Genomic DNA, 63,721 nt, shown 5'->3' with positions numbered 1-63,721 from the left:
CAGAGGTGCATGTTGGAGGCAGGGCCCTTCTGGTTCTGACAACCTCAATTGAGGAAACCGCAGTCACAGTTTTATGTCCACCAGGCAGCAGGCGCTAGGCTCACTACTGCTTCTTCTTGGGCCTTGCTTTAGGTTGTCGTCTGCTTCTGGCAACCCTTATGAGAACGTAGATTGTAAGGTATTGCAGGCTGTTCCTCCACATCTTCTTCTGGAGTCACAATTGACTCTGCGTGGTCCTGAAGTGATGATTGGTTCACTGGGGGTGGTGCATTTTTACACGGCGAAGCATGTATCCACTCTGAGATGCCAGACAGTTTAACAGCCGTCGGGGTAGTAAGCAGTGCCTGGTGATTCTTTGATGTTCTTTAAATCTCTTTACTACTTCTTCCTTGACTCTGGCTATAACAATGGCCTTCACACCTTTATCTTTTCCTGATGCATACATTCCTCATTCACACAAATAAATTGAGAATACAAACAGTAGTATTTTATATCGAGCAAAAAAGCTTTGCAAATTAAAGCTTGCTAAGTTTTACAATTAATAACCAAGACAATTTACATTGAGACCCAGGCCTTCAATGTTTCTCTAATTTACTTAACATAGACACAATAGAGAATCCTGTCTCTTACTACCTAAATCGTAAAACAAAGAGTTAGAGAGGGCCCAATTTGTAATGCATATGGGAAAACAGAATCTTAAAGTCCCAGGGGGTCATTTCTTTCTGCTATTTAAAAAAGGTGGCTAGCAGGATGAAATCAAATTATACTTTAATTCTTATGAGACATTATAAAATCCTGCTCCTACATATCCCCCTTTTGACACTAAGATTATTAATCGTCAGTGTCACTTCTTATTTAGTCCACGTAATAGAAAATACTGAGAGGTGATTTGGGCCTGTGGCTTTAGCTTTGCATACATTTGTTTTATCCACCAGCACATTTTAAACATTTCGATTAAACACATTCAATTTAAAACCAAAAACACAATTAGGGGTAGTAATATTAGTATGCCAGTAGTTGTGGGAGACCATCCAGAAAATATGTTATACCAATGATAGGCTGTTATGTTTTTCTGCAGTGGCAATTCCTAACATGGCCCCATTTGTGTGTATAATATGAATGGTCCAATTTTCCACATTTTTTTTCTAGGAACTATGTTACCTTTTTACCTTTTAACAGATGATTGGTAACTGTTTGCCATTCAATGCCAAGATTGATAGAGAACTGAGCTAAATCAGTGCTTACAGTAAGCTGAGACTCTTTTGCTGTTATGGAAAATAGTAAATGTGATTATTGGTAAACACAGTACTTACATTACATTTACATTTGTCTTCTGGTGGGTTGCTTACACTTTTTAAACACTTTTCCCCAAGAATTAACACATACACATAGCCCATTATACAGTACTTTGGATTATCTGAAAGACAAAAATAACATTTTTGGAACTGCCAATAGCCTCTTCCCAGGTGTCGTTACTGTTCCATATTGTGTTAAATGGACAAGGTCCTCCAGTGAGGTCTGGGGAATTGAGTGGGATAGCCAGGACAGGAACACCAGTTTGAGAGTGGGCTGGGATGTTGCTGCAGACCCAGCATTTAGATAAAAGAATTATCATTGTTGTGGACTCCCCAGACCTTTCAGTTATCTGAAAGACAAAAATAACATTTTTCTACCCCTTTTGGGGTGGCATTGATTATTACTTAAAAGATTCCTTTCTTTTACAAATACCCTTGCTGATTGCAGGCAAAACAGAGGAATTACCCTTATATTTTCTTGTGTTTTTTGTTCTATAGACAGGCCAGGTTTTAATGGTTCTACTTTTTAAGGGTTATGCGGAAATTATTCCACTGTTTGGTTATTAAATTCATGAGGTGGTGTACCTCAAGTTTTTCCTTTTATTTAGCAGACCAAGTTTGTAATGTTTTTCCTGCTGTGTTAAGCTTTAAGTTTATTCACAGGTAACAGCTGAGAAGCATCATTACCATATTACTTTAAAGGATTTTTCCAAAAATCATACACACTATAAACTGTTACAGGGGTACTTACCAACACTAAATTTATTTTAATGTTTAATATTAACAGTAACATTAGCATCAAATCTATTAAAGGTATCTTGTTATACCATGCCTTTTATGTAGGCAATTTGTTTGCTGACCAGGTATGTTCTTTATTTGCAGCTTCTTTTATGCTGGCAGTTCTCACCTTTCTTTATCAGTTAGGTAATTTGCATCAACACAGGCTTGGCTTTTGGATTCATAGCCTCAGCAGAGCTCAGAGACTCTGTTTTAACACACAGGGATCTGAAAAAGAAAACACAACCTATTGCGGCTCTTTTTGGAGCCCTAAAAGGATTTTAATTCAGCAGCACGTGTCATAAACAGATAAGAAAAGTTAATAACACAGAAGTACTTTATATCTCTTTGATGGTAAAGGGTTAACAGGTTCAGTAAGCCTGGCTGTCACCTGGCCAGAGGACCAATCAGAGGACAGGATACTTTCAAATCTTGAAGGAGGGAAGTTTTTGTGTGTGCTGTTAGTTTTGGTTGTTGTTCACTCTGGGGGCTCAGAGGGATCAAATGTGCAACCAGATTTCTCTCCAATATCTCCAATACAGGCTCTTATAAGTTCAGACTAGTGAGTACTAGGTAGATAAAGCTAGTTAGGCTTATGTTTGTTTTCTTTTTTTGCAAATGTGTACTTGGTTGGAAGAAGTTCAAATGTGTATTTGGCTGAAAGGAGTTCAAATTGTTATTTTGCTGAAAAGATTTTAATTTGTACTTGTATACTTAGGCTGGGAGGGTGTTCCCAGTGTCTATAGCTGAAAGACCCTGTACCTATTCCATTTTTTTAAAATTTACAAAGATAATTTTTACTGTTTTTTTTTCTTTAATTAAAAGCTTTTCTTGTTTAAGAACCTAATTGTTTTTTTATTTGGGTGAGATCCCAGGGGACTGGGTCTGGATTCACCAGGGAACTGGTGAGGAGAAAGGAGGGAAGAGGGAGAGAGAGGCTGATTTCTCTCTGTGCCAGGATTACTTTCTCTCAGGAAGAGTCTGGGAGGGGGAGAGAGAAGGAGGGAGGAAGGTGAATTGTCCTCTCTGTTTTGTGATTCAAGGAGTTTGAATCACACAGTGATCTTCCAGGGTAACCCAGGGAGGGGAAGCCTGGGAGAGGCAACGGTGAGGGAAAGGGTTTACTTTCCTTGTGTTAAGATCCAGAGGGTCTCGGTCTTGGGGGTCCCCGGGCAAGGTTTTATGGGGACCAGAGTGTACCAGGCACTAGAATTCCTGGTTGGTGGCAGCGCTACAGATTCTAAGCTGGTAATTGAGCTTAGAGTAATTCATGCTGGTACCCCATCTTTTGGACGCTAAGGTTCAGAGTGGGGAATTATACCATGACAGCATGTTTCATTTGCATTTTTTTTTACCCCTTTCTACAATATACACTGCACATGGCCTAGGGAAAATGCACATTCTTTCTATATTATAACTTTTTAAAAACATTAGCCATATTAATTTTTACATAAGGTGTAACTGTTTCTTTTGTTCTTACAGAGTTTTCATGTACCCTTATAAAAATGACAGTCTGATTACACAGAGCCATTTTAAGGCTCAGTGTTTTTAACATTGTTTCTTTTTGTTTTGTGCACCTCATCTCTGCTGTTGCTTCAGAGGGTCACTGTTAATTTCTTATTCTTTCATTACAACTTTTATCTGCTATTGTTTAAAAAAAAAAAACCAACCAAACAAAAAGACTTCAGAATCTCTTCCTATTCTCCTGATTTTGACTGCCCTATTGCAGCCATGACTTGGTCTTTATTTAAAAACATTTTAATTTTTGTAAAGAGTCAAGTTGCCCCTTAAGGGTTAAATGCTAAATCCCAAAGCCAAACAGCACTAATTTCCTGGGTCTTGCAAAAAGGTCTGTCAGTTTTGCAACTTTGAATTAAAGAGTCAAATGAATTTGTAGTGGCATTAAAAACAAAAACAAAATCAATTTATCTCGCACCTAGAAAACAGGAGTTTTACAAACCAGATGTGTTGGTTTAGATTCCTAGAACGTTACATATTTTCACAGACAAATAGATACATACACATTTTCTTTTCCTTAATATTTCTTTACACAGCATTGTTTTTACATAGCTGTATATATATATATGGATTATTTACAGACATTCTTCTGGAAAAAAGGTCAAAAATCAACGCAGATTATGCTATGTACAAAGAAAAACTGCTTTTGGCCCCAGCTGGCTGTAAAAAAACAATATAAACAAAGGCAAACCAAAGGCAATACAAGTTACAGAACTAAGATTACATTTGCAAAGCTTAACTGTCCAGTAAAATCCAACAGAATGCCTTTGTGACCCCAGAGCCGGTGTGGCTTAGTAACACCAAAGAAGTCACAGGCAGCAGACCTGGACTGGAATCTCTGAAAGAGACGCCGCAGGAGATTCCAGGGTGTAAGAGAACAGCCCTCCCAAAAGCAAAAGCATGTTGAAAATTCTGGACAAGCACTATACAGAATAATCTCCCGTCCACCTCTCTCCCTTCTCTGAATGTTATACACAGATGTGGCCAGTCTGAACATGTGTAAGTATAAAAATGGCATAGGGCTTGAAGCATTAATGTTTTTCCTAAGTTATGTGGGAGCGTTCCCAACACTCCATTGTTGTTTTATTATTTTATTAATAAAGCTTTAAAATTCAGTTATATAGAGTGTTTTCTTTATCTTCCCCCAAGGTCCTGCAGTGTCAGCCTGATCACCTAACACAAGGGATAAATTCGTAACAGAAATTTATCACAGTTTGGTGAGCAATTGAAAAGGGGGGAGCCCTGCGGAATTTACACCATCTGTTTGTTTTACCCTTGTTATTTTTATGTTTGGTTTGCTTGGTATTGTTGATGTTATATGTTAAGAATTGCATGATTAAAGACGTGCCCACTCTCAGCCGCAGTAAGTCTAAAAATTGAAGAGGGGTTTAGCATTCCTCTCTCCACCCTGGTTAACCGGAAAGGGTGGCAGGTGAATATACCTCAGTTGTAGCAAAACTGGACAATAAAAAAGTTGGAAAAAAGGAAAAAATGTGTACTTGATAACTAAAATTAAGCAATTAAAAGCATAAATAATAAACCAGGAGGCAACTCAAACCTACGCCCACGGACCCACAGGCAGCTGCTACGAATCGTTCCCCTTCAAACACCATGGCGCCACAATGAAGGTAAAAAACCTTTTAAAATCTCTATTGGGGTGTTGTCGAAGAACTGTCCATGGGGCCTTCTGTCTCTGTTGGGCTCACGCCATCTGAACTTATTGACTCTGCAGCAAGATCAAATGCAAAGTTGATTTTGCTGCACCCAAACTAAAAGCAAAAACTAAATTTTTCTCCAACATTTATCTGTTGCTTGCCTGCTTATCTGGGCCCGATCCTGCTTTTTTTTCCCAATGAACCGTTTGTGAGTGATACTGTGGTCATTTCACAATTTTGAAAGAAATGTTCAAGGAAAGGGACCAGGAAGGGTGGGAGCTAGTTGAGGAGCCCACCCTCCTTGCTGAATTGGTAGTGGAACACTAAAGAATCAGTTTTTGAGGCAGACAACAAAAGGGAACAGAACAAGGGGCTTTTTGTCCTTTTTACAATGAGATGGGAGTATGAAGGGGGTTGGATCGATCCGGGGTTTGGAGAATGGGGTAAAGGGGAGCGCTCGGTCTGGTGGTGGGAGAGGAGGCTTTTAATAAAGATTTTAACTTATTATTTGAATATTTGAGAGAGGCAAGTTTTGAGTTTGTCCACCTATGATTTGCCTCTTGCCACCACTGCATGAAACAATTAACCTCTTCTTTAGCCAATTTAGTTTTAGGTTGGCCGAATTTGTCCTTTAAGATGTCCACTCAGTCTTTGTTCCAAGATTTTAATAGTGGCCACTGAGTTTTGGGATCCCCCTGAGTTAGCCTAGACCATTTTTCCAGAAATTTACTGGAGTCTGGACCCTTTTTACAGGAGTCCAGACCCATCCTAAATACATAAAATGAGCCGGCGTTCATTTAGGGAACGGTCCCGACTTAGACGTCTGGTTACCAATACAGGAGGACTTCACACACCAATCACACAAGAAGGAAATTCGGGTTCCTCAGAGCAATGCCCAGTGCAACACACAAAAGGAGCCCACAGGCTACGCCTCAATCGCCCTTGCTTTTACACCAGGGGTTTTACCCAAAGTGCGGTGCAGCTGTGATTGTGCAGATTCCACTCACTCAGACCGCGGGGACAGGAACCCCTTGGTCGGTCTATCCCCGGACAGAGACGGCACCCAGACTCAAACACTCCACAAGAGGATGGATAGACATAGAGACAGGACAGTCCTCAGTCCGGACAAAACACAGAAATAATTACCTGACCAGATTCCTGATGTCAGATCCCGGGATCCCTACCAGAACAGAATGGGAACCAACAGGTTCGAAGGCGTAGACCTCACTGTGGCTGCATGCCTTTCCGCTCCAGTGGAGGACCGCTTGGGCCAAATGCCCAGGTGCTGGCTGCCACAGTCATCCTACAAAAACGGTCAGGAATCACACAGCCCCAGTGAAGATGGTTGCCATCTCGGTGGAACCTCCAAATTGTCAAAGTTAGAATCAGGACTCACAATTTGTCAGACCACTCTGTTTTATTAGCGCAGTGCTCCGCCAATAACACCCAGATAATGTGAGTGGCCATGCAAGACCCAAACAGTCTTATTTATACAGATAAAAGAGAGAGAATTAGACAAAGGGACAAAGAAAGCAAAACAGTAAAATTCATCTGGGGCACACCATGCATATCCTACTTCCTTACTAACTCTTATCGATCTAAGGCTAATACTCCACCAATTGCCCTTAAATGGTGCAATTGTTCTATGTTAATGTCTGTATTCCTGACACCTGGATTGCAGCATTCCAACAGTTTTGCTTAAAGGTACAGACAGCATTTCTTTAATCCTTTCTATTTTCACAAGGTAATTCATTCTACTTTCACACAATCAAATGAGGGAGTCCCATCTTCTGTGTGAACTGCAGCTGTTTGGGCCAGAGTGGGGTGGAGCTAAGGAGAGAGCAGGATCCCATGAAGAATCAGGGAGCAGAACTGCACAGGTGTAGTGCCAGAAACTGCTACATGTAGGAATTTGCAACCTGTAGCAGTTACTGATACCTGAGGGACGTTTTGGAGCATGAGCTTTCATGGGAGAATGCATCTAACAAAGCGGGTATTCACCCACAAAAGCTCATGCTCCAAAATGTTTGTTAGTCTATAAGGTGCCACAGGACCCTTTGCTGCTTTTACAGATCCAGACTAACACAGCTACCCCTCTGATACTTGATACCTGAGGTTGTTCTTATTTGCTGGCTTGTTCTAATTTGCTAAAACTTGACAGTGGTTTCTCTAGCAAAGACCAGTCCCTGTCCCCTTGGTCCAGACATTCGCATTCACATCAGGCTTCAAGTTGAGAATCATTTCCCATTCCTGCTCTGTGGGAGGGGAGACTTTTAAACACACTCTCTGTGCGACTGCACATGGCTAAGCAAAGAGAACAAACCCCAAATCCCCCCCCAGTGCTTGGGAGCCAGGTTTGCTGTGGGAAATCTTCAAGCCTGGGCATTTTGATTATTGACCAGTTCATCATGATTATTTATTCTGTGGTATTGAAGCCTTATTATACTCACAGCTGAGTAGTTAAGGTGTTAGAATTGATAAAGCCAATAGTATTCCCCTCTGTAGGTTTGAATCCTACTCACAACCTCTCACCCAAGCAATACCTTTATACAAACTGATGCTCTCAATTCTCTCCCCACTCCAAGTAAATCCTGTTCTGCTCCTTTCATAGAAATGCCTGGGACTCCACCTCACACTGTGTCCTTGAGGTGTCAGGCAAACTCTCAGCAGCTGAAGTCTCTGCCACTCACCTGGTGCCCCATAGATCAGCCATAGCCCTGGTTCTGCTCCTCTCTTTAGAGCATGAAAGGAGCCGAGTCAGTGAATGCATGGGTGCTATGAGGCTGCAGAACCAACAGGGGGAAAAAAAGGTTGCTCAGCACCCACTGGCAGCCAGCTCTGCTCCTGCTTCGGGCCTTGTGGACAAGCTCCTGCCAGGACCGGCACTAGGGTTTTGAGTGCCCTAGGCGGACAGCAATTTCGCCACCCCTTGCTCTGGTCCAGTGGCTCTGGTGGAGCTGCCACAGTGGTGCCTGCGGAGGGTCCGGTGCTCTGCGGCTCCGGTGGAGCTGTCCCAGTGGTGTCTGCGGGAGGTCCACCAGAGCCGCGCGAGCAGCCGACTGTCCGCAGGTACGACTGCGGCAGCTCCACAGGAGCTGCCTGCCGCCCCCTCTGGACACCCTGGGCTGCCGGCTGCCACGGCGGCGCCCTGACCCAGGGAACACCCTGGACTGCCGGCTGCCATGGTGGCGCCCTGACCCAGGGTCAGTGGGCCTCCGCGGCAGCCGGCTGCCCGGGGTTTCCCTGGGCCAGGGGACACCCGCCCCTGGGCTGCCGGCTGCCGCGGCAGCGCCCTGACCCAGGGGAGACCCTGGATTGCCAGCTGCCATGGAGGCGCCCTGACCCAGGAGTTACCCTGGTGTGCCGGCTGCCGCGGAGGCGCCCGCACCCAGGGGACACCCTGGGCTGCCCGCTGCTGCTGGCAGCTCAGACTCCCTCTCTGTCCCAGCAGCAGCAGCTGCTCAACCATTTAAAAAAAATTTGGGGGCACTTTTTGGCACCTTCAAATCTTGACACCCTAGACAACCGCCTAGTCTGCCTAAATGGTTGCACCAGCCCTGGCTCCTGTTCTTCCCCTTCAGCACCTCCGCCTGCCAGTGGTCAGTTGTTCAGTGGGGTGCAGGAAGAGGAGGGAGAGGAATGGAGCACGAAGATGCAGGTGAGGGGTGGGACTTGGGGGAAGGGGTGGAGTGGGGAAGGGCAGAAAGGGGGGGATTTGTCCCAGTCCTGCACCCCTCTAGGGCCAGCCCTGAAGGGAAGCACTGACTATTACAGTGGCAATAAAACTGACCAGCATTGCGGGGGAGACTGAAGATCAGCTCTCATCAGGTCTCTTCTCTCCCCCAAGGTGAGCCAGACACTGCTCTCTCCTGGCTCTCACTCTAGCAGCTGGACACTAAGGAGTCATTTCCCCACAGGAAGTGCATTGAGTGCCCCTGTGGTGCTGGGGGGGCTGGTGCTGCTGCTGCCTGTGGGGCTAGCAGGGGGGTTGATATCTGCACAGACTCTCAGCTGTCAGGCGGAAGGGGGCACTTGAGACCTTACCAGACTGGCTCAGTGAAGATGGGGGGTTGACAGACCAATACAGACTTTCTCCAGAGCCCAGAGCAGCATTCACCCATGCAGCCAGGCAATGGGCATTTACCACAGCGTGGAGCCAAGGGGGAGGTGTCAGGTGCTGTTTCAGCTCCTCGAGGACAGGCCCTGTCAGCCAACAGACACTTCTTACTCACCACAGCTAAGGTTGTCTGGTTCCTCTCGTGGGAGAAGTATGGAGCAGCCATTTGTTTTCCTGTTTGTGCTCCTCTGTGATGTGAAAATTGGGGAGGGGAGGTAGAAGCCCCACTTCCCTTCCTAAATGACGTCCAGTGGGGGAAGCCAGGATAACAAGGTAGGGCAACAAGTGGTGGCCAGACTCTTACTGTCAAGGTCTAGTCTTGCTCATGGTCCAGCTCAACTTCCTCCCAGCATCACTGGCCCCCAGTCCCCTTCTACCACCAGGTCAACCCAGGAACTAAGGCAGGAATGGTGTGAGGAAGCAAGTCAAGCTGAGCATGGCAGGCAAAAGCGAGTCTTATCTTCGTGGGCATTCACAATGACATCCTTTTTGTGTGCCATGGCCATGGCTGACAAAAACATCCCAGACAGAGAAGCAGCAGGCCAAAATAGTGGTCTGCAGGTACCAAAGTGGCTCAGTTGAGCAAGCATTAGTGTGAAAATCAAAAGGTCCCTGGTTCAATCCTTGGCTTTAACAGCCCTTTTGTCTTTCTTTGTGCAGTGGTGGCTTGTTTTCTGGGAGTGCAGCAGCACCTTTACCTGAGGTGAATCCCTGATTTTGAGATCCCCAACAAGACAATGAAGCATGGACTTCTGCCCCAGTTGGCCCACCTGATCTTTTAAAATCAGAGATGGGAGCTGTATTTCCCATGCGACTTATTGGTTGACCCAATATGGTGGGAAGAGAGTGAGGCAGGGTGGCCCTCGGAGATGGTGCCAGAAGGGGCAGGGACTGGGGACAAAAGCTCCTCTCCACAGCTGAACGAGGGCAGTACTGGGGAAGGGGCATCTGTAAAAGTGTCCACGTGGAACATGGCAGGGATTGGAGGGCCCAGGAGGAGATTGTGGGATGTTCAGTGACTTGGAGAAGCTGGACTTGGACATGGTGTGCATTCTGGAAATGCACATTAACAGCTTTAGGGTGGCTTGATGGGTAGAGGGTGATTGGAGGAAGGGCCTGTCTTTCTGGCCCTCCTGGCCAGGGAAGAATGATGAGGTTGGAGTCTTGTTCTTCACATTTTCAGTGCTCCATGGCACTTGTTACTGCTAGATTAGTGTTTATGGTCCCCAATTAAGGTGTGAAAGGAACTGGCTCCCTTCCTCTGGACTACACAGTGTTTGGTGTAGGGGGTGGATTTTAATTGTGTCAGACGGCCTGAGGACCGCTGGTCCCATTTTCCCAACTGTCAGAGGAAACTTTTCTATGATGACCACTCCCTGGTGCAGGTTTGTAGTGAGGTCGGTTTAGAGGACATGTCTCTCCATAGTGGAATCAGTGGAGGGCAGGAGGTAGCCTCCAATTCCTCTGATCTGAGCTCACACCAGACACAGATGCAGTACACCTTTCTGCAGGGATAGGCCAGGAGTCACACTGATTTACGTGAAAGAGAGCACGTCGACAGCCCAGTTGCCACCCTCTTCCTCTTGCCCAGGTTTAATAGTCATGGATAGGCAGGAAGGAGGAAGAGTCTGAAGCTGGACCCCAGCACACCTCTCCTCCTCTCGGCATCTGAAGCAGAGGCAGCTAGTGCTGACAGCTCCAAGGGAAGGCTTAAAAGCCACAGAGCAATTGAGGGTGGGGCAAGAAGAGGGGAGGATTTCCCCCAAGAGGCTCTTTCCCAGCTGCTGAGAAGCGCAGGAGTACCCAGTGTTTGCTCTTGCGGTGAAAGGGGTTAATAAATTTAGGTGGCCTGGCTAGCTCAGCTGGCGGCACTTCTGGCTCTTACTCTGAAGGCTGAAGTTACAATTCCCTGCCTGGGTGTTTGGGGCTCCTCTTCAATAATACAACATACAATCTGCTTAAGCCCCCACCCAGTAACCTGGGGAAACTAGCCCTGGCCACTGGGTGCCTCTAAGAGGCGATACTTTCCCCACTCACATGCACTGAGTGTAGAAAAGAAACTTTAAGAAAAAGGAGGAAAATCACCTTGTGTTAACTTGAGAAAACACCACAATGAGGATTCATAACATAACACTTTGAGCAAAACACCCACCCACAGCCCTCTGGGCAGTGGCCTTTTGCCTCCGACTCTTAAATCCAGACACCAAAAGCTCTGTGGATGTGCCCCTCCCTTCACTGCACCTCACCCGCAGCTGCTGCTCTGGGTCAATGAAAACCCAGAGTTCACCTCTTACCTCCTGAGGGAAAGCCCCTTTCTCCCTCCACTGTCTGGCCATATTGCCGACCACTTGCCATTCCCCCCATCAGCGCTCTGCTGGCCAACCTCTCCGCTCTGGGACATCTTGTGGTCCCACCAGGAGTGGAACAGGCTCCCTAAAAGTAGTGGCCACCAGAGCCCGAACAGTAGCTCTATCCCTTCCACTCGAGGCCATGACCCTGCACCACCCCTTCTCCCCAAGGCCTCGCTCCTGTGCAGCCTCTTCCCCACAAGACCCCACCTCCTGCTCACTGCTCTCCACCTCCTCCCCCCTCACTCACCCTTATGGTCATTACAAAGTGGCAAGGCAGAGCTCTCCCATTTTTAAAAGTTCTGGGGTGTTGTTCCCCCCTGTTCAGGCACCCCTGGGGCCCTGCACTTCATACAACTCTTCCTGATTTCAGCTGTTAGTGTGGGAGCCTCACTGCTAGCGCAGACTGGGTAGTTTGTTGGATGAGAGACACTGGTGATAAGTGATTTCAGATCTGTTGGTCTGCAGCAAGACTCTACAGTGAGTCGTAATCAGCTCTGTTATTACACAGGGACGAACAAAGGGTGAAATGGTGCCTGGAAGCCTTAAGAAGAATCCACCCCACCAAGCACAACGCTTGTCACTACCTGCTCTCAACTCCACTGAGAATGTTTTGGAGTCACTCCTCGCCTTTATCAACCTAGGGAGAATAGCAATTAACAGGTGCTCCAGTGGCACAATTGGTTAGCGTGCAGTACTTATAGGGCAATGCTGAGAGGAGCTATGCTCAGGTTGTGAGTTCAAACCTAACCTGAAGCACTGATTTTCATTAACCAAATGGCATCATCCCCTCGTTTGGCCCTGTGAAGTGTACAATTCCAGCCCAGGGACACTGAGGGTAGGGGAGAAGTTAAAAATGCCCCCTTTGCTTATTAGCTCCTCTCCAGAGTGCAGGTCAGAATCTACAATCCTTTCTCCCCCACCAGCCCCTGTGCCAGGATCCCTCCAGCAGAGCCAAGAGTCCTGCTCATGGCATCTGTACTATTGACAAACATTAAGTGACAGGGACAAAACACTCAAATCCTGCCTGGGGCAAGGAGCCAGGTTTGTGCTTCAGATTCTGTCATTCATACATTTCCTGGCCGGGGAATATCCCACAACAGCATTTAATGGGAAGCTGCCTGCAGAACAGTTACACTGCACAGAGCTGCTATGGAGGAAGGGTGGGAATTAGTAACATTTTGAGGATTGTTTGGGAAATGAGCCTTTTTTTTTTGTGAGGTTAATAACTATCTCCTCAACTTTATTTATTCAATTTAAAAATTAGTGTCACTTGATTTTTGCATCTCCCTGTGAAAATACAACTGGCACGTGTGGCTTTCTACACGGGGTCATGATGTTAAAATTGGGGAATTCAGTCTCTGTACTTCTGGGGCAGTGGTGCTTTTTTAAACTGCCTCACTGCCAGGCACACCGGGCTGTTAGCTGCACCCACTGTCCTTGCCAGGGGCCCTTGCTGAACCCTGGGCAGCTGCACTGCCATGCTGGGGTTACTCTGCAGGGGGAGAAGCTGCTGGGGAGCAATGTAGAGCAGGTGCAGGAAGGTGACGGGGTCACTATTCACATTCTTAACCGCACAATTTTCCAAATTTGGGAATAGATTCATAGATTCATCCTCCAGCAAGTGACCCCATGCCCCACGCTGCAGAGAAAGGCAAATGTCTGAGAACAATTCTAAGGGGAAGGTGACTGCAGAGCAATGACACTGGAGATGCCCAGACCTCCAATGGGGGCAGCGTGGAAATTAATAATGGGAAGAACATTTGCGAAATTAGCTGTCACTGACAAGATTTGTCTCTGCTCCTATTTTACGCTGTGGTGTTAGTTAGAGGAATCAGTACAGATTTTTTACTATATTAGTTAAACACTTAATTTTATGTAACCAAGCCAAAAACTTAGTGTCACTTATTTTTTCTCTGTCCTAGCAAGAATGAATTGAATTTTGTGACTTTCTGGAAAGTGCAGCGAGATTAAATGTGGGGAATTTAGTCTCTGTGTTTGTGAGCTGATGTTTTCCTCTCACAGGTCAGTGCCTGCATTGAAATACCAAGAAGAATCTAAGGGCTGGTGTACGCTGGGTACTGAACTGGCAGAGCGACATCTCTCAGGGTGAGACCACACCCCCAAACCCATAGAGTTAAGGTGACCTAAGCCCTGGTTCGATAGTGCTAAAGAAAAGGAAGAACTGTTCTGTCAATGTAGCTATTACAGGGATGGGAAAACCCCTCCAGTCACTGTCCGCTCCAGAGAGCTATAGCAGTGTTTTAAGTGTAGAGAGAGTGAAACTAGATCTGGCTCCAGTTCACACTGTGGATGCTTAGGCACTAAGAGTGCAATAATAACGACAACAACACAGTGCCTGTGTAGTTGGCAGGAGTTGAACCTGTGCAGGGAAACCCCAATGGATTTCTAGTCCATCACCTTAACCACTCAGGCACAACTACTTGACATGCATTTGCTTCACTACATGATTATTCTTTTCTCACTGAATTGTCATTCCAATTGTTTGCTCAGACCAGCTTCCCCAGCACACTCATGGCTGCTCATCAGTGTGTAAGTGTGTCCTTGGCTGAACAGCGAGAGTTCCTGCCCATTTCCCTTCTGGCTGGAGCAGGATGAGAGTGTGTTTGTGTTAACGACATTGCTGTAGATTGTTGTTCGTTCCCCACTCTGACAATTCAGTCTCTTTCCTAGTCAAATCTCCACCACATCATTCCAATAGCTGGGGGCAGGATTTCTCTGGGGCACTGAAATGTTTCAGGGGATTGGTGTGTGAGCTTAGCCTTGCGTTCCACCCTTGATGTTTCATGGACGAACAACAGCAGCAGAAAGAAAGAGCCGAGCCAATATCTCCCTGGCAGGGATGCAGGTGCCACGACCCCTCTGTCTGCCCATCACCATCGCAGGAGAGAAGAGTTCACTGGAATCGAATACCCTGGCTGAGACCAGAGACATAGGGAGGTTTTGCTGCTCATGGATTTGTACAAAGGAAATTGTGTCTCTGTGTGAAATTGAGGCGGGAAATGAAACGTCCACATGGTGGCCCAATGCTCTAGGGAATGTGGGTGAAGGACTCGGGCTGAGAAGTGATTTAACGGGGTTTGTTTCAATTATTTGCCCTAATTAAAAACTATGGCTAAAAGGCAGCTACTGTTGTTAGTACTTGTACCTGTGTAGGGACACCCCAGTGGGTGTTAAGTCCATTGCCTTCACCAAGGGCAGTTGATTATTTTATCAAGGTACAAATTTCTTGGTCAAGGCCTAGACTCCGGAGAATACAATACACTGATGATAAGAAGAACTACATAAAAAGATTTTGCAGCCACCATTGGCATAACTGTGATGTGTCGTGTTTCACTCTTTATATCTGGCGCCACCTCCTTTCCCTTTCGCCTTATAGTTGACCAAAGGCAAAGCTGAACATTTCTTCAGATACCAGGGAGTGTTTATGTCCATCCCTGCGAGCTACACAGGGGTTTGATGTTGCTGCTTTCAATCCTCTGGCTCTGCCGGGATAAGGAACAATTCAGGCTGTCACTGAACTGAAGGAGGAAGATCATTTTTTGACAGGGAGAGGGACGCCTCCTCTTAAACGTGTTTGTCTGGCTGGCAGTCCTGGTTCCCAGGTCTTGCCCATGGGGCTTCAGCAGTTTTGGGACCAGGTCACTCCTTGGCCCCACCTGCTGCCCCCAGGGGCTCCCCTCCAGGGGCCCCAGCAGTGCAGCATCTGCCTGCTCGCTCCAGTGGCTGCCAGCCTCTCCCCATGGCAGGGCGGGGCAGAGCTGTGCCTCTATGCGCTGCCCCCACTCCAAGCCCCTGCAGCCAATGGGATGCTGTGGGGGTGATGCCTGGGGGCAGCAGCATGCAGAGGCCCCCCAGCCTGCCATACCTTGGAGCCCCAGGTAAGTGCCGCACCCCTGACTCCCTCCCAGAGCCTACACCACCACCCCTCCTCACATACCCCCTCCTCCCCCCAAACTTCCTCCCAGAGCCTGCACACCCTCCACACCTCCCAGCCCCCCAACTCCCTCCCACAGCCTGCACTCCCTCCCTCCACACACACCCTCCCACCCGCCCCAATCTCCCTCCCAGAGCCTGCACCCCCACCCCTCCTCCTATTCCCCCTACCCTCGCCTAGAGCCTGCACCCAGCACCCAAACTCCATCCCACAGCCTGCACCCTAGAACCTCTCCCCCACCCAAACTCCCTCCCAGAGACCAGCCTCTCTCCCCTTCTGCACCCAAACTCCCCCTAGAGCCTGCACCCCTCCTGCACCCCAATCCACAGCCCCAACCCAGGGCCTGAACCCTAGACCTCCTCCCCCCATCTCTCTCCCAGACCCTTAGGCAGGTGAGAGGCAGAGTTTTGGAGGGTGAGTTCTGAGTGGTATAAGTGACATTATTGGCCCACTGGGAGGATTGGAGGACTGGCACTGGCCCTAAGGTACATTGAGGTTGAGACCCTGCTTTAAGGGAGTGGAGCAATGCTGGAGAGACTGACGGGCATGGAGCTGGGGAGCTGTGTGTGCTCCAAGGAGAGTTGTTGTTGTGCTCTGGTGACACAGAGCGGGGGTGGGGAGTTTGGAAGCTGTGGTGTTTGTAGAGAGATTAAGTTTAGTAACCCCCAGGTTAAAAACTGTTCCTGCTCTTGGCTCTACAGGGTATTTTTGTTCAGAGAACAGCTCAGTGGGTGAATGTTTCCCTGCAGGATAATGGGTTCCTAGTTACAATCCAAGGGATGGTCTACACTACGGGGGAAAATCGATCTAAGATGCGCAACTTCAGCTATGTGAATAACGTAGCTGAAGTCGAAGTATCTTAGATCGAATTACCTACCATCCTCATGGCACGGGATCAACGTCCGTGGCTCCCCATGTCAACTCCGCTACCGCCGTTCGGGTTGATGGAGTTCCGGGATCGATATATCACGTCTAGATGAGATGTGATATATCGATCCCCGAGAAATAGATTGCTACCCGCCGATATGGCGGGTAGTGAAGACGTAGCCCAAGTGACTTTTTCGAATGAAGATCGATTTCCAGACCCATCTCCAGTATGTTCAGGAGTTCGCTGAATGGGGATGGTTGAAATGAATTTAAACACTCAGCATTTTCCTGTGCAAATGAATAAAAACCTAGCAGAGCTGTCCAGCAGCTGAAATCAGTTCCAGTCCGCAGGGTCTCTAAGAGGGACACTCTGTATCTGAGGCATGTGCAACACCTCTGTGGTGATGATAGGTGAAAAAATGCTGGATTCAATGAAAGATGAGACCATAGGAGGGGAAGGTGAACGGCAGCACCACACAGGGTCATAACACTGAGACACAGGGCTTCACTGTCTCTACTCCTGTGTTTTCCATCATTTATATCCTAAGGAACACACCCTCCCCCTCCCCCACACACTGTCACACACAACCTTCTCCCCTTGAGCCCAATCCAACCCTCCCCCTCTCCCACACACACTCCATGGGACACAGCCTCTCGGTGGGGGCTTGTCTCTGCATCTCCCCAACAGGGGAGCAGAGAGCCAAAAGGGCCACAGGAGATCAATGGAGCTAGGCAGGAACAGAAAAGACTTCCTTTCCCTCCTCAAAAGTCCCATTAATCTCACTCATGGGATGTTCCAGCACCAGGTGGGCTCAAAGCACCAACCTTCCCCTCAGCAATGAAAGGGGGAACCAGCTCTATCACACAGAAGAAGGCTCCCCACCTCTGCTGCTGCCATCCTGGAGCCTTAAATATCAATTTGTTTTAGCTAATGCAACCCTTCCACCCCTCTCATCCATCCATGAAACATGGAGACAAGACCCTGAATGTTGACTTCAATGGTGCTGTGGGTTAGTGTACAGTGTCTCTAAAGCAGTGCTGAGTGGAGTAATGCTAAGGTTGTGAGTTCAAACCTCACCTAGAGTACTAGTTTTCTTTAAGCAAACGGCTTCTACCAATCATTTTATCCTGCAGAAAATACAGTTCCAGCTCAGAAGACACTGAGGTCTCCTTGCTTTACAGAGAGCAGGGCAGATTCCACAGATCTACCCGGCTCTGCTCTCCACCAGCCGCCTGTGTCAAGAGGGGTCAGGCAGAGCCCAGAGCACTGCCCCCCGACTCCTCCTCATTCTTTGCTCCCCAAACCAGCTGTGTGACTCAAAACCTGCCTGGCTTTCTCTATGTTAATGTGGTTTTCATCTGTTGTGTTGATGTGCATGTGGGTCCTGTGTGATTTTGGTGGATGCCTGGCATAGTTTTGAGTGCATTGGTGTGTGTATGATTTTTGCATGCAGATTGTTTTTTGCTAAGTATTCTTTTGGTATGTGGTTTTTGTGCTTTCTTGTTGTATGCTTTTGCTGTCTTTTTTGGTGTGGATTTGTTCTTTCTATATTTTGTGTGGCTTTCCCTTATGTGTATATGGTTCTGTGTGTGTTTGTGTGTGTGTGGGGGGGTTGTTCATGTCTGTGTGGGCCTATGCAGTCTGGGGAAGGGGCACCAGGCACTTGGAAAGAGACACTGGAGAGAGGCTGTTGGAGGCTGATTGGGTGCTTGGGCTGTTTGTCAGGCTGGGTTTGGAACCAGCTCTTGGAACTTTTCTCTTCTGGAAATGTTGCTGTCCCCACCCTAGAACTCACACTGGTGGCTCTTGTTATCTAGAGATGGGAGGGGAAGGGACCAAAAGACGAATTGAGGTACAGGGTGTGTGCTGCAGTGGTGGGTGGTTGCTGGTGGGAGTGACATGAGCTGCTTGAGAAGAGGGGTGGTACCAGCTATTGTTGGTCTGCCTCGTGTTTTCTGACAGACTTGTTGCATATTGGGTGGTCACTAGGTGACACTGTCTGACAGCGATGCTGAGTGGAGCCATCAGGGCCTTGTGTGCTCAGAGCGCGGCACACACCTGTGAGAAGCAGATCAAGGCCAGGCCGGCGTCGGTTCCCCCTGCCAGGAGGAACAGAGACCGCAGGAGCGGTGCCCCCTCCTGCCTGGTGAGAAGGTGCAGCACTGGGGTATGTTCACAGGGCGAATCCACTTGCATGTACTGCTGTTTTCTGTCTGTCACTGGGTGACGGTTTCTGACCAGCTGGCAGCCAATTGGCTGTCACTGCCTGGGGTGATGCTGCTGTTGCCCAGGGCTGGATGGGGAGTTGGGCTGTGGGTCAGGGGGTTCCTGCCTCACAGCTGGGGGTCAGGCAGGGCTGTCCTTATTTTTTTAGTAACCAATGTTTTTACATACCCTTTTGTCCCTTGGTAATTTCACTTTGTACTTTAATTTTTTTTATGTCCATCCTTTTATTCCCACCAACAGATAAACCTTGTGTCTCATGCATATTTTGCCTTTATATGTGCCTTTACCACCTAAGGATGTTTCCCTGTTAACAGATGGGCGTTTCTTGACTTCTGCCCTTCTGCAATATTGGTTTCTGTAAATACAGTTAAAATGCTTGTAATCCTTTTCTGCCTAATGCAGTATTTTCTTTTTTGTCACATAACACACAACAATGCTAACAAGACAAACAACACAAGCCAAAATGCAAAACATAAAAAACAAAACACAATCTTTGGTGCGACAGTAGATCCATGGTATTCTGGGTTGCTCTTCAGCTGGTACCGTCTTTTCCTGATTTTCTAAAAGACAAAAAGAACGTGTTTCTACCCCTTCTGGGGTGGCAAATTATTTCTTAAAATAGTCCTTCCTTTTACAAATATCCTTGTTGATTGCAAGCAAAACAAAGGAATTACCCCCACACTTCCTTGTGTTTTTGTTCTATAGGCAGGCCAGGTTTCAATGGCTCCATCTTTTAAGGGTTTAGGGGAAATTATCCCACTGGTCAGTTATTACATTCATGAAGTGGTGTGCCTCAGTTTTTCTTCTTATACAGCAGACCAAATTTGTAATGTTTTTTTCTGCTTTGCTAAGCTTTAGGTTTATGCACAGGGAATAGCTGAGAAGCATCAGTACCATCTGACCTTAAAGTTTTTTTCCCCAAATCATACACACTATACATTGTTACAGGGGTACTTATTAACATTAAAGTTATCCCAATGTTTAATATTAACATCAAATCTATTAAAAGTATCGGGTTATACCCAGTGGTGAGCTGGAGCCAGTTCGCACCGGTTCGCAGGAACCGGTTGTTAAATTTAGAAGTCCTTTTAGAACCGGTTGTTCTAGGACAACCGGTTCTATAAGGGCTTTATTTAACAAAAGCTCTGGCACTCCACCCTGGCCCCAGCTCAAGCTCACTTCCCCCTCCTCTCCTGAATGCTCTGCCCCCCTCTCCTGCTTCCCGCAAATCAGATGTTCAAAGGAAGCCTGAAACAAGCAGCAGGCGCACGTAAACTGGGCCATGGGGGGAGGGGAGGTGCGGCCGGCTTAGAAGCTCCCTCCAGCCTTGTACCCCCGGCAGAACACCTCCAGCCCCATCATGATCCTGCCCCAGCCAAGTACCCCTGGCTCCAGTCCTGTGGCTATCTGTGGCGCCGGTGCTGGGTCCCAGCCCCGAGGCTCCGGCCTGGTCCGGCCCCTGTGGCACCGGTGCTGGGGCCCAGCCCCGCGGTTGCAGCTCCCGGCCTGGCCCAGCTCACGCCCCGTGGCGCCGGTCCTGGGTCCTGGCCCCGTGGCTCCAGCCTGGCCCCTACAGTGCCGGTGCTGGGTCCTGGCCCCGCGGATCTGGCCCGGCCCCTGCGGCGCCAATGCTGGGTCCCAACCCTGTGGCTTCGGCACAGCCCAGCCCCCGCGGTGCTGGTGCTGGTCCCTGCCTTCCAGTTACAGCTCCCAGCCCAGTCTGGCTCAGGCCCTGTGGTGCTGATGCTGGTGCTGGGCCTGGCCGAGCAGCTCCAGGCAGCATGGTAAGGGGGCAGGGAGCAGGGAGAGGGTGTAGGAAGAGGGCAGGGGAGTTTGGAGGGTGTGGGAAGGTGGATAGGGGTGAGGCGATCAGAAGGCAGGAAACAGGGGGATTGAATGGTGGCAAGGGTCCTGGGGGGGCAGTCAGGAAGGAGCAGGGGTTGGATGGGGTGGAGGGGGGTGGTCAGGGGACACGGAGAAGGGGTGGTTGGATGGGACAGGGGTCCTGGGGGGCAATCAGGAAAGAGAGGAGCGGTTGGATGGGTAGGCAGGGGGTAGTCAGAGGACTGGGAAGGGAAGTGGATGGGGCAGAGGTCCCGGGGGGCATCAAGGAACGTGGTGGGGTGGATGGGGCAGAAGTCCGGGGGGGTGGCCACAACCCCCTCATGGGGTGAGGAGGAGGAGGGAACCTGGTGTTAATATTGTCAAAGCTCATCACTGATTATACCAACCCTTTTCTTTAGGCAATTTGTTTTTGGGGCCAGTGTGTTCAATGTTCTCTTGAAATTTTGCACAGGTTTTTTAATTTATAGGGATAGTTGGGATTATGTTTTCCAATGTGCATTACTTTGCACTTAACAGCACCGACGTTCATCTGCCATTTGGTTGTCCCATCACCCAGTTTTGTGAGATCTCTTTGTGGCTCTTCGCAGGCTGCCTGGGACTTAACTATCCTGAGTAATTTTGTATCATCTGCAAATTTTGCCACCTCACTGTTTATCCCTTTCCCCAGATCATTTATGAATAAGTTGAACAGTACTGCTCCCAGTACAGACACCTATGGACATGAGAGGGAAGATCCTCTTCTGACACTGGCAGACCAGGTGCCAGCTCATGCCAAGGCCCCTGGGCCTTACTGAAAAGTGACAAACGCATGGCTGAAAACTAGTCTTGCTCACTCGTTTGTTACTGTTGTTAAAACAGGCATTAGATTCATAAAAATGTGTTTAGTGTTTATGACAAGCTCGTGAGTTGCTGCATGCATTCTTCTCACCTATAATAGCCGTAGCCCATGTTGTAAGGTGATATATAAGTGTTGGCACTAAAGCTGTAAACCCCCTTGCTGCCACCCCGCCACCAGTCAGGAGAGAAGCATTACCAAGTGTGAAATGCTGGTTTACCAGAAGAAGCGTCATCTCCTTTCCAACAAGAGAAGGCCCTGACTGAGACATCAGACAACCCACTGTGGATTATACGTGGACAAAAGACTTGGCTGATTGCTCCCCCTCACACACCGACGAGGAAGCAGAGACCTGCACAAACACTTGCCCCCATCAGCTTGAGCTCTGGGGGAATGGAATAAAAATCCCTGTCAGGAAGAAACTGTTGTCCCCACCCCCGATGCTGCTTGGATTCAGGGAGACGGCACGCCTTCTAAGCATAACCAAGGGATCCCGGCTGTTTGGCTAGGGTTAGCCCTAAAGGACATTATCATAAATGGATAGTTAAGAGTTAATGGAACAGAAGTACTTCATATCTCTTTTGCCTGTAAAGGGTTAACAAGATCAGTGAGCCAGGCTGTCACCTGACCAGAGGACCAATCAGAGGACAGGATACTTTCAAATCTTGAGGGAGGGAAGTTTGTGTGTGTGCTGTTACAATTTGGTTGTTGTTCACTCTGGGGGCTCAGAGGGACCAGATGTGCAACCAGGTTTCTCTCCAATCTCTCCGATACAGGCTCTTATAAGTTCAGAATAGTGAGTACTGGGTAGATAAAGCGAGTTAGGCTTATGTTTGTTTTCTTTATTTGCAAATGTGTATTTGGCTGGAAGGAGTTCAAATGTGTATTTGGCTGGAAAGATTTTAATTTGTACTTGTATACTTAGGCTGGGAGGGTATTCCCAGTGTCTACAGCTGAAAGACCCTGTAACATATTCCATCTTAAATTTACAAAGATAATTTTTACTGTTTTTTCTTTCTTTAATTAAAAGCTTTTCTTGTTCAAGAACCTGATTGTTTTTTTTATTCTGGTGTGAGACCCCAGGGGATGGGGACTGGATTCACCAGGGAATTGGTGGGGAGAAAGGAGAGAAGGGGGAGAGAGAGGCAAATTTCTCTCTGTGTTAGGATTACTGTCTCTCTCAGGGAGAGTCTGGGAGGCGGAGAGAGAAGGAGGGGGGAAGGTGCATTTTCCTCTCTGCTTAAGATTCAAGGAGTTTGAATCACAGTGATCTTCCAGGGTAACCCAGGGAGGGGAAGCCTGGGAGAGGCAACGGTGAGGGAAAGGGTTTACTTTCCTTGTGTTAAGATCCAGAGGGTCTCGGTCTTGGGGGTCCCCGGGCAAGGTTTTTGGGGGATTAGAGTGTACCAGGCACTGGAATTCCTGGTTGCTGGCAGCGCTACAAGTACTAAGCTGGTAATTGAGCTTAGAGGAATTCATGCTGGTACCCCATCTTTTGGACGCTAAGGTTCAGAGTGGGGAATTATACCATGACAGACATACAGAGTTTGCATGTTACAGCAGCTTTTGCTACACCTGGGTGTCAAGCTAGAGTCAGGGTGCCCAAGGGGGCTGTCTGTGACTCCATGTTAAGGCTGTTCTAGTGCCTGAGGAGATCACACTTGATACTTGGTGTGTGAGATCAAAGTGTGGAATACACAACCGTGAGGAACCCCACTGCCTGCCAGCCCCAGACGACGGGGGCTCCTGCTCTCTGGGGCTCTGGCTGCACTAGAAAGGTAAGTTTCTAGCTTGCCTGGTTCAGAAAACCAGAAGGGAAAGATAGATAAACCCACCTGACATTTTTTAAAAAAAGAATCCTCATGATTTGTAAGCCACTGTCGTGATTTTGGGCATTTTCCAATAGTGAAGGTGGCAATAATGAGAAGTTAAGAGTTATTATTTAGCATTTAGATTACAGTAGGTTTGGGGGGAAAAATCAGGATTGGGGCCCCTGAGTGCCGGGTGCAGCACGACACCTAGTGCCTTGTCTCGATCTTACTAACCAAGATACATAGAACGTAGGTCGGGTGGGAAGAAGTCTTTGCAACTCATGCAGTTGTTGATGTACATGTAATCTCAAATATTATCAAGCCCCCACCCCAAGAAAAACAAAAACAAAAGAACAACCATCTCCCCAACAGACCCAGAGTCTGGAAAGCATTTGTCCCTCATACTGTTGAAAAGACTCACAGCAGAAAGAAGGAGTCCAGCTTCATAAATAATTCTCTAGCAAGACAAAGAAGAACCTCTCACATCTGCAGACTCACAAAACACTTCCCAAGAAACCATAACTGTATTGTTTATCATAAAGAAACCAAAACACTAAAGACACCAGATGTTTCTGCTATTTCAAAAAAATCTGCTTGAAAGAAAGATCATCACAGTTCAACCCTTTTCTGTTTTTCTAACCAGAAGGTTTTCCCCAGAAAAGATACAGCGTTCCTGGAGACACTACAATACCAAGTTGATGCATGGGGTAAACAAAACAAGCTCCTGTGTTCTAACCCTCTTGTTTCAAAAATCAAGCTAATATACAGTTCTCACAGTAAGGACATATGACAGATTACATTGATCAAAAGAGACACCATGCTTTGATCTGAGCACCAAAAAGCAATACTGACATTCTGCCACGCACACACACCCCTTCGCCCACCCATTTCTACCTCACCAGGACAAGCTCCCAGACACGCAACAAACACCATAACTAGGGAACTCTATGTGAGACTGACTCACTTCCCCAAAATGACTCCAGTGGAAGAATTCAAAGCAAGAACCCTTAACACACAATTCTGTTCAAAGACAGACAAGTCTTGCAGATGCCTTCCTCTCGCTGGTTTCCCCTCTAGACTTCTAATTTCCATAAATCCACCCACTGACCTGTGACTACCAATCTCTCACTCTTAACTCTTAGAGCAAACCAGGGCAAAGGCCTGGTCTACACTACGTTGTTAAACCGATTTTAACAGCATTAAATCGATTTAACGCTGCACCCGTCCACACTACACTGCTCTTTATATCGATTTAAAGGGCTCTTTAAATCGATTTCTGTACTCCTACAAAACGAGAGGAGTAACACTAAAATCGATATTACTATATCTGATTAGGGTTAGTGTGGACGCAAATCGACGTTATTGGCCTCATTATTTTACAGTAGCTACCCACAGTGCACCGCTCCAGAAATTGACGCTAGCCTCGGACCATGGATGCACACCACCGAATTAATGTGCCTAGTGTGCACGCACACAATCGACTTGATAATATCTGTTTTATAAAATTGATTTAAGCTAATTCGAATTTATCCTGTAGTGTAGACGTAGCCAAAGAAAGCCTATGCAAGCGCTATTCCGCAGCCCCGATGCTCTTTTCTGCTCCTTCCCACACAACTATCTCAAACATACAGTCAAATTGCATCAAATTGCATCAAAGCAATTCCTCGTTTGCATCAAAGCAGTTCCTCGTTTTTGGGGCACTGGTGCCCCTTAGTCCCTCTGAGGTGATCGGCTGCTTCCTTCTGGCCTTAAATGCTAGGAATCTGACTCAAAGGGCCACAACCTTCCTCCTCTTCTGCTCCTATGAACTATCCCTCATCTGAGCAAAACGTTTGAAAACACTGGTGTTTTCCCAACAGGAAAGGGATGGACAATTTCTCTTCTGTGGGGAGATGAGGGAAACCATGCAATCACCTTCTGGAAGGTATATTAAGGAGGGCGGCGTAAGAACCCACATGGACTAGATAAAGAAAGCAGCTCTTTGACTGACCTTCCAACAATGACAAACTGAAATCTGCAAGAGCAGCCTTTCAACTCAGGGGCCCAAAAATAAGCTGTTGCCAATAACTAACCCAAGAGTTACAAATGACTCCAAACCATACACTCTTAGGACAAACCAAACCTTAACACAAACAACAAGGCATTTCTTTGCTGCTCTTCAACCGTGATAACCAAAAACTTACGAAGCCAAAGAGCCAGCAGAATACACATCACAAAACAGTCCCCTGCTAGCTAGGAAGCCATCTCACTAACACAATGAGCTCAAAAAAAAAAAAGAGAGAGGCAGAAAATCCCAAACAATCATTTTCAGAGCTCTGAGTTGTTTTCATACACTAATAGAAAAGCTTGAGCCACTGACACCAGTTCAGGTAGCATCCTTCTGTTTTTTTCACAACAGGGAACAGCCTCGCCAAAGCAAAGCCTCAAAAAATTGGGTACAAACTCATAAATGTTCCTCTCCACGGAAATCTTTAGTAAAAGACAAAAGATTTATATGAACTGAAGAGAAAGCAAAGTACAGAGAACACACGGCAAAGGCGCTGCCAGGGCAACCGCGTATGCTACCACAAGTCAGGGTGAGTACTCTCACAGCCCGCTAAACCGCAGAGCTTTTAGAGGAAATGGAATTGAACCGATTGAGAGCCCGAGTTGGATCATGGGAACCGGGGACACAGGGAGCAAAACCAGCCCCTTGACCAGGGACTCGTTTCGCTGCGGGCAATGCACTGTGGGTATGCAACTAAGATGCTCCAGCCGTCTCCAGCACTCAAAAGAGTCTTATCTCCGGGCTGCCTCTTTTCCTTCCCCAGCTGGGCAGAGATTGGGATGCAGCGGGGGTGGGGAAGCTGCTCTCCTTAGATAGTCCCGCTGATGGCCAGGCGCATGGAGGATGGAGCCCGGACGAGAAGCCAGAGGCCACTTGGCCCACAGCTCAAATCCAGAGCAAAAGCACACTTTGCAAAGGAACAGGAGCCGGGATCTCGGACATGAGATTCTATCTGCCGGCCGGGGTGCGACCCCGCGTTGTACCTGCTGCTTGGTCTGCCTCTGCTGCAAAGTAGCTGGCCTCAGATCCTTGGGCTTCGCTGAGCTGCAGCTCACCTTGATACATGGGAACAGCTTAAAAATCATGGAATATCAGGGTTGGAAGGGACCTCAGGAGGTCATCTGGTCCAACCCAATCCCCAACTAAATCATCCCAGCCAGGGCTTTGTCAAGCCTGACCTTAAAAACCTCTAAGGAAGGAGATTCCACCACCTCCCTAGGGAACCCATTCCAATGCTTCACCACTTTCCTCATGAAAAAGGGTTTTCCTAATATCCAACCTAAACCTTCCCCACCGCAACTTGGGACCATTGCTCCTTTTGTTCTGTCATCTGGTACCACTGAGAACAGTCTAGATCCATCCTCTTTCAGGTAGTTGAAAGCAGCGATCAATCCCCCCTCAGTCTTCTCTTCTGCAGACTAAACAATCCCAGTTCCCTCAGCCTCTCCTCATAAGTCATGTCTTCCAGCCCCCTAATCATTTTTGTTGCCCTAGGCTGGACTCTTTTCAGTTTTTCCACATCTTTCTTGGAGTGTGGGGCCCAAAACTGGACATGGTACTCCAGATGAGGCCTCACCAATGTCGAATAGAAGGGAACGATCACCTCTCTCAATCTGCTGGCAATGCTCCTATGTATACAGTCCAAAATGCCGTTAGCCTTCTTGGCAATAAGGGCACACTGTCGACTCATATCCAGCTTCTCGTCCACTGTAACCCCTAGGTCCTTTTCTGCAGAACTACTGCCTAGCCATCCAGTCCCTAGTCTGGAGCAGTGCATGGGATTCTTCCGTCCTAAGTGTAGGACTGGGCACTTGTCCTTGTTGAACCTCATCAGGTTTCTTTCGGCCCAATCCTCTAATTTGTCTAGGTCTCTCTGTATCCTATCCCTACCCTCCAGCGTATTGACCGCTCCTATCAGTTTAGTGTCATCTGTAAACTTGCTGAGAGTGCAGACCACGCCATCATCCAGATCATTAATGAAGATATTGAACACAACCGCCCCCAGGACCGACCCTTGGGGCACACCGCTTGATATCGGCTGCCAATTAGACGTGGAGCCATTGATCACTACCTGTTGAACACGACAATCTAGCCAGCTTTCTATCCACCTTATAGTCCATTCATCCAACCCATACTTCTTGAACTTGCCGACAAGAATACTATGGGGGATTGTATCAAAAGCTTTGATAAAGTCAAGGAATAACACGTCCACTGTTTTCCCCTCATCCCCGGACCCAGTTATCTCCTCACAGAAGGCAATTAGGTTAGTCAGGTGTGATTTGCCCTTGCTGAATCCATGCTGACTGCTCCTGATCACTTGCCTCTCCTCTGAGTGCGTCAGAATTGATTCCTCAAGAACCTGCTCCATGATTTTTCCAGGGACTGAGGTGAGGCTGACTGGCCTGTAGTTCCGCGCATCCTCCTTCTTTCTTCCCTTTTTTAACGATGGGCACTATATTAGCCTTTTTCCAGTCATCCGGGACCTCCCTCGATCACCATGACTTTTCAAAGATAATAGCTAATGGCCCTGCAATTACACCTGCTAACTCCTTTAGCACCCTCGGATGCAGCGCATGCAGCCCCACGGATTCGTGCTTGTCCAGCTTTTCTAAATAGTGTCGAACCACTTCTTTCTCCACAGGGGGCTGGTCGCCTCCTCTCCATGCTGTGCTGCCCAGTGCAGCAGTCTGGGAGCTGATTTTGTTCATGCAGAGGGAGGCGGGAGGGGGGAGGGAAAGCATTGAGTACATTAGCTTTTTCCACATCCTCTGTCACTAGGTTGCCTCCCGCATTCAGTAAGGGGCCCACACTTTCCTTGACTTTCTTCTTGTTGCTAACATACCTGAAGAAACCCTTCTTGTTGTTACTCTTAACATCTCTTGCTAGGTGCAACTCCAAGCATGAGTTGCCCTTCCTGATTTCACTCCTGTCTGCCTGAGTAATATTTTTATCCTCCACCCTGGTCATTTGTCCAATTTTCCACTTCTTCAAATGGCGATGCCTGCCAGTGCACTCAGCCCCACTTGGCAGGTAAGAAAAGGGATCGAGTGGCCTTCCAGTTTCTGGAGAGTGGCTGACAACACCTGACCTTCTGCACTGAGGAGAAAATGACATGAGAAAAGGCAGGAGGTCTTTCTTATATTGGACCAACTTCCGGCGGGGAGAGAGAGAGAGAAGCAAAATGCAAGCTGCACTCTTTCCCCGGCAGCCGGTGGTCCATGTCGTCTCTCTGATAGCCTGGATGCCTGGGACGGGACCTGGCTACAACTACAGGGGAAGCAAGAGCCCTGGCCCTGGCAGGCAGGGGAAGGGGCCCGAGCAGAGGGGCGGAGCCAAATGAGTGTGTATGCAGAACTGTGTGTCAGCAGAGCATTGTGGGAGCGGAGGCAGGCTGCCCAGCAGGGCCTGACTTTGGCACCGGGAGCTCAGCGTGGAGAAGGGAGGGGCTTCGAGGACACGGCGGGGCAGCTGTCAGCAGTAGGGGATGGTGTGGGCAAGGCCGGGAGTTGGGGCATGGCAGTCCGCCCCTTGCCTTTTAAGTCTGGGGAGAGCGAGGGCGAGTGGCGGCTGGGCAGTAGGAGCTCATACTTACCTAGTAGGGGAGATACCATGATCATGAAGGTGGGTTTCTCAGGGTGAGGCTCATCTATTGCACTGTGGGTGTGCTGACCTCTGCAATTTCCTTAAATGTGGGAAACTTGACTGCATAATTTGTGGTAGTGGGGGACTGTGGTCTTCCTACTATTCACAGTGCAACTCTCCACTCAGAGCACGCTGCCGCATGAGGTCCCCCTCTATCTTTTTCAGTTGGTAGTGGCCAATGGAATGCTGGGAAATGTAGTTATTTTCCTGCTCCAGGCCTTGCTCTATAGGCAGGGAGCTAACGAAGAAACTACAGCTCCCAGAGCCCCCTATTGATTCTCAGCTCCCATGCTGCCCTTGCAAATGGGCTGCCCCAAGCAGGTGCTTGCTTTGCTGGTGCCTGGAGCCGACCTACAGGGGATGATGCTCTGGCTCTCCAGTGGCAGGGCAGCCTGAACTGCAGTCCAGCCTGTGCACCTCAGGCTGCCATGAGCGCCATCTTGTTACTGAAGCCAGAATTGCAGTGTCAGTTCCAGCTCAGCCTGAAAGCCTCAGCTGACAGGGACCATCTTGGTTCAGGGCTGGCTCCTCGCTTTTTGCGTGCCCCTCCCTCCAAAAAAAGGGAAGGCAGGGGCTGGAGTGTCACCCCTTGGAAAGTGCTGCCCCAAGCACATGCTTGGAGCACTGGTGCTTGATCTCAGCACTGCAAATGGAACCCAGGAGTCCTGGCTCCCAGCCTCCCTTCTTCTAACCACAAGACCCCACTCCCCCCCCTTTTGGGGAGCCAGGATTCCTGAGTTCTAGCCCCATCTCTGGGAGCAGAGTGGTGTCTAGTGGTTAGAGCAGGAGGAGCCAAGGCTCCTGGGTTCTACAGTGCTGCTGTGTGACCTTGGACCTCTGTTTCTCCTCCCACTTTTTGGATATGGAGCCTGTAAACTCTCTGGGGCATGGCCTCTCTCTTGCTGTGTCTGGGCAGCGCCTGGCCCAACGAGGCCCTGATCTCAGCTGGGGCAGGGACTTTCTCTGTGTCTGTGCAGCCCCTGGCACAACGGGGTTGAGTCTGCCCCGCTCGCTGTAGGTGCTGCTATTGTACAGATAAATAGTCATGATACTAAAAGGCGTGGCAGTGCGTGAGTGCACCACCATTGCCATGCAAGGGGAAAGCCAGTACAAATTACTGGGGCCCAGTGGTCCAGAAGAGGGCCCAGGGCCTGGCTTCTCTGGCTTCATTGCCCTGTTTAGCTGGTCCACTCTTGCTGGGGGGGCATGAAAAATTTTTTCACCGGGGCCTGAACCCGCTTTCAGCGGCCCTGAGGGTATGGGGGGACTTGCCCCCCTTCGCGGAGCATGGGGATGTCAATAGGCACCTATGCATGGTCCTCCCAAGCAGGGCCAGGATGGAAATAGGGGGCCTTTGCCCCCCAACATGGAGAATCTGGGGTGCAACCTTGCTTAACGGGTCAGTCTGTCCTTTCTCTGACTGTCCCATTCCAGCTTCAGCTACCGCTTGTGTTTCTTTGTTCTTTTTCATTCCTTTCCTTCTCTAGCTTGTATGTTCTTGCTTTCTTTTCCCCCCTCTATCTTTCATGCTCTTCCTTACTTTCCTTCTTTTTCTATTTTTTTCTCTCCCTTTATTTCTTTCTCTGCCTTCCATGTTCTTTTCACTCTCGCTCTCTCGCTGGTTATTTTTTTCACTTGCTCTTTTTCCTCGCTCCCTTCCAAGCCAAGCAGGTTCTCCTCGCACACACATTTTGACAGGTTTTCCTCCTGATCACTGAATGTATTAAGCATGTCTTCAGTGGGGGTTTGGCATGCCAAGGAGCAGGCTGAACGGGTGTCTTTGTGGCTGTCTGCTGGCCACGCATAAGCATGGTCCTCCCCTCCTGTTGCCCCTCCCTCAGTTGCTCTGTAGATTTCAAGCCTTCCCTTGGAGCTGTCAGCACCAGCCGCCACTGCTGTAGGTGCCCAGAGCAGGAAAGCTGTGTTGGGCTCCAGCTTGGGACTCTTCCTCCATTCTGCCTAGCCCTGACTATCAAGCCTGGCCCTGGCATTCCTTCCTTCAAGTGCCATGTGGACAAGAGGGAACATGTGGCTGCAAGCAAAATGGCCAAACTTGTGGGCAGCAGGTGAAGCTTTGAGAATCCCAAGCATCTGGTCAAACCACAGGACTGCAGGCATCAGCAACCAGGGTAGTATGTTCTAGAGCCTCAACCCATTGTGGCCCTCACAACCAGGCTCTAGAGGGCAAATCACCCAGTAGTAAGGGAAAGATTTGCTCTTGCACAGCTGGAGACAGGGAAGTTGAGCACTGTGAGCTCTAGGGGTTTGCCACAAGATCCCACTGAGATATGAACGCTGATTACAGGATTCAGAGTCCTGAGGAATGCCCATTACACCATGGCACCAGCTTGTGCTGCTGTCTCTGCACATCGGTGACCCTCACGGGGCTGGCTCGTGTAAGGGATTTTTGGCCCCTTACTAAAGCTCAGTGGGTTTTTGGTTGGCTATTTCCCAGTACCAATAGAAGGGGAAAGGATCAGTAGGAAATCAGGACCCTAAGACTGACAGTCCCCAGGAGCAATGGGGAGAGGCCAAAGCTCCAAAGTTAGCTCGACTGACAGGCCAGGCAGTGTAATGAGGAAGTCACCAGGGCAGGGGATCCCATCATCTGTGTGAGCTGGAACTACCTGGGCCCGAGTGGGACCCAGCTAAGGAGAAAGCAGGAGCCCGAGAAGAGGCGGGGAGAAGAGCTGTGCTAGCCAGGGAGAACCAGAGCAGATCCATGCTAGGAACTGAGCCGGAGCAGCATGAGCCACAGAAGCTGCCCAGGGAGAAGATCTGTGCTGGAAGAAGAGCTGCAGCAAGCAGAGCCAGAGAGGCCAGAGGAGCAGCCCAGGGAGATGGAGACAGAGCTGCAGTAGCACTGAGGCTGGAGGTGGGTGCAGTGAGCAGCTTGGGAGAACGAGAAGGGCCCTGGGCAGAAGGCCCAGCACAAGGAGATGCCACCAATCAAGAGACCTTGCAGGCCAGACCTTCGGGGGTGGGGGGATCATATCCCCTACATGGGGACTGACACTGGGAACAAGGGTCCTGTCACCTAGAGCATGTGGCCACTGCCAGATCAAGTGTCTGGCCCGTAGTGTCCCTGCAGCGCAGCCAGGACCTGGGAAGGAGGCCTGGGACATGTGAGGGAGAGACTGTGACCTGCCCTGACACTCCAGAGATGCTGATTGTGCTCTCCCTGCACCACAGAACAGGGTGAGGTGTTTTCCTTTAATCTTTCCTCATGTTTTGCATTAATTGCTGGGTAATAAATTCTGTTTGCTTGAAGCAATGCAATGCAATGATGAGTGGGTCAGGGAAGTGCCCAGAGGGGAGAGAGTACCCCAGAGTGGGGACACCGTAGCCCTTTTCAAGTGAGCACGACAAGGTTGGGGGTCAAGCCCCCCAGGAGTCCTGGGCCCAGCCTTGTTGCGGTTACGAGGACTCTGCCACACATGAGGGTAGAAAGAGCGTCCTTGGGGTCAGGCAGACCTCTGGGTAAGGGGGTGGGGACTGAGATCCTTTCTCTGGCCAATTGCACCAGGGTCATGTATAAACCAGGGAAGTTCCCCACAATAGCCGGACCTGAACCCCCTGTACACTTGCCCTCTGTACTCTTTGCTTCTCTGTCTCTTTTCCCTTCATCTCTGCTGGTCTCTCTCTGAGCTTTCTCAGCACCTGGTCCCACAGCACTTCCTGCCAGCCAGAGACTGCTTGTTCTAGGCCTGCTCCTGTGAATGTGGCCTCTCTCCTGATTCCTGAGGAAAGGAGCCTTTCTAGGAAATGGCCATGGATTCTGGGAATCAGCATGTGGCTGGTGGACAGCACCAGGAATCATTTGGCTCCTGGCACACAAGGTCACTTAAAAGCTGCGTGTCTAGATAGGGATTGAACCCTAGATCTTCAGATTATGAGCCTGATGGTCTACCAACTGAGCTAGTTGAGACCATTTTCCCCCTTCACCACAAGAGCGAGCAGGTAGGCAAAAGAGAGGCAAAAAAAGTCCCAAAAACCCCTCCTCTTTTTCGGCACATCCACTGCCTGTCAGCAGGATTCCTCCTCCTCCTCCCTCCTGTGCCTCAGTGTGACTAAATCTCCACACCTAGACAGCTGGTCCATCCGCTGCACCCCAATCCCCCATGCCTGAGCCTCCCTGCCAAAGCCCTGCACCTGGCTCCATAGAATTAAGTCTCACGCCTTGCTGGGAACTCGACTTTTTGTTCCCACAGAGTCTTGGCCCCCCTCAGTAGATGACCTGAGAAACACAATGTCCGACTTTTCCAAAGAAATGCTTGGAGGGGCTTTCTTTTGTGTTACTATGTGGTCTAATGGATAAGGTGTCTGAATATGAGTTACAAGATTGAGGGCTTGAGTCCCTTGGTGGTTGTGTTTCTGCAGTTTTACCATTGTGGTGAATGTTCTGCTCCCTTCAGGGCTGGAACCTCTTCTTGGCTACTCAGGCCAATGCTCTGGCTTCAGCTAGAGCCCAGGATGGAGTTGGGGGGTGGGCATCACAAAGGCTGGGACATGAGACCCAGGTACTTCCACTCTAGCCTTTACTCTTCCTGATTGGCCAAAGAAAATGGGCGTCTGCCCAGACTAGTGTGTGTGCTTGTCCCTGTGCTGGAGGGTACATGCTACATAGCGTCTTCGGAGCCTGGGTGTTTCTCTGCTTCTCGCCAGTTCGGGAAAAGACTCTTGGGATAAAATCTCCTGCCCCACTGCAAAAGTGAGCAGCTTGAGTGGGACCAGTCAGAGGCCCCACCATGGGGGCTGGCCCTGCTTTCCTACCAACTTGTGATGTTATCCACAGAGCATCAGCAGCTGCCCTGCATGCTGGTGACCTTCAGTGGGTGTTTGGCATGGCAGGGAGCAGCCTGGCTGGGTGTTTTTATGCCTGTCTGAAGGCCACAGATAGGCATGGTCCTGCCCTCCTCTAGCCCTGACCTCAGTTGCTCTGTGGCTTTTAAGCCGTCCCTTGGAGCTGTCAGCACCAGCTGCCTCTGCTCTAGGTGCCCAGAGGAGGAGAGGTGTGTGGGGTCACTTTTACAGATGCCCCTTCCCTGGTACTGCCCTTGATCAGCTGTGCAGAGGAACTTCCATCCCCAATCCCTGCCTGTCACTGCCCAGCAGCCCTCTGGCACCATTCCTGAGGGCTGCCCTGCCTCACTTTCTTCCTACCATGTTGGGAAAGACAGTTCTCATTATTAAAGGTGAGGTGGGCCAACTAGGGGCAGAAGCCTGTTCTATGTTTTCCTACTGCAGAGCCCAAGCTCAGGAACTCAGGGACCTTTAGAGCTTCAGTCTAACGCTCTCCCAACTGAGCTACTTTGGCACCTGCATGACAGTGTTTTGACCTGTTGCTTCTCTGTCTGGGATGTTTTTGTCAGCAGTTGCAGACGAAAAGGACAGGAAAAGAAACGGCTGCTCCACACTCCCACTGGAGGAACCCGGCACCGTTAGCTGTGGTGAGTAAGAAGTGTCTGTTGGCTGACAGGGCCTGTCCCCCAGGAGCTGGAACAGCAGCTGCCGCCTCCCCCCTTGGCTCCAGGTTGTGGGAAATGCTCATTGCCTGGCTGCAGGGCCGGCGCTACCATTTAGGCAGCCTAGGCAATCGCCTAGGGCGCTAGAATAAATTTTGGGCGCCGTTTTGCCGGAGGGGGCGGCAAGTGGCTCGGTGGAACTGCCGCAGTGGTGCCCGCGGATGGTCGGCTGCTTGCGTGTCTCCGGAGGACCTCCCGCAGGCACCACTGCGGCAGCTCCACCGGAGCCGCGGGACCAGCGCCCAGGGCGGTGAAATTGCCATCCGCCTAAGGCGCTCAAATCCCTAGCGCCGGTCCTGCCTGGCTGCATAGGTGGATGCTGCTCCGTGCTCTGGAGAGCATCTGTATTGGTCTGTCAAACCCCCATCTTCACTGAGCCAGTCTGGTAAGGTCCCAAGTGCCCCCTCCAGCCTGGCAGCTGAGAGTCTGTACAGACATCAACCCCCCTGCCAGCCCCAGAGCCAGCAGAAGCGCCAGCCCCCTCCAGCACCACAGGGGCACTCAATGAACTTCCTGTGGGGAAATGGTTCCTTGGCGTCCTGCTGCTAGAGTGAGAGTCAGGAGAGAGCAGTGTCTGGCTCACCTTGGGGGAGAGAAGAGACCGGAGGAGTGTGGATCTCCCTCAGCCTCCCCCGCAATGCTGGTCAGTTTTATTGTCACTGTAATAGTCAGTGCTTCCCTTCAGGGCCGGCCCTAGAGGGGTCTGGGACAAATCCCCCCCTTTCCTCCTCAGGCCCTGCCCCTACTCCACCCCTTCCCCCAAGTCCCCACCCCGTCCCGTCCCATCTCTTCCCTTCCTGCCCCATTCCTCTCCCACCCCCACCTCTTTCTGTCCCTGCTCCTTCCCCTCTCTACCCAGTGCCTTCTGCACCCCATTGAACAGCTGATCACTGACAAGTGGGAGGCACTGAAAGGGAAGAGGAGGAGCTTGTCAGCAAGGCCTGTAGTATGTGTGTGTAGGGGGGAGGTGGCTGTCAATGGGCGCTAAGCACCTATTTTTTCTCTGTTGGTTCTGCAGCCCCATAGCTCCCATGGAGTCGCTGACTTGGCTTCCTTCGCACTCTAGAGAGAGGAGCAGAACCAGGGCCATGGCTGATCTATGGGGCACCAGGTGAATGGCAGAGACTTCAGGTGCTGAGAGTTTGCCTAACCTGTCAGGGACACAGTGTGAGGTGGTGCCCCAGGGATCTCTATGAAAGGAGCAGAACAGGATTTACTTGTGGGGGCGGGGGAGAGAATTGAGAGTGTCTCAGGGGGTTGCCCAGAGGTGTTGCCCAGGTGAGAGACTGGCTAAAACACAGGCCTCGCTGTGAGCAGGATTCAAACCTGCACAGGGAAATTCTATTGGATTTTAACTCCAACACCTTAACCACTCAGCCATTACAACTGTGAGTGAAAAAAAATGCCCCAATGCCAGAGAAACTGGTAAAGAATCACAATGACCAAGTGTGAAGTCATCTGAACTAGAGAATTCCCACCGCAAACCTGGCTGCCAAAGCACAGGGGGGATTTGGGGTTTGTTCTCTTTGCTTAGCCATGTGCAGTCGCAGAGAGAGCACGTTTAAAAGTTTCCCCTCCCACAGAGCAGGAATGGGAAATGATTCTCAACTTGAAGCCTGATGTAGGGTGACCAGACATCCTGATTTTATCGGGACTGTCCTGATATTTGCTAGTTTGTCCCACATCCAGACCGATGTTTGGTCGGGACCCTGGACAAACAAATAACTTTGTCCTCTTCTCCAGCACACAGGCATAGTCTGGAGGGGTACTTGTCCCCCCCAACTCCGCCCCCTCATTCCTCCATTCAATCCCTCCCCAAATCCTGGCCCTGGTCCTGCCCCCAGCCCCATCCTCTCACTGCCCCATTGGATCCCTCCTCAAATCCTCGCCCTGGCCCTGCCTCTTCCCCAAGCACACGGCATTCTTCCTCCCTCCCAGGTTTGGACATGGGCCATGGCTATGTCCAGGAGCGCAGCGAAGAAGCTGCTCCAGCCCTGCAGCCTGCGGGGCAGCGCAGTGGGGCTGGGGACAGCATGGAGCAGGCAGGGCCCAGGTGGGCAGGGGGCGGAGACACAAGTGGGGCAGACACCATCCTGCCAGGAGCTGCCTGGTTCACCCCTTGCCCGGGAGCTGCAGGAGGGGCCCGGATCATGGCTCGGCTGCAGAGCTCGGAGCCCAAGCTGGGCCCAGGAGTGAGGGGATGGGGGACCTGGGGGTGTAGCGGGGGTTGGAGCAGAGAGTTGGTTGGAGATGGAGCTGTGCCACTGCTGCTTGGTGGTGGTGGGGCCCTTGGGCTTTTTTTCTTTGCTCTGCCCCCCACGTCCCGATATTTCATCTTGACATCTGGTCACTCTAGCCTGATATGAAGGAGGGTGTCTGGACCAAGGGGCCAGGGACTGGCCTTTGCTAGAGAAACCACTGTCAAGTTTTAGCCAATTAGGACAAGTCAGCAAATAAGAACAACCTCAAGTATCAGTAACTGCTACAGGTTGCAAATTCCTACATGCAGCAGTTTCTGGCACTACACCTGCGCAGCTCTGCTCCCCGGCTCTTCTCGGGCTCCTGCTCTCTCCTTAGCTCTGTCCCACTCTCGCCCAGGCAGTTCCAGGTCACATGGAGGATGGGGCCCCCTGCCCTGGTGACTCCCTCATTACACTGCCTGGCCTGTCAGTGCAGCTAACTTGGAGCTTTGGCCTCTCCCCATTGTCCCTGGGAACTGTCAGTCTCAGGGTCCTGATTTCCCATTGATCCTTCCCCCTTCTATTGGTGCTGGGAACTAGCCAACCAACCCCCCCCCACACACACACTAAGTTTTAGTAAAGGGCCAAGAGCCCCCTTACACGAGCAGCCCCATGAGGGTTCACCGATGTGCAGAGAAGGCAGCACAGGCTGGTCCCATGGTGTAATGGGCAGCACTCAGGACTCTGAATCCTGTAATCTGAGTTCAAATCTCAGTGGGACCTTGTGTTGGCTTGTGGTCATAGGCGTCAGGTTATATACATTTGTGGTGCTTGGGCTCCAGGAATACTCAGGGCTGGGGGCCCTGCTCCAGCAATATTTGGAGCTGGGTCTCTTCCCCTGGCCCTGGCCCCCGCCTGCCACCCCTCCCCCTGCATGTCCTGCGCTGTGTCCCTGCCTGACAAAAAGCAGCATGTGCCTGTCCCCTGCCTGCTCCTGCTGCTGGAGTAGAGGGATATTGGGCAGAAGTGCTGTTTGCTGCCACAGGGTCCTAGTGCCCACCTTCCAGTAATGGCAAGGCAGGCTGCCCTGAGCTCCCTCATCCTTAGCCCCATCTCTCTGCACCCTAATTCTCTGTCCCAGTCCTGAACCCCCTCCTGCATCATGAATCCTTCATCCTCAGCCCCTCAGCTCTTCACTCCCTCCCAGAGTCTGCACCTCTCACCCCTTCCTTCAACCCCAGCCTGGAGCCTGCACCCAGCACCCAAACTCTATCCCAAAGCCTGCACCCTGCACCCCTCCTGCACCCTAATCCCCAGCCCAGGATCTGCACCCCAGACCTCCCCCCCAAGCCCCCTCCCAGAGCCTTAGGCAGCTGGGGTTGGAGTTTGGGGGGTAAAGTTGGGGGCGGGTTCTGGACACCGCCAAAATTTCTACAAACTTGCCACCCATGCTTGTGGTAAAGCCCCAGAGCTTAACTTCCCTGTCTCAAGCTGTGTAAGAGTGAAACTTCCCCTCCTGCTAGGTGACTCACACCTCCTAGAGCCAGGTCTTTGGCTGGGATGGCCACAATGGGTTAGGGCTCTAGAACTTGCTACCCTGATAGTTGGGATTCTTGCTGCTGCACCTGATATTCACAGGCTTGGCCCTTGTGCTTCCTACCACACTTTTCCTCTGGCCCACATGGTGCTTGAAGAAAGCAGTGCCAGGGCTGGGATTAATAGTCAGGGATTGGCAGGAGGGAGGAAGAGTCCCAGGCTGGAGCCCCACACACCTTCCCTCCTCCGGGCACCTAGAGCAGAAACAGCCCAGCTCTGTCCACTGGATACATTGGCAGAGTAGGTGAGTTCATGTAAATACAGTCTGGTCCCAAAGCCTCCTCCCAACCCTGGTCATCAGTAGCTGCCAGGGGAGAGCTCATTCACACCTCGCTTACAAATTATCATTTGAAATTCTAAGGTTGGCCAACACTGCCGAAGCCAATGCACCAACATTGTCAGCAAACACAACAGCTGGGTGAGGAAACCCGGCTTTGTCCAGACTTTCCAAACCTATTTTACTTTCTCAAGTACAAGTAGTTTTCATACGTTGTATCTGTTTTTAAAGTGTGGGCTTGTCTACATCACAAAGTTGCAGCGCTGGTGAGGGGGTTACAGCGCTGCAACTTAGGAGGTGTACACATCTGCAGGGCATCACCAGCGCTGCAACTCCTTGTTTGCAGCGCTGGCCGTACTCCCGCTTTGTCTCGGGTGTAGAGGATCCAGCGCTGGTGATCCATCGCTGGTAATCAAGTGTAGACACTTACCAGCGCTTTTCTTGACCTCCGTGGAATAAGCAGGTATCCCAGCATACCTGAGGAAGCCTCTCTGGTAATCAAGCAGGTCTCCTTCCCCGGTTTGCTCTCGCGTTCCCCGAACCCCCGAGCAAGCAGGTCTCCTTCCCTGCGGTTTGCAGGGGGGTTCGGGGAACGCAAGAGCAAACCGCGGGGAAGCTGGTCTCCTTCCCCGGTTTGATCTCGCGTTCCCCGAACCCCCCTTGAAGCCGCCCAACAGCGCTGCAGTGCGGCCACATCTAACACCACTTGCAGCGCTGGTTGCTGTAAGTGTGGCCACTCTGCAGCGCTGGCCCTATACAGCTGTACTAATACAGCTGTAACAACCAGCGCTGCAAAATTGTAGATGTAGACATACCCTGTGTGTTAACGTTTCAATTTCCATTCAAATTTGAAACCAATGACAACTTTGGCAGCGCTGCATGTAACTACCTGACCACTGAGGGAGGGGGTGTTGGGGAAATTCGGGGAAGGGGGTGCACAGCCCCCTGGCTGGGGGGTGTATAGGGAATGCCCAGTTTCACTGAATTGAGACTCCTACTGCAGCCCTTCAGTTGGTTACATCAGAGAGGAGCTGCAGTGTCTAGGCAGTGGGATGCCTGTTCCTTTAAGAGCCCAGCCCTGGGAACTTCATGCTGAGAGGTGCTGCCTGTGAGAGGGGAAATAAAAAAGCCCTCTGCTCCCCCCACCCATGTTTGCAAACACTGGAGTCTCAGCCCACCGGGATAACTGTTACCCCTCTGCCCCTGTCTGTGCCGGGGTTTAACCCTCTGGCAGTACCTCCCTCTGGGCTTAACTCCGGCTCCTCCCCCACTCCCTGACTTTGCCCTTCAGTCCCTCTCCTAACTGTGCCTCCAGCTGCTTGACCCCCTGAACAGTCAATTTCCACCCCCTGCTCAGACCCTGGCCACCCCCTCCTCTGATTTGTCCTCCTTTGCTTCTTTTTAATCCCTGTAAAAAATAGGGGGTGCTGGGTCCCATTCTCTGGAGGGAGGGCTGGGCTCCTGGCCCCTGCCTGCCCAATGCTCAAAGTGCCCCATGATCTTGTGGATGTTTGCTGAGTGCTGCAGGGTCACCCGAAGGGGGAGAGAGATGCGGTTAGGAGGTGATGCAGCCAAGGGTGCCTCACCCAACACTGAGATGCAGCCACCTCTGGGGTGAGTTACACAAGTCAGCAAATGAATTTGGAACAAGAAATGCACTGAAAGGACCGAGGCAGCTGCAGGAGGTGGAGAAAACCAGAAAAAGCAGTAGCCCTGGATCCCAGCCCTGCCCCTCCCCCACTCTACCCCCTAACCTCCACTCCCCTCCCACATGTGAGGGGAGAACCCAGGAGTCCTGATCCCCAGCCTTGCCCACCCCCATATTTCGATATGGCTCCATCCAACAGCTGCCCCCACAATTGCAGGGCATTGCCATGGGGCACACCGGGGCCTGCCTGTTTGCACAGGACGGGCGATGCCAGTGCTCCAGGATGGGGAAAGAGGATGCTAAGGGAGAAGCAGGCAGCAGACAGCTCCCATGACAGAGAAAGAAATGCTAGGGGGTGCTGTGCTGCAAGGAGTGAAGGGGTTTGGCAGGGAATGGGAGGATCTTCCCTCACAGCAGGTGCGTCTGTCTCCCTCCCAATTCCTCCCTAGCCTTACCCCAGCCCAGGCTAATCCCGGCCCAGCTACCAGGGTTAAATTTGGCTTGGATTCCCCAGCTGCTGGGGATGGGGCCTGGGGCTGGGAAGCATAAGCCTCTACTCCCCCTTCCCCAGACACAGTTGCATGGGCACTGACCAAAGGAGCCTGCAGCACTGCTGCCTAGAGGAAACTGAGTCACCAGCCAGTGACAGACACATCATGGCTCTCCTCATCCTCATCCTCTTTTCTATATACAACTTGGGGAAGGGAGGAGGGGTAATCTCAGGGCAGTTGCATAGTTAACCTGTGGAACTCTTTGCAAGAGGATGTTGTGAAGGCCAAGACTATAACAAGGTTCAAAAAAGAACTAGATAAGTTTATGGTGGATAGATCCATCAAGGTCTATTAGCCAAGGTGGGCAGGGATGGTCCCTGTAGCCTCTGTTTGCCAGAAGCTGGGAATGGGCAACAGGGGATGGATCACTTGATGATTCCCTGCTCTGTTCATTCCCTCTGAGGCACCTGGCACTGGCCACTGTCAGAAGACAGGAGGATACTGGGCTATATGGACTTTGCGTTTGAACCAGTCTGGCCGTTCTTATGTCTCCCTTGGAGCAGCAGTGACTCCCAGTGGGCAGTCAGAGTAATGCACAGAAGGTGTTTTCCTGGGTGCAGCAGTGACACCAAGTGGCCAATCAGGGTGACACACAGAGTATGTTTTCCTTGGCGCAGCAGTGACATTCAGGATAATGCACAGAAAGTGTTTCCCTTGATACAGCAGTGAAACCCAGTGGTCAGGTGGCGTAATGCACAGCGTGTGTCTGCCCTCTACGAGCAGTGACACCCATGGACCAGTCACCGTAATGCACAGAGTGTGTTTCCCACCAACCTGGGTAATGCACAGAGCATGTTTCTGTGAAAGTAGAATGAATTATATTGTGAAAATAGAAAGGATTAAAGAAATGCTGTCTGTACCTTTAAGCAAAATTGTTGGAATGCTGCAATCCAGGTGTCAGGAATACAGACATTAACATAGAACAATTGCACCATTTAAGGGCAATTGGTGAAGTATTAGCCTTAGATGGATAAGAGTTAGTAAGGAAGTAGGATATGCATGCTGTGCCCCAGATGAATTTTACTGTTTCGCTTTCTTTGTCCCTTTGTCTAATTCCCGCTCTTTTATCTGTATAAATAAGATAGTTTGTGTCTTGCATAAAGCTCACATTATCTGGGTGTTATTAGCAGAGAGCTGTGCTAATAACACAGAGTGGTCTGACAAACTGTGAGTCCCGAGTTTAACTCTGACAGGAGCAGCCGTTCCAGCAGGGGTGGGGCGTTGAGTTCCCTCCCCAGCTCTGCCTGGGGACTTGGGAGCAGCCGTTCCAGCGGGTGTAGGGTGCTTCCTTCTCTCCCTAGCTCTGCAAGGGGACTGGGGAGTGGCCGTTCCTGTGGGGGCTGGGCTCTGCCTTCCTTCCCCAGCTCTGCCAGGGGACTGGGGAGCGGCCGTTTCTGCGGGGTGTGGGCGCTAGGTTCCCTTCCCAGCTCTGCGAGGTGAATGAGGAGTGGCGGTTCCTTCTGGGGCGGGGTGCTACCTTCCCTCTCCAGCTCTGTGAGGGGTCTGTGGGGCTGCCGCTCCGGTGGGGGCGTGCACTGCGTTCCCTCCCAAGATCTGCGAGGGGACTGGGAAGCGGCCGTTCCTGTGGGGGCGGTGGCTGGGTTCCCCTCCCAGCTTTGTGAGGGGACTGGGCAGCTGTCGTTCCTGTGGTGGTTTGGCGCTGAGTTTCCTTCTCAGCTCTGCCATGGGACTGGGGAGAGGCCGTTCCAGCGGGGGCGGGGCACTGGGTTCCCTCCCCAGCTCTTTGAGGGAAATGGGGAGCGGCCATTCCTGCGGGGGCGGGGCACTATGTTCCCTCCCCAGCTCTGCGGGGGAATGGGGAGCGGCCATTGCTGCATGGGTGGGGTGCTGCCTTCCCTCCCCAGCTCTGCAAAGGGACTGGGGAGCAGCCGTTCCAGCGGGGTTGGGGCGCTGCCTTCCCTCCCCAGCTCTGCCAGGGGACTGGGGAGTGTCCGTTCCTGCGGGGTTGTGAGGTTATTGATATAAACTCGGACCATATAGAACATGGTTTGCAACCAAGGTCCTCTAATGGCACCAGATCTTATGTAAAGGGGGTCATATAAGGTGTTTAAGACCAGGTTATGGGCTGCTGGTTATGATTATGCTGTCTGTATGTCTGTATCATTATGTAGCTGAAGTTATGAATATTGGCTGTATACTGTCTATCTTTCAAACTTGTGCTGTGTTACTAGGAGAGATCCCAAACAAGTGGGTGTTAGCTCTGCTTAGCCTGCTTGATGGCCCATTAAGGACCATCAGCTACACAATTAACCCATTGAGAGGAGGCAGATACGCCTTGTAACTCAGCCAGGTGTGCAGAAACTGGCCCACGTGACTGCAAACTCCATTTTGCTGTAATTTTCCACAGTAAGAAATAAGAAGTGTTCTTACGCCTGGAAAAGCCTATATAAGGTGGAGGCCTCATCTCCATCTTGTATTCAATCCTGCTTCTTACCTCCAGAGGGACTTTGCTACAAGTGGAAGCTCTACACAAGGGACTGATGACCCATCCCAGTGGGGGATGTTCTCCAGAGACTTGATTTGAACCTGCAGTTTACTCCATCACTGCTACAAGCCTGAACTAAGAACTTTGCCATCACTGTATGTAATTAATTCCATTTAACCAATTCTAGCTCTCATCTCTATCTTTTTCCTTTTATGAATAAACCTTTAGATTTTAGATTCTAAAGGATTGGCAACAGCTTGATTTGTGGGTAATATCTGATGTGTATATTGACCTGGGTCTGGGGCTTGCTCCTTTGGGATCGAGAGAACCTTTTTCTTTTACTGGGGTATTGGTTTTCATAACCATTCATCCCCAGGACGAGTGGCACTGGTGGTGATACTGGAAGACTGGAGTGTCTAAGGAAATTGCTTGTGTGACTTGTGGTTAGCCAGTGGGGTGAAACCAAAGTCCTCTTTGACTGGTTTGGTTTGCCTTAGAGGTGGGAAAACCCCAGCCTAGGGCTGTAACTGCCCTGTTTGAGCAATTGGTCCTGAATTGGCACTCTCAGTTGGGTCCCGCCAGATCCGCATTGTCACAGGGGGTGGGGCGCTGGGTTCCCTCCTCAGCTCTGCGAGGGGACTGTGGGGCCACCATTTCATCGGGGGCAGGGCGCTGTTTTCCCTCCCCAGCTCTGCGAGGGGACTGGGGAGCAGGCGTTCATACGGGTGCAGGCGCTGTGTTCCCTCCCCAGTTCTGCCAGGAAACTAGGGAGCTGCCGTTCCTGCAGGGGTGGGGCGCTTCCTTCCCTTCCCAGTGCTGCGAGGGGCTTGGGGAGCGGCCATTCCAGCGGGGACAGGGCTCTGCCTTCACTCCCCAGCTCTGGGAGGGGCGTGAGGAATGACGGTTCGAGCAGGGGAGGGGCTTTGGCATCCCTCGCCATCTCTCAGATGAGCCTGGGGAGTGGCGGTTCCAGTGGGGTCAAGGCGCTGGCTTCCCCGCAGCTCTGAAATAGGTCTGGGGAGTGGAGGTTTGAGCAGGGGAGGGGAGCTGGTTTCCCTCCCCAGCTCTGGGAGGGGACTGGAGAGTGGCCATTCGAGCGGGGGCTGAGCACTGGATTCCCTCGCCAGCTCTGGGAGGGGACAGGGGTGTGGCCATTCGAGCGGGGGTGGGGCGCTGTGTTCCCAACACAATTCTGGGAAAGGACAGGAGAGAGGAAGTTCCAGCGGGGGCAGGGTGCTCGCTTCCCTTCCCAGCTCTGCGAGGGGCCTGGGGAGTGGCAGTTCCAGCGGCGGTGGGGCGCTGGCTTCCCTCCTGTCATAAACAGATGGTTAAGGGTTAATGTCTCTTTTACCTCTAAAGGGAAGAAGCTCAGTGAACCTGGCTGACACCTGACCAGAGGACCAATCTGGGGACAAGATACTTTCAAATCTTGGTGGAGGGAAGTCTTTGTTGTGCTGTTTGTTTTGTTCTTTGTTCGCTCTTGGGTCTAAGAGGGACCAGACGTGCAACCAGGTTTTCTCCAATCTTTCTGAACCAGTCTTTCATGTTTCAAAGTAGTAAGTATAGCCAGGAAACATGGATCAATCTTATGTTTGTTTTCTTAACTTGTAAATGTGTCTTTTGCTGGAAGGATTTTTATTTCTGTTTGCTGTAACTTTGAATCTCAGGCTAAGTGAGGCGGGGAGGTCCCTCTAGGCTATATAAATCTGAATACCCTGTAAAACATTTTCCACCCTGATTTTAGATAGATAATTTTTACCTTTTCTTTCTTTAATTAAAAGCTTTCTATTTTAAGAACCTGACAGATTTTTTTCTTTCTTTTAAGACCCAAGGGGATTGGGTCTGAACGCACCAGAGATTGGTGAGGGTAAAGGACGGGGGGGGAGGTTAATTCCTCTTTGTTTTAAGATCCAAGGAGTTTGGATCAGTGTAGCCTCTCAGGGTAACACAGGGAGGGGACAGTCTGGGGGGAAAAAGAGGGGAGGGAAGGCTAATTTCTCCTTGTGTTCAGATCCAAGGGGTTTGAGTCTTGGATTCCCCTAGGAAGGCTTTGGGGGAACAGGAAGTGTGCCAAACACTATATTTTTGGCTGGTGGCAGCATACGAAATTTAAGCTGGTAATAAAGATTAAAAGTGATCATGCAGGTCCCCACTTTTTGGACGTTAAATTTCAAAGTGGGGAAAAAACCTTGATACCCCGCCAGAATGGACCTTGCCTGGGCGGACTCGCTGTGGGAAGCGCACGGAGGGTCAGAGGATGCTGAATGCTCCAAGGAGAGACCAGCAGGTAAAGACTTTTGAGCTTCTTGCCCTAAAAACTTCTGCTCCAAGGGAGAGGAGGCTCCTCAAAATCCTGACTGGCTTTGTGGGGAGCAGTTCCAGAGCATTGCCCATGGTCTCCATGACAACTGGTGGCAGCGGCGGGATGTACTGCACCCCATGAATGGCGCTGCTTGCAGTAAGTGACTGGGGAGCAGTAAAACAAAGGAGGGATAATGAGAACCAGGCGTGCTGAAGGCTCAGAGAGGGACGGTTTCAGGGAGTGGTTACACTCTGGGAGTGTGTGATCAGCGAGAAGGACTGTTGGAGTAATAGGGTCCCCCTGAGGACTGCAGCGAGCAGTCTCAAGGGCAGAGGAGCTTGCCGCTCTGCCCTGGGAGAGAGGATTTTTGCAGTAGCAGGGTTCCCCTGGGGATGGCAGGAGCAGTCCCAGGGGCGGAGGAGTCTGCAGCTCGACCCTGGCAAAGAGGTGGTGACCACGAGAAGGGGCTGCCACACCAGGGGTTCTTCCTGGAAACCATGGGGGAGCCAAGAGCACACAGGCCTGTCAATCCAGAGCCACTTGGGAATGGTGAAGTGATGGCCTATCACCATCTCCTTGAGAAAGACATTGTGATCCTGTACACAAAGAGGGTTACGCACGGGGAAGTTCACCAAGGCACAGTTAATCGTGAGTGGGAAGAGAAGGACACGTCTGAGGAGTAGATTCCTGACCCAGATCGGGCTACAAAAGTATCTGGGAGCAGCTGGAGCAGCAGCCAGACTTCCCCGAGAGTCTGGTCTCCAAACAGATGATGGTTTTCACGATCAGGTTCCCCATCAGGGGATCGAAGACATATGGGATGGGAGCAGAGCCTGAGAGTGCGAGAGGATTGTGAGAGCAAGAGCCTGAGGAAAAGCTGCAGGAGAAGGAGCAGCACCATGGACTGGGGATAATGGAGCAGAGAGACATAGGGGGCTGCCCAAGGGTCAGTGGGGAAACATGCATGGGGTGGCAAGACCCTGGGACGGAGAGAACTGTGGTGGTGCAGCTGCAGATGCTGAGGGGCTGTGGGACCTGGGTGAAGGTCCCCAGGGTGAAGCCCGCCGTCCTGCATATGGCCTGGATCCCTGTGCAGACCCAGGAGGGGTCTGGCTGGCTGGTTGTTGGGGTTCTCCAGGATATCGGCTGGGAGGCCCTGTTGGGGGGTGACTGTCTCTTTGGGAGAGGATCCAGGCCCTGCTACTGTAACGGCTGAGGGTTTGAATTCAAATCCAGGGAACCAATTGGGTAAGATGGAAATGGTCTGTGAAAATGCAAATGACGTGGCTGGCAGGGGCGAAGGGCTGCTGGGCTCAGGATACCTGCCTACCTGTAACCAGCTCCCTGGGGCTGAGTGGGAGGGAGAGATGCTCCCCACCACCCCTGCACACCAGAGAGGGGGCTCACGCTGGCTCTGAGGCTGTGACCAAAGCAAGGAGCTCGCTGCCTGCCCCCACTCGAACCGCCACTCCCCAGACCCCTCCCACAGCTGGGGAGGGAAGACAGTGCCCTGCCCCCGCTTGAGCGGCCACACCCAATACCCCTCTCAGAGCTGGGGAGGGAAGCTAGCGCCCCGCCCTTACTGGAACCGTCACTGCGCAGGCCCCTCCCAGAGCTGGGGAGGGAAGGCAACGCCCCAACCCCGCTCGAACCGCTACTCCCCAGGCACCTTCCAGAGCTGGAAAGGGAAGCCAGCGCCCCACCCCCGCTCGAACCACCAGTCCTCAGGCCCCTTCCAGAGCTGGGGAGGGAAGTCAGCGCCCCGCGCCCGCACGAACGGACACTCCCTAGTCCCCTGGCGGAGCTGGGAAGGGAACCTAGCGCCCCGCCCCTGCAGGAAAGACCGCGTCCCAGTCCCCTCTCAGAGGTGGGAGGGGAACCCAGCGCACCAGCCCCGCAGGAACGGCCACTCCCCAGTCCCCTCGCAAACCTGTGGAGGGGAGGTAGCACCCTGCCCCCGCAGGAAAGGCCGCTCCCCTGTGGCCTCGAAGAGTTGGGAAGGGAACCCAGTGCCGCACCCCCACAGGAACAACAGCTGCCCTGTCCCCTGGTACAGCTGAGAGAGGAACACAGTGCCCTGCTCTCACTGGAACAGCCACTCCCCTGTCCCCTCGCAGAGGTGGGGAGGGAAGGCAGCGCCCCGACCCTCAAGGAACGGCCGCTTCCCAGTCTCCTGGAAGAGCTGGGGAGGGAACCCAGCACCCCGACTCTGTAGGAATGGCCGCTCCCCAGTCCCCTAGTAGTGCTGGGGAGGGATGGCGCTGCCCTGCCCCAGCAGGAACGGCCACTACCCAGTTCCCTCGAGCTGTAGAGGGAACCCAGCACTCCACCCCCGCAGGAACGGCAGCTCCCCAGTACCTTGGCAGGGGTGGTGAGGGAAGGCAGCCCCCCGCACCAGCTGGAATGGCCGTTCCCCAGTCCTCTCGCAGAGCTCGGGAGGGATCCCAGCACCCAGCCCCGCAGGAACGGCCGCTCCTCAGTACCCTCGCAGAGCCAGGGAGGGATCCCAGCATCCAGCCCCCTCTCCTAGCAGAGTTGGGGAGGGAAGGCAGCACCCTGCTCCCGCAGGAACGGCCGCTCCGCAGTCCCATTGCAGAGCTGGGAAATGAAGGCAGCGCCCCACCCCCGCAGGTGTGGCCGCTCCCCAGTCTCCTGGCAGAGCTAGAGTGGGAAGGCAGCGCACCGCCTAAGTAGGAACAGCTGCTCCCTATTCCCCTTGCAGAGCTGGGGAGGTAAACCAGAGCCCATCCCCCGCAGGAACGGCCACTCCCCAAACCCCTCGCAGAGCCTGGGACGGAAGGCAGCACCCCACCCTCGCTTGAACGGCCGCTCCCTAGTCCCCTTGCAGAGCTGGGGAGGGAAGGCAGCTCCCCTGCCCCGCGGAAAGGGCCGAACCTCAATCCCCTGGCAGACCTCGAGAGGGACGGCAGCGCCCCACCCCCACAGGAACGGCCGCTCCCCAGTCCCCTGTCAGAGCTGGGGAGGGAACTCAGCGCCCTACTCCTGCAGGAACGGATGGTCACCAGTCCCCGTCAGGAGCAGGGGAGGGAAGGCAGCGCCCAGTCTGCGTTGGAACGGCCGCTCCCCAGTCCCCTCGTAGAGCTGGTGAGGGAGGTAGCACTCCACCCCTCCTGGAAAGGCCGCTCCCCAGGCCCCTTGCAGAGCTGGGGAAGGAAAGAAGCGCCCCACCCCCTGCTGGAACGGCCACTACTCAGACCTGTCACAGAGTTGGGGAGGAAACCCAAAGCCCCGCCCCTGCAGAACCGGCCACTCCCCAGTCCCCTCCAAGAGCAGGGGAGAGAAGTCAGCGCCCCGCCCCCGCATGAACGGCCGCTCCCGAGTGCCCTCACAGAGCTGGGGAGGGAATCCAGTGCCCCGCCCTCCTGGAACGGCTGCTCCCCCGTCCTGTCGCAGAGCTGGGTAGGGAACCCAGCACCCCGCCCATGCAGGGACAGCCGCTCCCCAGCCCCCAACAGAGCTCGAGAGGGAAGGCAATGCCCCGCCACACAGGAATGGCTGCTCCCCAGTCTCCATGCAGAGCTGGGGAGGGAACACAGTGCCACGCCCCCACAGGAACGGCCAGTCCAAAGTCCCCTGGCAGAGCTGGAAAAGGAAAGTAGCACCCTGGCCGTGCTGGAACGGCCAATCCCCAGTCCCCTCGCAGAGCTGAGGAGGGAAAGCAGTGCCCTGTCCCCGCTGGAATGGCGACCCAACAGTCCCCTCGGAAAAGTAGGGAGGGATGGCAGTGCTCCGCTCTCGCAGGAACTGCCGTTCCCCAGTCCCCTGGCAGAGCCGTGAGGGAACCTAGCCCAAACTGGAACGGCCGCGCCCCTGGCCCATCGCAGAGCTGGGAAGGGAGCCCAGCATCCGACTCCCGGAAGAACGACAGGTGCCCAGTCCCCTCACAGAGCTGGGGATGGAACTGAGCACTCCACCCCTGCAGGAACGGCTGCTCCCGAGTCCCCTTGCAGACCTGGGGAGGTAAGGCAAGGCCTCGCCCCCGGAGGAACGGCCGCACCCAGTCCCTTCGCAGAGCTGGGAGGGGAACCCAGCGTCCCGCTCCCGCTTGAACGGCCATTCCCCAGTCCCCTCGCACAGCCAGGGAGGGAAGCCAGCGCCCCGCCCCCGCTGGAGCCACCACTCCCCAGGGCCCTCCCAGAGCTGAGGAAGGAAGCCACCGCCCCTCCCCCACTCGAACCGCCAATCAACAGGTCCCACCCAGAGCTGGCGATTGAAGCCAGCGCCCCGCCCCCGCTGGAACCGCCGCTCCCCAGGCCACTCCAAGAGCTGGAGAGGGGAGCTTGCTCCCTGCCACCACTCTAACCGCCAATCAACAGGTTCTTCCCAGCACTGGTGAGAGAAGCCAGCGCCCCGCCCCCACTGGAACCGCCGCTCCCCATGCCCCTCTAATAGCTGCGGAGGGGAACCAAGCGCCCCGCCCCCTCAGGAACGGCCGCTCCTCAGTCCCTTGCAGAGCTGGGGAGGGAACACAGCGCCCCGCCCCCGCTGGAGCTGCCACTCCCCAGGCTCCTCCCAGAGGTGGGGAGTGAAACCAGCGCCCCGCCCCCACTCGAACCGCCACTCTTCAGGCCCCTCCCAGAACTGAAAAGGGAACCTGGTGCTCTGCCCCTGCTCTAATCGCCACTCCACAGGCCCCTCCCAGAGTTGGGGAGGGAACCCAGAGACCTGCCCCCGCTCGAACCGCCACTACCCAGACCCCTACCAGAGCTGGGAAGGGATGCAAGCTCCCCGCCCCCACTCGAACTGCCACTCCCCGCTCCCCTCCCAGAGCTGGTGAGGGAACCCAGCCCCCCACCCCCGCTGCAACCGCCTCTCTCCAGGCCCCTCCCAGAGCTGGGAAGGGAAGCCATCGCCCTGCCCCCGCTCTTACCAATTCTCCCCAGACCCCGCCCAACCATTGGGGTGATCTGCAGAGGGATCCCTCCTTGGAGAAGCTGAGGGAACTTGCTGGCCACAGCTCTGCAAACCCCTTTGGGGAAGGCTGCAGGGACAGAGTCCTGCAGGAGAAGGAATTCCTGTACCAGGAATGGGCTCCCCAACGGGAAGTAGAACTGGGGGGAATCGGGAGGCAGCTGGTGATGCCTCAGGAATCCACTGGGTTCTTCCCTTTCGAGCTGCTGGACTGGAGGAGCGTGAGGGGACCCCTGAACCTGGAAGGGGAGGATTGGGAGGAGAAGGGGGAAGACCCCCGGGGGGATCTTTTCCCTGAGGTGGGACCCAATCTCCCCGTCACATGTTCCCTGTTCAGAGTCACTGGGAAAGCAGCCCAGAACCTGGAGAGAGAGGTCAAGGACCTGCTGGTTTAGATGTGATCCCGCCGTTCAACAGCCCATGGGCCTCACCCGTGGGGCTGATCCCCAAGGGAGATAGGATGATCTGTTTTAGTGGGGACCATCGAAACCTTAAAGCCATCAGAGTGTCCAATGCCTACCCCATCCCGAGGCCTGGGGAGATTCTAGACAAGCTAAGGGGAATGGAGAACATGGCCCTGGCATACTATGACATGTATGTCTTTAGCCAGACCTGGGAAGAACAGGTGTCTCAAGTGAAGAGGGCGCTGGTCTGCCTCAAGGAGGAAGGACTGACGGTAAAAGCTGAAAAGTGTAAGGTGGGGACGGCAGAGGTGTTGAATCTGGGCCAATAGGTGGGGAGCGGCTGCCCAAACCTAAAACTGGCCAAAAGCCAAGATGGCGGACTCTTAACCAAGAAAGCCCGAATCGCAGCCCAGAGTGCTGGGAAAAGAGCCAATCTCAGTTTGAACCCCAGGGGTATTGGGATGGCCAAAGGGTTCGGGCTGCATAATCCTTCCCACATGCGGCCTACTAGTGCCATCAAGCACACCCAACCTAAGACCCCTCCTGCTGATCACCGCCCCTTGCAGAGACCCCCCAGCCAGCACCTCTCAGACCCCTCCACTCATTCCTTCCCCCTGCAGAGACCCCCCCAGCCAGTCTCTCTCAGACCCCCCTGTTCAGCCCTCCCTGCTGGGATCCCCCAGCCAGCACCTCTCAGAGCCCCCTGCTCATCCTCTCCCCCCACAGAGACCTCACAGACAGCACCTCTCAGACCCCTGCCCCCCGGCACCTTCCCACAAACTCTTGTGTCCCACACCCTCCCCAGCATGTCCACCCCTCCCTGGTCCACTTCGCCCCCCACCCCGTCTGCGTCCAAGTGCCCCCGACCACACTTCCAGCCCCCCCGGCCCTGTGAAATGCCCCCTGCCTGGGTCCGACCTGCCCCCTTGCCCCTTGACTTGCCCCACCTCAAGGTCCAACCACCCCCCGACCCACATCCCGCCCCTTCAGGTCCAACCACCCCGCATCCCACAACCCCAGATCCGACTGGCTCCTGCGTCCCCCCCCCTCGCATCTGATCGTTCCCCATCCCCCCTGTCCTGCTCCACACCCCTTCACGTACCCTCGGGCACGGACTCACAGATCATGCCCACCCGTGGCCCCATGTGGTCCGTGGGGGGCGCCCCTTTCAGTGCGACAGACCTTCTCGGGGGTCCACTCTCACTCTGGGTCAGGCTCCTCCACCTCCTGGAGCCACACCTCTCTGAGCTTTAGCACTTCTGTCTCTGCAGTGGGCCCCCTCAGAAAGTCCACATGCTCTGGACCCCCCGGGCCTCCTCACCCCCGAAGAGGTTGATGCCTCCTGTTCTCTATCCTGGAGTGACTCTCAGACAGCATAAAACAGGAGGGATAATTGAGAGTTGAACTCAGCACAGGAAACTCTCAGGGCCTCAGCCTTTGCCTCCCTTAGCTCAGCACATCCCAGTCTCCCTGCAGCCAGGTGGTGTGACGAACTTGGACTATTCTTATGCTGATCTGTAAACACTGTGTTGGTGCCTCAGTGTCCCCATGGCAGTTCTTAAGTATCTAGCAAAGCAAATGGCCAGTTCACCGAAATGCCTGGCACTCTATCTCCTAGCCACTGATGGCCTGGGTCCCTCCTGTGCAAAGGTGCCAGCTGAAAGTGTTGGAGACAAAGGGATCAGATGACCTCCTGGCCTGGGGAAAGTAACTGAGAGAGAAGGAAGGGCTCGAGGGGGTTTGGCAGTCTGGAGTTGGCTGGGGAAGGAAGGGAAGAACAGACAGGGCTCTGAGCCCCCACCCAAATGGGGCTGTGGTGCTCCTGGGGCCCCAAAATGGACCTAACTGGGGGGATCCTGTTGTCTGGGCCTGCAAGACCTGTCTTGGACTGTGTTCCTGGTGTCTAAACAAACCTTCTGCTTTACTGGCTGGCTGAGAGTCCTGGTGAATTGCAGGAAAAGGGGTGCAGGGCCCCAACTCCCCCACACTCCGTGACAACTGGTGGCAGTGGTGGGATTTACTGCACCTCGTGGACGGCGCTTCCTGCAGTAAGTGACTGGGGAGAAGTAAAACAAAGGGGGACTGACAAGGACCAGAGAGAGACAGGGTCAGGGGGTAATTAACCACTGGGAGTGTGTGACCAGAGAGAAGGACTTTGCAGTAACAGGGTCCCTCAGGGGGATTGCAAGAGCAGTCCCAGGGGCAGAGGAGTTTGCAGCTTGACCCTGGCAGAGAGGGGGTGACAGGAAAAAGGGCTGGTGCACGAGTGGTCTCCCTGGAACCAGTGGAAGCTGAGAGAACAGGCCAGCGAGTGGCCAGCAGGAAGATGTATGCTAAGTGCCTTAAGAAAGACCTGGTGGAGCTGTGCAGGCAGAGAGGGCTGTGCATTGGGAGGTCCACCAAAGAACAGCTAATTGCCCAGCAGGAGGAGAAGGATCCGTCGGGTGAATGGAGCTCGGTCGATGAGAGAAGCTGCACAGTAGACGCAGCGTGGGCCCTGGGGCCTGACATGGCTGAGAGGGGCCAGACTGCTGCCGAGGACAACCCGAGACCCTGCCCACCTATACCTAGGAAAGAGGTTGGGGGAAGCCCAGTGAATACCGAGGGCACCCTGACCCCGGCGGCCAAAAGGGGATCGTCCCGGCGGAGCTCCCCATCCCTGGAATGGATGTGGATGGAACATGACAGGGAGCTGAGACGAGAAGAGCTCGAGTTAAGGAGGCAAGAACTGAAGGAGTGGGAGAACCAGCGTAAACATGAGGAGAACCAGCGCCAGCATGAGCGGGAGGAGAAGGAGATCCAGCGTAAGCATGAGCTGGTGCTGGCCTGGCTGAGGAGCAGTGGTGCTCTGGCTGCGGCGAGTGAAGGGTCACCCAAGCCTACAAAGAGCTTTGATAAGTGCTTCCTGGCCCGGCATAAAGAAGGGGAGGACATAGACACCTTCCTGACGGCCTTTGAGAATGCCTGCGAGCTGCACAGGGTTGACCCTGCAGACAGGATCTCATTTCTCAGTCTCTTACTGGACTCCACAGCCGTGGAAGTGTACAGCCGACTGAAAGGGGCTGAGGCAGGGGACTACGAGCTATTCAAACAGGCCCTGCTCCGCGAGTTTGGGCTGACTCCTGAGATGTACCGGAAAAAGTTCCGGAGTCAGTGTAAAACCCGTGAGGTCACATACCTACAACTGGTCAACCGGGCGCAGGGGTACGCCCGCAAATGGACACCTGGGGCCCAAACTAAAGAGGACCTGCTTGACCTATTCATACTGGAGCACCTGTACGAGCAGTGCCCGTCCGACCTGAGGTTGTGGTTGATGGACCAGAAGCCAGAGAAGCCGCAGCACGCAGGCCAGCTGGCCGACCAATTTGTGGACAGTCGGGCAGGGGATAACATGCAGGAGTCTCGATGGAGCAAGCCTGCCTCAACGCAGAGAGAGAGTCACCATGGGACCTCCCAGCGGGGGCCTATGGAGAACCCTCACCAAAAGGGAGCATCCAGCATCAGGTCCATCCGTCCCTCTGGAGGGGACCCACGAGACATGGGCTGCTATCGCTGTGGCCAAGGAGGCCACATACGGGCCCAGTGCCCCAAGCTCAGGGACAGACCGAGCAGACCCGAACCGCAGAGGGTTAACTGGGTAAAGACCCAGTCAGATGAGGGGCAACATTCTCAAGAAAGGGGGGCTGGCAGCGTACCACCGGTAAAAAAGGGAGGAGGTCCCCATATCAGCTCCAGGCTCTGAGTTTTTGGTTTACAGGGTGGGAGCAGGGCTGCCCCTCCGGAAAGAGTGCCTTGTTTCCCTGGAGGTAGATGAGAGGAAGGTCACTGGGACACGGGCACAGAGGTGATGCTGGCCTGGCCCGAGGTGGTGGCTTCAGATTGGATGGTTCCCGACACCTACCTGACCCTGATGGGTGTGTACGGGACCGCATTCAAGGTTCCCGTGGCAAGGGTACACCTGAAGTGGGGGGTCAAGGAGGGCCCCAAGGACATGGGGGTACACCCACATTTGCCCACGGAGGTGTTAATGGGGGGGCCCTGGAGGTCTGGCCAAGCAACACCCGGGGTGCTCTGGTCGTGACCTGTAGTCAGAGTCAGCGAAGGGCACTGCGCCCTCACAACAGAGAAGGTACCGTGCCCGAGGCGCAGGACCCTAACCTGGTGGGAAGGGAACGCCCAGGGACACGGCTCAGAGAGGCTGCGGCCTCAGACCCAACTGATGAGAGAAAGCAGGCTCCCTTCCCTGTCCCAGCTGCTGAGTTACAGGCCGAGTTGCAGAAAGATCCCTCCTTGCGGAGACCAAGGGACCTGGCCGACCTCAGTGCAGTACAATCCATGAGGAGAGGTTACAAGGAGAGGTTCCTGTGGGAGAGGTGGCTCCCATCCCCAGCTCTGGGAGGGGCGTGGGGAGAGGCGGTTCCAGTGGGGGCGGGGTGCTGGCTTCCTGCCCCAGCTCTGTGGGGGGTCTGGGGAATGGCGGTTCCAGCAAGGACGGGGTGCTGGCTTCCTTCCCCAGCTTTGGATGGGGACTGGGGAGTGGCAGTTTGAGTGGGGGCCGGGTGCTGGATTTCCTCTCCAGCTCTGGGAAGGGAGCGGGGAGTGGTGGTTCCAGCAGGGGAGGGGCACTGGATTTCCTCCCCAGCTCTGGAAGGGGTCTGGGGAGTGGCAGTTTGAGTGGGGGCAGGGTGCTGGATTTCCTCTCCAGCTCTGGGAGAGGAGCAGGGAGTGGCAGTTCGAGTGGGGGAGGGGCACTGGCTTCCCTCCCCAGCTCAGGGAGGGGCCTGGGGACTGGCAGATCTAGCGGGGGTGGGGGGCTGGCTTCCTTCCCCAGCTCTGGACAAGCCTGTGGAGTGGCGGTTCCAGCAGGGGAGGGACGCTGGATTCCCTCCCCAACTCTGGTGGGGAGCGGGTAGTGGTGGTTTGAGCGGGGGTGGGGCGTTGGTTCCCTCCCCAGCTCTGTGGAGGGAGCTGGGAGCTGCGGTTCCAACGTGGGTGGAGCGCTGGTTTCCCTCCTCAGCTGTGAGAGGGAAGTGAGGAGAGGCCGTTCCAGCCGGGTGGAGCGCTGACTTCCCTGTCCAGGTATGGGAGAGGCCTAGGGAGTGGTGGGTCGAGCGGGGGCGGGGCGCTGGCTTCCTTCCCCAGCTCTGGAAGGGGCCTGGGAAGTGGTGGTTCAACCAGGGGTAGGGCACTGGCTTCCTTCCCCAGCTCTGGAAGGGGCCTGGGGAGTGGCGGTTCGAGTGGGAGCGGGGCACTGGCTTCCTTCCCCAGCTCTGGAAGGGGCCTGGGGAGTGGCGGTTCGAGCGGGGATGGGGCGCTGGCTTCCCTCCCCAGCTCTGGGAGGGGTGTGGGGGGCAGGCAGCGAGCTCCTTGCTTTGGTTGCAGCATCAGAGCCATCATGAGCCCCCTCTCCGGTGTGCAGGGGGGCAGGTACCCTGAGCCCAGCAGCCCCTCCTCCCTGCCAACCGCATCATTTGCATTTTCACTGACCATTTCCATCCTACCCAATTGTTCCCTGGATTTGAATTCAAACCCTTGGCCGTTACTGGAGCAGTCCTCTCAGAGAGCCCGGGAGGGAACCGAGCATCCTGCACTCGCTGGAACTGTCGCTCCCCGGTCCTCTCGCAGAGACGGGGAGGGAACTCAGCGCCCAGCCCCGCAGGAACGGCTTCTCCCCAGTTCGTTGGGGATTCTCTGCCCTGTTTTGTTTGCAATTCACCTTGATTGAGTGAGCTCAGCTGGCTCCCACGGGCAGCACCGTCACACTGCCCCTGCTCGAATTGCCACTCCCCACTCCCCTACCAGAGCTGGGGAGGGAAGCCAACACCCCTGCCCCACTCGAACTACCACCCCCCAGGCCCCTACTAGAGCTGGGGAGGGAACCCAGCCCCTGCTGGAGCAGTCACTCCCCAGTCCCCTGCCAGAGTTGGAGAGAGTACGCAGCTCCCCGCCCCCGCTGCAACCGCCTCTCTCCAGGCCCCTCCCAGAGCTGGAGAGGGAAGCCAGCGCCCCGCCCCTGCTCTTACCACAACTTCCCAGGCCCCTCCCTACCATTGGCATAATGTGAACAGGGATCCCTCCTTGGCAAAGCTGAGGGAACTTGCTTGCCACGGCGCTGCAAACCGCCTTGGGGAAGGCTGCAGGGACAGAGTCCTGCGGGAGAAGGGATTCCTTTACCGGGAATGGGCTCCCCAATGGGAGTAGAACTGGGGGGAATCGGGAGGCAGCTGGTGATGCCCCAGAAATCCACTGGGTTCTTCCCTTTCGAGCTGCTGGATAGGAGGAGAGTGAGGGGACCCCTGAACCTGGAAGTGGAGGATTGGGAGGAGAAGGGGGAAGACCCCCTGGGGGATTTCTTCCCTGAGATGGGACCCAATCTCCCCATCAGGTGTTCCCTGTTCAGAGTCACTGGGAGAGCAGCCCAGAACCTGGAGAGAGAGGTCAAGGACATGCTGGCTTTAAATGGCATCCAGCCATTCAACAGCGCATTGGCCTCACCTGTGGGGCTGATCCCCAAGGGAGACAGGATGATCTGGTTTAGTGGGGACTATTGAAAGCTTAAAGCCATCACAGTGTCCATTGCTTACCTCATCCCTAGGCCTGGGGAGATTCTAGACAAGCTGAGGGGGATGGAGAACATGGCCCTAGCATACAATAACATGTGTGTCTTTAGCCAGACCTGGGAGGAACAGGTGTCCCAGGTGAAGAGGGGGCTGGGCTGCCTCAAGGAGGCAGGACTGACGGTAAAAGCTGAAAAGTGTAAGGTGAGGATGGCAGAGGTGTTGTATCTGGGCCAATAGGTGGGGAGCGGCTGCCCAAACCCAAAACTGGCCAAAAGCCAAGATGAGGGGCTCTGAACCAAGAAAACCCGAATTGCAGCCCAGAGTGCTGGGAAAAGACCTAATCCCAGTTTGAACCCCAGGGGTATTGGGGTGGCAAAAGGGTTCGGGCTGCATAATCCTTCCCACATGTGGCCTGCGAGTGCCATCAAGCACACCCGACCTAAGACCCGCCCCTGCTGATCACCGCTCCTTGCAGATGTTAGAGCCAGTGTTGTGCTGCAGCTTTGAGCAGCTTTCTGCCCTGGCCTCCATGTTCAGGAAACGAGCACACAGTTTCAAGCGAAAAACATTTCCTGTAAGTTACCGTTTGATGCTAGGCAAATTTTGTGGTCAGCCATTTCCAGGAAACCCCCCCCCCACCCCTGAGGGTGGTAACGAGGCACCTGCAAGTCTCCTAATTAGGAGAAACCTAGCTGAAAAATTGAACACGTCATTACCTTTATAAATTGTCCAGTCCGTATAGAGTGGATAGGGAGAAACGAAAAAAGCTGGACCCTGTAACCGAGCCTGATCAGCTCGAGGACTCCCTCAGGCGCGAGTTTTAAAGGAGCCTACCCGATTACCGGTGATGATGAAACTTTCGTGGTTTGTGTGTGTGAGTATGCCTGGGTACTGATTTTGCTATTGTTGTTAGCTAACTGAGTCTGTATTGTGTTGTAAGCCGGAGTCTCACGGCAAGCTGTAGTTGTTTTATTGCATTTTGCTTTTATTTAGACGAGTTATTGCATTTATGGTTAATAATAGGACCAATACCACCCTTACTAACCCCTGGAAGGACCTGAATAACTATTGGGACCTAGAGAAGTACCAGGGTCAGCTTCTGTTTGTAATTGCAGTATTTTTATTATTTGTTCTGGTATTATATTGTAAGCCCAAGTTGTAACTAGTATTGAGTTGTTCCTTATTCTCACCTGTGACCCATTCAATAAACCCTCAATTTTTAACCCCACGACTGTTTGCGTTATCCCCATTGCTACCCTCGGGCACTTGTCACCCCCCCCAAGGGCATCCAGTGATCGAACCTCCGCCCTATCCCAACACTCATTACCCAGTAGATAACGGGCACCTTGTGACCATATCGGTGGAGCGAGGGCCGAGACTAATCAGTAATCAACAGCAGAGACCCACCAGCCAGCACCTCTCAGACAAAGGGATCAGGTAACCTCCTGGCCCTGGAAAAGCAACTGAGAGAGGAGGAGGTGCTGGAGGGGGTTTGGCAGTGTGGAGCTGGCTGGGGGAGGAAGGGAAGGACAGACAGGGCTCTGACTCCCCTCCCCAAATGGGGCTGTGGTGTTCCTGGGGCCCCAAGATGGACCAAACTGGGGGATCCTCTTGTCTGGGCCTGCAAGACCTGTCTTGGACTGTGTTTCTGGCATCTAAATAAACCTTCTGCTTTTCTGACTGGCTGAGAGTCCTGGTGAATCACAGGAAAAGGGGTGCAGGGCCCCAACTCCCCCACACTCTGTGACAACTGGTGGCAGGAGCGGGATTTACTGCACCCCATGGATGGCGCTCCCTGCAGTAAGTGACTGGGGAGCAGTAAAACAAAGGGTGACTGACAAGGACTAGGTGGCTGAAGAGTCAGAGAGAGAAGGGGTAAGGGGGTGATTAACCATTGGGACTGTGTGACCAGAGAGAAGGACTTTGCAGTAACAGGGTCCCTCGGGGGGATTGCAGGAGCGGTCCCATGGGTAGAGGAGTTTGAAGCTCAACCCTGGCAGAGAGGAGGTGACCGGAAAAAGGACTGGTGCACGAGGGGTCTCCCTGGAACCAGTGGAAGCTGAGAGCACAGGCCAGCGAGTGGCCAGCAGGAAGATTTATGCTAAGCGCCTTTAGAAAGACCTGGTGGAGCTGTGCAGGCAGAGGGGGCTGTGCATTGGGAGGTCCACCAAAGAACAGCTAATTGCCCAGCTGGAGGAGAAGGATCCATCGGGTGAGCGGAGCTCGGTCCATGAGGGAAGCTGCCCAGCGGACATAGCGTGGGTCCCGGGGCCTGACATGGCTGGGAGGGGCCAGACTGCTGCCGAGGACACCCCAACATCCTGCCCACCTATACCTAGGAAAGAGTTCGGGGAAGCCCAGTGAATACTGAGGGCACCCTGACCCTGGTGGCCAGCAGGGGATCGTCCCGGCAGAGCTCCTCGTCCCTGGAATGGATGTGGATGGAACATGACAGGGAGAGGAGACAAGAAGAGCTCAAGTAGAGGAGGCAAGAACTGAAGGAGTGGGATAACCAGCGTAAACATGAGAGGTCTGGCCAAGCAACGCCCGGGGTGCCCTGGCCGTGACCCGTAGTCAGAGTCAGCGCAGGGCACAGCACCCTGACAACACGGAAGGTACTGTGCCCAAGGCACAGGATCCTAACCTGGTGGGGAGGGAACGCCCAGGGACACGGCTCAGAGAGCCTGCGGCCTCAGACCCAGCTGACGAGAGAGAACAGGTCCTCATCCCTGTCCCAGCTGCTGAGTTCCAGGCCGAGTTGCAGAAAGATCCCTCCTTGCGGAGACCAAGGGAGCTGGATAACCTGAGTGTGGTACAGTCCATGAGGAGAGGTTACAAGAAGAGGTTCCTGTGGGAGAGGTGGCTCCCGTCCCCAGCTCTGGGAGGGGCATGGGGAGTGGCAGTTCCAATGGCGGTGGAGTGCTGGCTTCCCTCCCCAGCTCTGGTAGGGGCCTGGGAGTGGTGGTTCCAGGGGGGCCGAGACACTGGCTTCCCTCCCCAGCTCTGGGAGGGTCGTGGAGAGTGGAGGTTGGAGCGGGAGCGGGGGGGCTGGCTTCCCTCCCTAGCTGTGGGAGGGGCCTGAGGAGTGTTGGTTCGGGTGGGGGCAGGCAGTGAGCTCCTTGCTTTGGTCACAGCCTCAGAGCCAGCGTGAGCCCCGTCTCCGGTGTGCAGGGGGGCGGGGAGCATCTCTCCCTCCCATTCAGCCCCAAAGGGCTGGTTACAGGTAGGCAGGTACCCTGAGCCCAGCAGCCCCTCCCCCCTGCCAGCCACATCATTTGCATTTTCACTGATAATTTCCATCTTACCCAATTGGTTCCCTGGATTTGAATTCAAACCCTCAGCCGTTACAGTAGCAGGGCCTGGATCCTCTCCCAAAGAGACACGCCCCCCCCGCAAACAGGGCCTCCCAGCTGATATCCTGGAGAACCTCAATGACCAGCCAGCTCGACCCCTCCTGGGTCTGCACAGGGATCCAGGCCATATGCAGGACGAGGGCCTTCACTCCAGGGACCGTCACCCAGGTCCCACAGCCCCTCAGCATCTGCGGCTGCACCACCACAGTTCTCTCTGTCCCAGGCTTTCGCCAACCCAGGCCTGTTTCCCCACTGACTATTGGGAAGCCCCCAATGTCTATCTGCTCCACCATCCCCAGTTAATGCTGCTGCTGCTTCTCCTGCAGCTTTTCCTCTTGCTCTTGCTCTCTCTCACGATCCTCTCGCACTCTCAGGCTCTGCTCCCATCCCATACGTCTCTGATCCCATGATGGGGAACCCGATCGTGAAAACCATCATCTGGTTGGAGACCAGACTCTCGGGGATGCCTGGCTGCTGCTCCAGTTGCTCCCAGATACTTTTGTAGCCCGATCTGGGTCAGGAATCTGCTCCTCAGACGTGTCCTTCTCTTCCCACTCATGATTAACTGTGCCTTGGTGAACTTCTCCTTGCGTAACCCTCTCTTTGTGCACAGGATCACAATGTCCTTCTCAAGGAGTTGGTGATAGGCCATCACGTCACCATTCCCAAGTGGCTCTGAACTCACAGGCCTGTGTGCTCTTGGCTCCCCCATGGTTTCCAGGAAGAACTGCTAGTATGCCAACCCTTCTCGTGGTCACCACCTCTTTGCCAGGGTCGAACTGCAGACTCCTCCGCCCCTGGGACTGCTCCTGCCATCCCCAGGGGAACCCTGCTACTGCTAAAATCCTCTGTCCCAGGAGAGAGCGGCAAGCTCCTCCGCCCCTGAGACTGCTCGCTGCAGTCCTCAGGGGGACCCTGTTACTCCAACAGTCCTTCTCGCTGGTCACACGCTCCCAGAGGTTAACAGCTTCCTCAAACCGTCCTTCTCTGAGCCTTCAGCACACCTGGTCCTCATTATCCCCCCTTTGTTTTACTGCACCCCAGTCACTTACTGCAAGCAGCGCCATTCACGGGGTGCAGTACATCCCGCCGCTGCCACCAGTTGTCACAGTGTCCTCGGGCAATGCTCTGGAACTGCTCCCCACAAAGCCAGTCAGGACTTTGAGGAGCCTCCTCTACCTTGGAGCAGACTTGTTCAGGGCAAGAAGCTCACACATCTTCACCTCCTGGGTCTCTCCTTGGAGCATTCAGCATCCTCTGACCCTCTGTGCGCTTCCTCCAGCGAGTCTGCCCAGGCAAGGTCCATTCGGGGGGGGGGGGTATCAAGGTTTTTTCCCCACTTTGAACTTAAACGTCCAAAAAGTGTGGACCTGCATGATCACTTTTAATCTTAATTACCAGCTTAAATTTGGTACGCTGCTACCAGCCAAAAATATCGTGTTTGGCAGACTTCCTGTTCCTCCAAAACCTTCCCTGAGGAACCCAAGACCCAAACCCCTTGAATCTGAACACAAGGAGAAATTAGCCTTGCACCTCCAGTCTTTCTCCCCCCAGACTTTCCCCTCCCTGGGTTACCCTAAGAGGCTACACTGATCCAAACTCCTTGGATCTTAAAACAAAGAGGAATTAACCTCCCTGCCCTTCTTTTCCCCCCACCAATCTCTGGTGCATTCAGACCCAATCCCCTTGGGTCTTAAGGAAAAAAATCAATCAGGTTCTTAAAATAGAAAGCTTTTAATTAAAGAAAGAAAAGGTAAAAATTATCTCTGTAAAATCAGGATGGAAAATGTTTTACAGGGTATTCAGATTTATAAAGCCTAGAGGGACCTCCCGCTCCCCTTAGCTTGAGATTCAAAGTTACAGCAAACAGAGGTAAAAATCCTTTCAGCAAAAGACAAATTTACAAGTTAAGAAAACAAACATAAGATTGATCCACGTTTCCTGGCTATACTTACTACTTTGAAATATGAAAGACTGATTCAGAAAGATTGGAGAAAACCTGGTTGCACGTCTGGTCCCTCTTAGCCCCAAGAGCGAACAAAGAACAAAACAAACAGCACAACAAAGACTTCCCTGTACCAAGATTTGAAAGTATCTTGTCCCCAGATTGGTCCTCTGGTCAGGTGTCAGCCAGGTTCACTTGAGCTTCTTAACCCTTTACAGGTAAAAGAGACATTAACCCTTAACCGTCTGTTTATGACAGGAGGGAAGCCAGCACCCCGCCCCCACTGGAACCACCACTCCCCAGGCCCCTCCCAGAGCTGGAAAGGGAAGCCAGCGCCCTGCCCCCTCTAGAACTGCCCCTCCCCTGTCCCCTCTCAGACTTAGGTCGGGAACACAGCGCCCCTCCCTCTCTCGAACGACTGCTCCCCTTTCCCATCCCAGAGCTGGGGAGGGAAACCAGCGCCCCTACTCAAACCTACACTCCCCAGGCCCTTTCCAGAGCTGCGGGGGAAGCCAGCACCTCGAACCCACTGGAACCGCCACTCCCCAGACTCCTCCCAGAGACGGGGAGGTAACCCAGCGCCCCGCCCCCGCAGGAACTGCCGCTCCTCAATCCCCTGGCAGAGCTGGGGAGGAAAGACAGTGCCCCACCACCACAGAAAAAGCCACTCCCTAGTCCCCTGGCAGAGCTGGAGAGGTAACACAGTGCCCCGCCCCCGCAGGAACAGCCGATCCCCAGTGACCTTGAAGAGCTGTGGAGGGAACCCAGCGACCCGCCCCTGCAGGAACAGCAGCTGCCCAGTCCCCTGGCAGAGCTGGGGAAGGAAGGCAGCACCCCACTCCCGCTGGAACGGCTGCTCCCGAGACCCATCACAAAGCTGGAAGGGAACCCAGCACCCCACCCCTGCAGGAAAGGCCGCTCCCCAGTCCCATCCTAGACCTGGGGAGGAAAGGCAGCACCCTGCCCCCGCAGGAATGGCTGCTGCCCAGTCCCTTCGTAGACCTGGGGAGGGAAGGCAGCGCCTCACCCCCGCTGGAACGACCACTCTCCAGTCCGCTGG

At 53.1% G+C, this 63,721-nt stretch overlaps 5 non-coding genes across 5 annotated transcripts; 2 read left to right on the top strand and 3 right to left on the bottom strand.

Moving 5' to 3' along the window:
• Nucleotides 1–14,072: 14,072 nt before the first annotated feature.
• On the bottom strand, nt 14,073–14,154 carry TRNAS-AGA (transfer RNA serine (anticodon AGA)). The gene has a single exon. It is a non-coding gene; the product is annotated as a tRNA-Ser (tRNA).
• A 9,756-nt stretch (nt 14,155–23,910) lies between these two features.
• On the bottom strand, nt 23,911–24,099 carry LOC127056089 (U2 spliceosomal RNA). The gene has a single exon (XR_007775732.1). It is a non-coding gene; the product is annotated as a U2 spliceosomal RNA (small nuclear RNA).
• Nucleotides 24,100–25,656: 1,557 nt separating this feature from the next.
• Nucleotides 25,657–25,772, bottom strand: LOC127056097 (U5 spliceosomal RNA). Its single transcript, XR_007775739.1, has one exon. It is a non-coding gene; the product is annotated as a U5 spliceosomal RNA (small nuclear RNA).
• A 3,112-nt stretch (nt 25,773–28,884) lies between these two features.
• Nucleotides 28,885–29,043, top strand: LOC127056076 (U1 spliceosomal RNA). Its single transcript, XR_007775719.1, has one exon. It is a non-coding gene; the product is annotated as a U1 spliceosomal RNA (small nuclear RNA).
• An 8,315-nt stretch (nt 29,044–37,358) lies between these two features.
• On the top strand, nt 37,359–37,430 carry TRNAQ-CUG (transfer RNA glutamine (anticodon CUG)). Its single transcript has one exon. It is a non-coding gene; the product is annotated as a tRNA-Gln (tRNA).
• The last annotated feature ends 26,291 nt before the right edge of the window (nt 37,431–63,721 follow it).

The sequence above is a fragment of the Gopherus flavomarginatus genome, chromosome 7, assembly GCF_025201925.1.
Source record: "Gopherus flavomarginatus isolate rGopFla2 chromosome 7, rGopFla2.mat.asm, whole genome shotgun sequence".
Classification (NCBI taxonomy): Eukaryota; Metazoa; Chordata; order Testudines; family Testudinidae; genus Gopherus; species Gopherus flavomarginatus.
The sequence above is the reverse complement of the archived record's forward strand: the minus strand, read 5'-3'. Positions and strand labels throughout refer to the sequence as shown.